Genomic DNA, 72,089 nt, shown 5'->3' on the forward strand with positions numbered 1-72,089 from the left:
GCACGATGCTTAGTGAGTTTCCCCACCTTACCACATACCATGCAAACATATAACAACCAATGTTCGGCTAGGAGTTACGGGCCTTGCCCACACTCGGGAAGATACGGGCCATGCCCACACTTCGCTATCTGGGAGATACGGGCCTTGCCCACACTCGTGAAGATACGGGCCCTGCCCACACTTCGCTATCTGGGAGATACGGGCCTAGCTCACACTCCAACCTCGGAGAGATACGGGCCCTGCCCACACTTCGCTATTTGGGAGATACGGGCCTAGCCCACACTCCAACCTCGGAGAGATACGGGCCCTGCCCACACTCAACCGCTAACCCATAACATACAAGTATCACGCAGACAACAAGTATAAGCAACTCTATCATATTAACACATATATCATACTTGACTAAACCCAGAGATACGGGCTCGGCCCACACTCTAGTACTAGCATCTCGTCTACACTGGTCGGCCTTGGTGCCTTAGACCCGTTCCTACTGGAAAGGAAACTCACCTGATACTGCCGAACTACTGCTGCTAACCCCTTTGACCGCTACCTGACCACTGACTCTAAACTGCTGCTCCGCTAGCTCCCCGAGCTACCAATATCAACATAACACTTAGTCTAACTGACCTTCAAAGGTCAACCAAGCCAACTCTGGTCAAAGTCAACGTCCTGGTCAAAGTCAACCTTCCAGGTCAACCCTACTCGTCGAGTCACCCTACTGACTCGCCGAGTTCATAAGTCCAGAGTCCTTCCACTCGCGACTCTACTCGCCGAGTCAGCCCCTGACTCGCCGAGTCTGCTGATTCCCGATTCCTGTCCTGCCCAACTCACTGAGTCCTGGCTCGACTCGCTGACTCGAGACTTAACTCGAAGGGTTTGGGACCACGCGACCTGACTCGCCGAGTCTAAGAACAGACTCGCCGAGCACATGGCAAACTTCATCCAACTCGCCGAGTTGTTCATCCAACTCGTCGAGTTCATGCTCATCTTCATCCGACTTGACGAGCTGTTCATCCCACTCGTCGAGTTCCTCCTCATCTTCAAGCTACTCGCCGAGTCCACTCGAAGGACTCGCCGAGTCCATTAAGATCCACTTACATGCAGAGGACTTCCGAGTCATGCATGAACTACAAACTGTAGATCTACCCTTCCCAAGCCTATTCCCCACGTAAAGTTGCAAACTTTACGTGTAGAGAGGGAGATCTAGGCAAAATGCACTAATAACTAGGGTTTAAGACCAAGAGGCTCCAAAATCCACCCGATGGCTGATACTTTACGGAATTCTAAACCAACTCAGGCATGGATATGAGGTAGCAACCTCAGATCCGGACCTCAAGCTTGAAGTTGATCTTAGGCATGGCTTAAAAGCCCCAAAACTCATAACCAAAGAAGATCTAAAGGAGGGAAACGAATTGATACCTTCCAATGCTCTGAAATGTTCCCCAAACTTCAGATCCAAAGCCACTCCTTGATGCTTCAAAGATTCCCACTTCTTCTTCTTCTTCTAAATCATTCAAAAATAGCCAAAAGCATGAATCATCACAATGGAGGCTTAGGGTGCGGCGTTCTGGGTGTGAGGGGCAGTAAAGGAGCCCTAGGAGAAGATTGAGACGTTTAAGTAGGCTCCAAGCCCCGGATTTAGGGTTTTCCTCGCAAAGACCAGACTCGCCGAGTCCACTTGGCCGACTCGCCGAGTTGGTCACTTACTCCTCGACCCGGATCCCGCTCCGACTCGCCGAGTCCTTCCTTGAACTCGCCGAGTCCCTCCTAAATTTAGGGTTTCCTTTACTTTTTTGGCTTTCAAAATCTTGGGTGTTACACGAACTGTGTGTTTATTTGAACTGTGTGCTCACCAGATGTACTCCATCCCCCACATGGTTGCCTTAAGGACATTTATTTCTGAGGAATCCCCTTAGCAGTAGTGTACGTCCCGATGATAATCCTTAGGATAGGTCCCTTATGATAGATGCTTAGGGACGTAATGTGAGGATAACGGGAACGGGTAATCGGGTTTGTTTAATTTAATGAAGTTAATAAACTTATATATTATGGGTTGAAAACCCTATGTGCTCACCAGGCTCCCAAGCCTGACCCACTCAGTTTTATGTATTACAGGTAGTGGCGCTTGAGCATAGTTATGATGTTTGGACGAGGGATTACGGATATAGGCCTGTAGATATGAAATAATGTAGTAAGGCTTATATTGTACTGTTTATGCTTTTGATCTATACGAACATGACATCCCAAGTCTTTTAATGAAATACATTTCTATGGAAATGCTTTTGATAAATCTTTATCATATATTGTTTTGGGACAAATTCCGCAACACTTTTATTTAAAATGTTACTCTGATTTTTAAACAAAGCATAAACAAACCGGTCTTTTCTGGCCGCGATTTTGGGGATGTCACAAAATGCACCTAGCATGAATCCTTAACGTTGAAATAAAATTGGAATAAGTTCATCTCATGGTGGTGTTTGGCATTGTGAAGAAAAAGATTGTTATGTTTGTTCATATAATAACTCGTTTCCCAAAGGCCCAAATTCCCCACTCGCAGATAAAATACATGATGATGTTTTCCAAGCTATGAAGGTTGCTGAAGAAGCAAACGAAAGGGACTCTGAAAGAATTCGCTTAATAAATCAACATGCAGACGATCTAGCGGAACAAGTAACTGAAAAGAAAAATGGTTGTTGAAGTGATGAAAGAAGTGAAACAAGCTAAGAAGTGGAATGAAAATGGTTGCTGAAGCGATGAAAGAAGTGAAACAAGCTTAGAAGTGGATTGAAAATGCAAATAAGGAGATCAATAAGTTGCGTGCAGAACGAGACCGTCTAACAAATGTTGTTAGAATTAGAGGAGATTTTATTGATCGGGAACAAAATATGTATCCCTTACAATATCCTAATTTGTGAAAACCAATCTAAGTATGTATTAGGTTTTATAACACTCTTTGCAATAATGTTAATGAAAAAGGAAAATTGTCATTTTAGATAATCATATTGTTCCTTTTAAAAAATTCAGTTTGAAAAAGACATTGCAATATCCATATTTAAAATTAGATTACATTTCTGGCCGATAACTGGGAACTTGCATCTGATGCAAACTAGCCATGTCTACACGATTTTTAAACATTCCATGTAGGTCTCAGTTAGTTCGAAACCATTATCTGCCAATTCGACTCAATCTTCTATTGTTGGATTTGTCCTATGTGTTTCTTCGATGATGTCCATTGTGTTTACAAATTGTCATATATATATTCAGACATGGTAATGAGGAGCATTTTCATGTTATATAATGCTACTTTTCTCTGGTCCTCAGCCAGTGAAGGTTGTAATGAGATTTCCCGTATTACCATTTGTTGTTTACCACTAGAGATGGCAACGGGGTCAGGGAACACAGGGGACCCCAATCCCCATCCCCATCCCCGAATCCTCATTCCAATCCCCCACCCCCATCGGGGAATATACATAAACCCCCATCCTGTCACACCCCAAAACCAAGAACGACATAAATGTTCTGGTGCGGAAGACGTCATGTACAGTATCATAACAATGCAAAGTAGTAAATAATCAACAACATCATCCATTGCATTAATAGTATAATTTCATACAAGTGTGTTCTTTAATAGTAATAAGACACCAAAAAGAATAATCAAAATAAAAGACGAGTCTTGAAGATGCTCCGTCTTCTCAAAACCTGGTCATCGGTACCTGTCTACTGGTGACCTGAGAATATAAGTTATTTTGAAAGCATAGATCAACATTAAAGCTGGTGAGTTCATAAGTATTTAGTGTCCATGATTGCATGAGTTTGATGAAAATGTTTGTTTTGAACAATGTAAAGGTTTGTATATGTTTGAAAACTCCTAGAAAATCCTATATTTTCTACTAGTATAAAAAGTAGTCTTCTACCAAGACCCGACTGTTTTGTATGTTTGTCTCTTTGTAAAAGTGGAAGCTTTTCCCAAGTATGACTATCATTACCAAAATATAGTTTTATATTACTCTTTACGTGAGAAGATCACAAGTTGAATATAATGGGAAAATGTACATGTGTACTACAGTATTATTTGTATTGATCACTGAAGTCATAACTACCTTAAAACCAATGGTTTAATTAAGGCAAAATGTGATATGATTGTTACCATGCTAATCTGACTATAGCACGACGATGAAAGACATCGGAATAAATGACATTTGGCACTCGTGGACTTGCAAGTCCCACTGTATCGAACAACAAATGTGTAGGATAGTCAATCCAGTATAGATCTATACGCAAACTCACGCTCTCCCTCCAGGAGATTCTGGATACAAAATGTGACATAACGAAATGGTCGATGTGTCATGAAGTAGTATCTCACATTATTTTATCTCTGAATCTTGTTATAGTATACTTGTTATAGTAATAGTATTCTATGTATAGTATTCTTTGTATAGTATCCTTTGTATAGTATTCTCTGTTATAGTATTCTCTGTCTAGTATTCTCTGTTATAGTATTCTCTATTATAGTACTTGTATATGATAGTATTCTCCTAAACTATACCTATTATAGTTTACTAGTAAGTTAGGTATATGAATGAATGAATGTATACCCTTGCTACCCAAAGGTACTGAACTGATTAAATAGAAATTTTATGTCTACATATGTATACATAATATATATCTAATATTTAGACGACCTTCGGACAACTGACCGATACCCTAAGTCCACATCCAAACAAGGAAAAGGAAATAAAGCGAGCTAGCAGTCCTAAGTCCTTTAAAGATTATGTATATAACTATACATATATATATACATGCTTTTGACAGTATATATAAGTTGAAAAGAGGTTTTGTAATACATTTAAAGAGTTTTGAGCAATAAATAAATAATGACATGATGTCCGTTTTATAAAACAATTTAAAAGTAGATTGTTTTGAAACACAGTTTGAAGTATATGAAATCCTTGTTTGAAACACAGTTATAAATCACATGTGATTGATCTTATAACTAGCATGTTTTCTACTTGTATCCCCCCTCTATAAAAGCATTTAACATCATTTAAAAGATAAGTTTAAGGGGTATGAACTCACCTGAAGTGAGTGATGCGATTGTAGGATCGGTAAAGGATGCTAAGTGTCAAGTGAGGACTTGAACACACACAATGATCCTAGTTAACATATAATAAAACATATATGTATCTAATTAGTCATTTAACAACTAATTAACCAATTTAAAACACCCTAGGACATGGAAACACTTTGATTCAAGTGTTAGAGGTACCAAAGGGTTGCATCTAAGGGTTGTATGGCATGTCATTGGAGTTTATGGCCCAAGGACCACTCCTTAAGGAGTTTACGGCCTAAGGTCACTTCCCCCATGAGTTTACGGCCGTAAACTCATGGTACTTAGTGCCATTTGGTGGTTTAAGGTGTTATAAGTCAAGAGTAAGCATTATATGATCAAGTTCAAGCCTTTGGAAGCATTAGGGGCACAATATCACCACCTTATAGAGTTTACGGCCCAAGGACCATTTCCTTAGGTGATTACGGCCGTAAAATCTTATGGGGACATGTTTTCTTTTATGTTTAAGGTCCTAAACACTTCAAGGAAGGATCAAGACTAGCATCCAAAGCTTAGGAAGGGACTAGGGTTCATTTAACCCAATTTAGAAGGGTTTACAGCCCAAGAACATCCCTTGGACGTAAACTCCTTTGATCCTATGTTTCTTGGTGCTTTTCAAGTGTAAACAAGTTCATATTAAGCACACAAGAAGCTAGGGAAAGTGTACTTACAAGACAGAAGCTTGATTGGGTGCTTAAGGTCCAAGAACACTAGTGTGTGTTCTTGGTGTTTTGAAGAACACTTGAAGATCTGAGTGAAAATCAATAATGAATGGATGAAATGATGTATAAACACTAGGTGATAGGTTATAACAACAAATCGAGTCAAGGAAAACTTACGTTTTCGAAAGATCGGGTGAAGAACGGGATGCTACTTAAGAGAGAATGGGGGGCATTCTTGAGGGTGGAAGTGAGAAATGAAGGAAATGGGGAGTAAACTCAGGGCCAAGGCATGAGTTCACGGCCATATGAGAGTTTACGGCCCAAACTCTAAAATTTTGGCCGTGAACTCTTTATTAGGGTGTTAAATGTGGTTTGCTACTCCAAGGCCCGAGACAGTACTTCCTTTCATTCGTTCGTTTGAAGAATAAATACTAAAAACACTCAAACGGACTTCAAATTGGCTAACAATTATCAGAAATGTAATTGACTTTTAATTGAAGTGCTTGACTTTAGAGTTTGTACAAATGAAAATTTCGGGTTGTCACACATCCCCACCCCCAAGGGACTGGGGATCCCCAACGGGGAAAAGGGGATATCTTTTTCTTTTTTAATATGCAAACTTTTACGTAAGAAAAAACTCTAAATTTCAATTTTACCAGCATAAGTTTAAAGATTTTATAATATATATAAGTAACCATAAATTGCATAAAAAATATAAATAAATTTTCTACCAAATTTAAATACATACATGAAAAATCAAATAGAAAAAAATTATCAGATTGATATTTTAGGTAAAATAGATAAACCAAAGAGAATATATATATATATATATATATATATATATATATATATATATATATATATATATATATATATATATATATATATATATATATATATATATATATATATACACACACACACACATAACTTTAAATTAGATAAAAGAAAAGGCAAAAATATAATTTCAACCAAGTAATTACTAATAAGTTAGGTTAATTAGATCAAATTTTATGTATTATAAACTATATTATAAATATATGTTATGTATTATTTTTATATATTAATATATGTCGGGGGCGGGTCCAAGGTCGGGGATTAAGGGTATCCCCATCCCCACTTTTTTATTCGGGGATTCCCCATCCTTGTCCCCATCCCTGGTCAACCTGGGGATTCCCCAGTCAAAACGGATGCGGGTTTCGGGTTCCCCACTGGGTATGGGGTTTTTGTCATCCCTATTTACAACGTTGATAATCACGAATCATTTCTAATGCAGTCGTATTAAGAAGACGTTGTTGCTCGTCTTCAAGACGTGGTATAGTATGCTCTACCGACAACTCATCATCATCGTTCGAGTCACTAGATGTTAGAGACCGAAAATAGAATATACCTATATTATATTAATATACCATTTAAAAACCAATGTCCATAAAAGTATTTAATAATAATAATAAAAACTTCCTGAAACATATTCATAAAAAAAACATAATTGTAACTATTTTATCATAAAAGGTTTGTCAACGCTTGCTCCAGTGTCATCTTTCGGAGTCCTATCTACTTTCAATTTAAGTTTTAAGACCCTTTCTGATTTTTTTTTCTTAATTTTATGGGTGCCTTTGTTGATTTATTTTTTTTATCTTATATTGAAACTCAACATCGTCGTTTTTTATCGGCAAAAACAAAATTCCAATAACATTTTAATACATTACCGTAAAAATAAGTTATAATTATAAAAATATTGTTTTTCGATTTTCTCTTTATCGGACACAATTCTGAAAGCTCTTGTAAATGGAATACAACTTCGTCGTCCGTAAAACCCACTTTTTTAACAACATACACGCTAACTCGTCTTTGGTCTAACATGGGTTATTAAACAATACTTAGAAAAAAACTATATATTGTAGTTATTCTGGATCATCATTTCAGAATAGATCATCGGGTTTCGGACCACGTTCATCGTGTTTCGAACCTACATTACCATTATGGAACCCTTACAGTACCTTATTCCATACTAAAACAATCGATTAGAAACATAATGAAAGTACTTACATAACATTCATACACGTACAACGAGAAAAAGATAAAAAAAAAAGATAAATCGGAGATGTTCCGAACTTGTTCCTCGTGTTCTATACCATTCCAGACAATTCCAAAACATGTAAATTATTTCAAAAAATCAAATGCAAAGTAGCTTAAAGTGTAGAATTTACTTGGTTTGAGGAATCCATGCTCAAAATTTGGTCTGAAATGCGAGTAGATCGTGCTTCGGATATGCTAATTCCGAAATGCGTAGTCCGAATTTTTTGTGTGTGGGACCCATATATATACCATCGGGCTACAGTATCGGGCTTCAGCCGGTTTTCGGGTCCGGAATGACCCATTATGGACCAAAAGGTTAGTTTTTTTTTTTTAAAAAAAAAAAAAACTTGGTTATATTTTTAAAAAAATCCAAAAAAATAGATAGATTACTCAATTTTCCTGAAATTATTGTGTTCATACACTCAAACATGTACTCACAAAAAATAATGAATAGGGATATGCACCTATTCATAAGCAAGCATGTGAAACCCCTGATTCTGATGGGTCATGCCCATTCATAATTAGCCTATGAAGGGGATGCCCTAATTTCCAACCAATCATGGAATGTCATGTGGACGCTTTTGGAACCTTCAACCTCATGAGCATCGTCAACCAATGAGCATCCTCCTTAAGCATCTTCAATTGATGAGCGTCCTCCTTGAGCATATTCAACTGATAAGCGTCCTCCTCGAGCATATTCAACTGATAAGGATCCTCCTTGAGCATCTTCAACTTGTGAGCATCCATAATTCTCACACGAGATCCATGATGATCACGCGTAATCCCTGATGCTCACTTGAATTTGATCAAGTATTCACACCGCTACAAAAGCATGTACTTTTAGAATAATATTTGAAAATGTAAAGGCTTGTACGTAACTTTTTCTTTGTATTGGTTGATTCATCCTCATTAGCAAAATATGTTAAACTTAAGATTTTGTGACATAATTCCACAAATTTAACTATTTGTTTTTAAAATTTGTAACATCCCAAATATATGAATAAAATTTTGTTTTTAAATTCATTCAAATCATACGATACTAATATCAAAATTGTCAAAAGTGTATCATAGCAACGTGTTATCAGAGTAAAAATTCCCAAAATCTCAAAATGCGGAAACGATAGGGTGATACGGTGCGATCAGGTCGGTCCCTTCCCTTTCGAACTGGAAGTACCTGAAACATAAACTGAAAAAAATTGTAAGCGTAAACCTTAGTGAATTCCCCCAAAATACCACATACCATACAAACATACAACTAAGCATATATGGGTGCTTGCAATCCCCTTCAGTCTATTTCAACTGAATACTGGCAAGCATATATGGATGCTTACAATCCCCTTCAATATATTTCAACTGGATATCGGGTCTATTTCACCCCTACCACTACCATATAATATCATACTAAAGAATCACAGAGTCATCAAGCAAACAGAGGCATAACTGAAGATTACTACATCATAAACTAGTGACCCGGCATTGGTGCCTTCGACCCAAGGATACAATGAAGGAAACTCACCTCAGACTGAAGGTATAAAATCGCACTTAATGGATGACTTGCGAAATCCTCTCCCTAAGGCACAAGTATAAACCCTAATTAGAGATTGGGCCAATATCCTAACCTGAAATTCCAAACCCTCATTCTTGACTTAAGGAAAAAAGGGTTTCTTCACCCTTGCCTCAATGGGCCTCCCTCCCACCAAGTCCTAAAACCATACAAGTCCAAAAAGGCATCCAAGCCCAACTACAAAGTCCTTTAAGGCCCAATATGGCCCAAGAGCACCCAACATGGCCTTAATCCCACCAAATGTCTTGCTACAACAGGTGGGCCAGAGGCCCAATCCTAAACAAGTAAAAAACTCAACCAGATTTGAGCCCAAAAATCTTTTAAGTCCACAGACTACGTACGCGCAACATACATGGCTCGTACACCCAACATACACTGATGATCTGAAATTGGGGCACTGACCCAGTACACGCAGCGTAATCTAGAGGGCGCCCGACGTATTGGTCAGTCAACCCAAACTTGCACCCATGAATTAATCCATTAAGCCCTAACATCCAAAACTTAGATCCAAGCTCATAATAGTGTCTTAAGTCATAAAGTTGCAAACCTTATGCTCTTGCATGCCTTATTGAGGCTCAAACTATGAATTAAGCCCTTTAACTCACTTAGGTGGTCACCAACTCATGCATGGTTGAGTCTTAACCTTCAAGATAATATTTTTATGACTTCATGCACTCCCAAGAGTCCCAAAGGACAACTTAAATGGCCTCGAGTAGCCCATACTCCAAAAGACCAAGTTATGGGACTAAAAGATGCTAAAATCATCCTTAAACCTAGATATAAGCTTAGAATGAACAAGTTTCAGACTTTATACATTCAATAGGCTAGAAATGATGCACAAATTCTAGATCTACAAGCTCATTATTCTCCTTTCCTTCTTTGTCAAAACCACAAAAGAACCCCCAAACACTATATGTAAGATACAAATGCACTCAATATGGCTAGGGTTTCGAGATTAGCACTAAAAGGCAATGGAAGCTGAAAGGGTGATGCACCTAGTGGCGGAGCTAAGAAGGGGCCAGGGGAGGCCATCCCCCCCCCCCCCCCCCCCCCCCCCCCGATTTTCTATCTTCTAAATAGAAAATATTATACAAACAACAACCGTAAACTCTATTTTCTGAGAAATAACAACAAATCGGCCCCTACAGCTTTTGTAATAATGGATTAAGCATTGAAATTATTTTCAAGTTAATCCCAAAGAGAGGCATATATTTGAGAAACTAAAAGAATCGGAAGCCACTAAAATAAAAGCTACAAATTCAAAATAGCTAACTATCCTATTTTGACGGAAGCTATTTTGACAGAAGTGGGGATATTGTACAATTTTTTTTTTGAAAATTTGAACTATTTAATAACCTACAAGGTAAAGAAAGAAGTGGAAAACGTATCAAAGATAAAACCAGAAACTTATAACTCTTAATTATGTCTCCGCCTCCTTATTCTCGCCCTCTCCGTCACAACCGGTTTCTTCTCCGGCTCCGGAGTCGCCGAATCGTCGCCGCCGCTCGGTCTCTCAGTCTCTCCGTCCGGAGTGCCTCTCCGACTTCCACAACTCCGATCGCTTGAGCACCTTCAGATTATCACGTCTCCATCTCACCTCTACAATCTCGAATTCTCGATTAATTGTAAGTCATTTTGCCTCTCATTTTGTATATTCTTATTATAGTGTTTTAGGGTTTGTACAAAGAGAAATAAGGGATTTTAAAAGGAGATGTGATATGATATCCCAAGATGGGGCAGCACACTTCTCAACATCTGCTAATTTGCTAGTGTTAAGTCGTCGCTTTTTTCTTTTCTTTTTTAATATTTGATAATTAACATTTAAAAAGTATGTTTGTTTTTTTCATAATTATAATACCCTTTATTAAATCATAGAAAATATATTAATTAAATAGATTATATAATTAAAATGTAAAAGTTACATTAAATAAAGACGATGTAATTTAAAATTTAATTTTAGAAATAAAAGGTATAGTTTAAAACTTGTATATAATTATAAGGGTGTAATTTAAAAAACTACATCCAAGTTTTAGAAAAAAAATCCTGTATCCTGTACCAAAAAAAATTATGAACAAAATTTAGAGTACATCACACATGTTTTTTTGCAGCTAGTTACTTAAGGACTTTAATAAAGTGCAAAGGTTTGCCTCTGGCTAGAGTAGGCCCAACGTACGCCAGGATCATTCCGATGATATGCATGCAAGGAGTATGCCTTGCGTACCTACTACCTAATGTACGCCCAACGTACTCACGAACCATTCACCACCTTTTTAATTGAATCAAATAGAATAATAGATTAATACCATACCTGACGACTTGGGCGTTACAAAATTTGTCTTTTAAAAACATTACTTAAAATAACTAATGCGATAGATGTTTGAATAACTACGAGAATCTCGGAGAGTTAAGATTGCATCGACCATGTTGTATAATTTTTAGGACTTTAGGTGTTATTTGTCGCAACCCGTGGCTCGACTCTTAATCTAGAGTGTTGTTGGTGGGTTACACCACTAGCCGAACACACAGGCCTTTACATCATGGTCTCGATTAGAGATGCACATTAGCGATCTCAGGCCGGTCTTGGGTTGGTTTCAAAACGTTTCGGTTTTTTTTTTTTTCGGACCGGTCTTGGCTTAATCCGATCTATTTTTGGTCCTATAACAGTTAGACCTGTTAAGTGTTTTTTTTTTTTTTTTTTCCTTCAAGACGGGTTTGAAACTAGTCTTTCTGTTAGTTTGAGTTTTGGTTTCATTGGAATGTGGTTGTACTTTTTAGGTTATTATTATTAGAGAAAATTTCATATATATCCTTGCAAGCGTTTAGATATTACGTCTATATCCTTCCAAAACTCATAATTACCTATATATCCTTTTTAACCTATTAAACTCTCATTTATATCCAATCCTATAATTTAATGAGTTATAAATCAATTTAATATCAAAAAATTATTTAAAAATCGAAATTACATATAGAGTTACCAAAATACCCTTTCTAAATAAAAGATTAAATTTAAATCATGATAAATTATGCTTGCAACGATAATTCCCTAATCATACGTCGACTACCTGATTGTACGTAAGTTGACCTGAGTCTTCATCGTGTCTTCTTCATCGACGTCCTCCTCATCACGTCTTCTTCATTCTAGTGGACTAATCAAATCCGTATTTTTCATCACAAGTATATCCTTTTACTGATTTAATTAATTTTGGGTGTATGCTTGATTAGTTTTTGCATTTTATTAATTGTAATCTCGTTTTTTCTTCTCCTCCTCTTATAATCGTAACAGGTAGTCTATAATCTGTTTTTTATTCAATTAATTTTGATGGACGATGACATTGATGCACCCGCATGGGAAATAAGTGTTCACTCACCCATAATTGAGTAAGTCTTACAAGCAAGATGAATGATACTTTGTGTGGCCCTTCAATTCCATTAATTTTTTTTTTCATTATGTCTGCCACGCAAGTAATATCGAAATTCAAGTTTATACTGAAATATGGAGGCTTCTTTCGGTTAGCTAGGAACTCGTGTAGGCAAGTATATTGTCTTGGATCTACAATATCTCTCCATATAGACACATGTTCATACGACTTAACTCATCTAGTTAAAGAGATGAAAAAATATTATCCATCACAAAGTGATATTGTTTTGTCAATAGTATTTGTTGACAAGCATGCAAAAAAACAATGTTTTATTGAACTTGATAATGATGAAAGCTTCATGGCGATGCTTAGCACATGAATGCAATCATTATGCTTCTCTCTCTCTCTCTCTCTCTCTCTCTCTCTCTCTTTCTCACATTAAATCAATCTACAAAACAAAGACAAATTCGTTTAAATTTCCCTCACTAAATCCTCATATTAAGTTAAGAATTGGTAACCATTCAACGTATACAAACATATATAATTGTAGATCACACAAAAATTGAAAACAAATTGTGGACTGTAGCAAAATATATGAAGTGAAAGCTAAAGTTTAGGTTTTCTTCACTTAATACTTCAAGCCCTCAAGAAAATAAGATGACCAACCACATACTTAGTTTCTTATGAAATGGAATCTCATATATCTGTGCCCAATGTTTCATAACTTGACGACAAATGACCAACCACAAATGCTTTACTTTGTCAATTTGTAAGATAATTGGATAAAAAATAATGTGATTGACATGGTTGTGACTTGAGAGAACCAAAGTACACAATTGATAAACAAAAATCATCATAGAGTGATGCCTAGCGTATTATCAGATGTTATAATCGAATAACATCTATTTTCCAGAAATCCTATTCGAATTTCATCTACTTTCCAGAAATTATATTCAAATACAACCATTAGGATTATCATATTCACACAATTAATTTATTAATAGCGATTTAGAGTCGCCTGCGCCTTTAAACAAAAAATGTTCCCTGAATTTCATGTTTCACGTATATCTAAAGAAGAGGAAATAGGTCAATAGATATATAAAATCCCTAATTTAGAAGTCAATCAACACATACGGAATTAAACATGAATTTAATACCTACTTGTACTTGAAAGTGAGGCTTGATGCACTCAAATACTAGAAATTGAGGTTTGAGGCTTCAATTGGTGGCCACCGGTGATAAGAGGAGGGGCAATGCGTGGGCGACGACACATCTGTCGTGAACAAGGGGATGGTTAAGTCAGGTCTCAATCAGTGGTGGTAGCCTGTTGAATGACGCATCTTTTGTGAGGGAGACCGAAAGATGGGAGGGAGACGGAACTCGTTTTGTTGGCGCAGGAGAGAGGTTTATCGACCACGAGTACTGCCAACAATTTTTAGCAAAAAAAATAACTAATAAAATTTGATTTGGATATAATATGCAAAGGATATTTTGGTAAATTTATATGTATTTAACATTTTTAAATATATATTTTTGGTATTAAATTGATTTATACCTTATTAAATTATAGAATTAGATATAAATGAGAGTTTAATAGGTTAAAAAGGATATATAGGTAATTATGAATTTTGGAAGGATATAAACCTAACATCTAATGTTACAAGGATATGAAATTTTCTATTATTATTATTATTATTATTATTATTTGGCTCCGGTCGATGGCTTTCATATTTTAGTTTCTGTCAACCAAAGACCGAGCAGAAACCATACATCGCGGGGCACACGCCCGTCACAAGAAAAGAGAATTTTCAGCGAAAAATTGCCCCTTTTATTCATCCTCTTCATCTTCTTCCCCATGCCCTAATCCCCCAATCTCACATCGGATTGGAACTATCAAACCCTAGCCATGGCGACGCGCCAGCTCCTGAAGCTTTCTCGCCGCTCTCACCCAACCCTTGCAGCCACTACCACCACCAGATATGCTCCATTTGCCACTGCAGTCTCAATCGCATCCGACACTCGCGCACCAGCTCCACCGCATCCTAATCAAATGATCTATGATCGCGTTGCAGAACAAGTAAAATCGAAACTCAAACGACTCGAAAATCCTGATCCTAGGTTCCTTAAACACAACTCACCTTTCCCTGTTTTAGCCGATCATACGTCTATTCTAACCTACCCAGAGACGCGTGTCACCACCCTGCCTAATGGTCTACGTGTTGCGACGGAGTCTAACCTGGCCTCCAAGACGGCTACCGTTGGGGTCTGGATTGATGCAGGATCGCGATTTGAGACCGAGGAGACTAATGGCGTCGCTCATTTTCTAGAACATATGATTTTCAAAGGGACGGCTAAGAGGTCGGTTAGGGATTTGGAGGAGGAGATTGAGAATATGGGAGGGCACCTTAATGCGTATACTTCGAGGGAGCAGACGACTTATTACGCCAAAGTGATGGGCGGAGACGTGCCTAAGGCTCTTGATATTCTATCGGATATATTGCAGAATTCCACTTTTGATGAAAAACTGATCAATCGTGAGCGAGGTGTGATTCTTCGTGAGATGGAAGAGGTTTGTATGTCATTGTCAACACTATTTCTCTTATATCTGTTTATATGGGATGGATACCTTTCTCCGGAATCGTTCTTTTAGCATTTCTTACTTTTGATGTCGAGAATCACTCTTTAACATTTTCCTGCATCCTCGATCAGTAGAATGTTGGCTGAATCATCTTGTTACGTATGAATTTAGTGCCATTTACCTAAATATAAGGTAATGTAGGATTTACGCACTAGCTGTAACGTATGATGTTGAAGTTATCCACTGATCCCTATTTAGTTTCTTTTAAGCTTTCTTTATAGTCTCCTAGTGGATTCTGCAGTTCTGCTGATATGCTGTTTGATGCATAAGTAGCCATTATTAATATATTTTTTTAAAAATCTTTATTGCAGGTAGGTTTACAGACTGAGGAAGTAATTTTTGACCACTTGCATGCTACTGCTTTCCAGTACACCCCTCTTGGTAGAACTATTCTTGGACCTTCTGAAAACATTGAAAAGATAACAAAGAAAGATATTGAAGATTATATCTCGACCCATTATGCTGCTCACAGAATGGTACACAGACTTAACTTATCAACCTTGTTATACTTTCAGCATCATGTTTTTAGAGTTGAAATATAATTCTTGTATGACGAATCATGAATCTTTTCAGGTAATTTCTGCCTCAGGAGCTGTTAAACATGAAGATGTTGTGGATCAGGTAAAAAAAATGTTCACAAAGCTGTCAGCCAATCCCATGACTACAACACAGTTAGTAGAAAAAGAGCCTGCAATCTTCACTGGATCAGAGGTATGCATTATTATTATTATTATTAACCATGAAATTAAAAATTCCAAATTGATGAAATTAATAATCAGATTCGAATGAGGGATGATGATATGCCTCTTGCACAATTTGCCATTGCATTCAATGGAGCATCATGGACTGATCCTGATTCAGTTGCTTTAATGGTCATGCAAGCCATGCTTGGATCATGGAACAAATCTGCAGGAGGTGGCAAGCATATGGGGTTAGCAAAATCATTTGACTTTAATTTTTTTTTTTTTTTTAAAAAAATCTGTTATTTATGAGATTTTGAAAGTTGGTTGATATTAATTAACGGCACTTTTTATATACAGCTCACAGCTGTCACAGATGGTGGCGATAAGTGAACTTGCTGAAAGCATGATGGCTTTCAACACCAATTACAAAGACACTGGACTATTTGGTGTATATGCTGTTGCCAAGGTGTGTGAAATTTGAATGAATATTTTTTAAATTTATAATAAACATTTAATCAATTTATTATTGTTTTACCTTTTTGTGTAGGCGGATTGCTTAGACGATTTGTCTTTTGCAATCATGCAAGAGATGACTAAATTGTGTTACCGAGTTGGGGATGATGATGTTACCCGTGCTAGAAATCAGGTAATTAATTAATTTTAAGAAATTATATTATTGTATAGTAATAGTTTTAGTACAATTCGGGGACTTCAATTTTTTTTTTTTTAAATTTTGCAGCTGAAATCTTCATTGCTTCTTCATGTTGATGGAACAAGCCCTACTGCTGAAGACATTGGACGCCAGGTATATATATAGCACAAGGATAGTAATAGTATTACTATTTTAAGTGTTTTACAAATTATTATTATTAATTTTTGTTTTTGTTGTAACAGCTAATTACATATGGGCGAAGAATTCCATTTGCTGAATTATTTGCAAGAATTGATGCTGTTGATGCTGCCACGATTAAACGTGTAGCCAACAGATTCATATTTGACCAGGTAACCTCCTCTAAACTTTCATTTTGACATTATTATAGATATATGTTTGTTTTACATGTGTCATCTATCTTATAGCTTATTTTACAGTTTTTACTAAATGCTAGTATTACTATATAAAGTAGCTTATCATGTAAAAGCTAGTTTATCAGCTAGTCTGTCAAACACAGTCTGAAGTTGTTTGTTGTATACTACAGGACATGGCCATAGCAGCATCGGGACCCGTTAAACTATTGCCGGACTACAATTGGTTCCGCCGCCGGACTTACATGCTCCGTTACTAGACTTTTTTTTTTTGTTTATTTTTAAAATTTATTTATAACCCCATCCGTTCATGTAAGAGGTTTGTGGGTAAAAGAGAGAATTGTGATTTTGAGAAGCCTGGTTTCTTTTCAAGTTGGGAATAAAAACTAGGGCTTTTTTTTTCTTTGTATAAACAACTTTAACTCCAATTTGTATACACCAACCAATGTATGCGGTTTTGCCACTTTTTAATATTACCAGGCAAGTCTCGTCATTTTATGAATCGGTAATAACTAGGTAATACATGGATTGTTCCATGTATTGTACCCTTTTTGAATTTTATATTTCGAGTTGAACACCAAAATTATAAAAAGAAAAATATAGACAAAGTATCGTGAATTTAGGCAAAATTATGTACTTGGTCCGTATATTTATGTGCTTGGTTCTTGTGTTTTCATTTATTGGTGTTTGGTCCTTTTTGCTTTTATGATATTTATATTCTTTTTAATTTATTTATTTTCTTAAATTAATTCTATATTATTAAAATAGAAATGACCTTATTTCCCCCACCATTAACCACCACCAATAACCGTGTCTTTGCCACCACTCCACAACACACACTCCTTGAATGGAGTTTATTTACATTTTACACACACCACAGTGCAATAAAGGATGCGGCCCAAAATCGATTTCCCCGATATCAACACGTGATGTACTCATTGAAGGTGGTTCCGCAACCCTCATGATCTCTACCCATCCAAAAGTAGGGGTGTTGATCGAATAAAATTTTTGGGTTTCGGGTAATTCGGGTCGGGTAATTCAGGTTTTTCATATAAAAATTTACCCGTTACCCTACCCAGATTAAATTCGGGTAATTCGAGTATGGGTAATTCAGGTAATGGGTCGGATAAGGGTAATTCGGGTATTACATGATTTTTAATTTTTTAATTGCACCTAAAAATAAATGTAATGAAATAAGTATGTCGTGCTAAACTTTGAACATTGAGATTTTTTACTCAATAATATTTGAGATATCAAATATTCTTTCTAAACTTTCAATCTTTGATTGAATTCTTTATTATTATTTTTTTTGTGGACCTTGATCATTGGTTGGGTTGTCAACTTCAATCGTCTCATCTTCTACTTCAATATAGTCATCCATTGGTGACGAATACCAACGAAGAGCGGACGAGATATGAGGGTTTTTTGACATGGGGAAAATAGAAAGAGCATCAACGAAGGAAATTGGGATTTGGGAATTGGAAGGGTTAGATAAACTCATAAAGGGACATTATTTTTTATATATATTTCGGATAATCGGGTATACCCGAAACCCAAACAACTTACCATTTACCCGACCCAAAAAAAATTCGGGTTACCCACTTACCCGAAAAAATTAACCCGATACCGGATTTACCCAACCCGATTTACCCGATACCCGAAAAAATCGGGTGGGTAATTTGGGTAACATGTATTTTTGACAGGGCTACCCAAAAGTTAGACAAGGAGGAGATGTTTTTTTTTTTTTTTCTTTTAAATTATCGTTTTCTTTCTTTATTAAGGATCAACAATCCTTATATATGCATTATTTTATAAATGACAATATGATTAACTATTGTTAGTCAATTACTTATGACACGTTATATTCTATATCACTAGACATTTGACACATATCTAACACTGCATTATTATATATAGGACATTAATTTTACTAGTGTTATAGCCCTTATTTATAGACATAGGGCACTATACACATAATACAACACAATCATTACATTTTTGATAGGGTAATTGTATTGTGCTTGAACAACATGTTGATACTTGATGCTCTTATCTCTTCCCCCGGTAATCGAAAGTTTGGCATCATTGTGTGCGTCGTTGTTTCATTATTGATGCCTTGGTGCATTGAAGATTATTCAACAAGATATGTGCGAAGAGAGATTAGAGAAAAGAGAGGGTTTTAGAAAAATAAGGGTCTTAGAAGAGTCTTAATCCATTAAGAGATCAAGTGCATTTTATTTGAAAAGAAGACTTTTTGCAAATCTGTGAAGACCCAGTTCTCACGACGTGAGCCTTTACATCTCACGTCGTGAGCTCAATGCCATCACGTTTTCAATATCAGAATATACCATACTAATGTCGTGAGTAACCTTACAATGTGGCGTATGCTTTCCCACATTGAGATGCTTTGTTTTGAAGATTTTATACACCACACTTTTTGAAGATGCAAATTTCTGATTCACATCTTTCCGACACATTCACACATATCAATGAAATCCAAGTTCCAGTCACATACTCAAGATGTTCAAGTTTTCCACACGCTTTCAGAATTCGATCTCGCTACTACTACCCCAGAGGAGTTTGTCCCCTTTTCTCCTTTTTATTGCTTTTAAATTATTTTATGCATACAATGAGGACATTGTATGAAATAAATGTGGCGTAGGGGTTGAAAAAGAAAAATTGCTAGAAAAAAAAATTAAAAATAGATTTGTAATAATCTAAAAATTAAATCTAGTGATAATTAAAAACTTAAGTTGCTAGTGCTGTGTGGGATGATCCAATGCGAGCTCAAATGTTTAATTAAGCCAACATATGTTATAGTATATTTGTGGCTTCCTAGTCCTAGTGAAAAATAATGAGATATGAAAGGTAATCTAGTAGTCTGTATGACATAAAAAGTTTTGCATCGTGTACCTGAAATCTATCCAAGAGAGCTTATGTAGTCATTGCATTTAGACTAATACTCCTAACCAATAAAGGTTGAAGTTAAGCTCCATTACTTAAGCATGTAGGATTTGAGCGAAAAAAGTGAGATATAAAAAAAGAGAAAGTTACAAAAAAGTTGTAAGAATTTTTAAGCTATCAAAGCATGAAAAATCAAAAGATCAAAAATTCTGAAGAATCAAAAAATTGAAGATACCAAAATTAAAACAAAAATGTGGTGAATTCAAAGAAATCAAATAGCAAATATCAAAGAAGAGATGAATTCAAAGAGCTCTATTGTAGTATCAAAAGTGTAATTCTTTCTAGATATTATGTATGTTTGGGTAGCTTAACCAAAAATACATTGAGGTTAAGAAAGATTTATGAGGATGGATTCAGAGGGTTACAAAAATGAGTGTCGTATAAACTAAGGGGTGAATGTTCATAAGGATTGTGAGTAGTTAGTATTGGAAAGTTTTTAGAAATTATAGACACAAATATGCGTATTGAGGTCTTTGTATAATGTCTGAGTTCAAAATGGATTGTCTTATGTGATATTGGTGATGAAGTTTAACTTAAAAAAATAATTAATTTTGCTTGGGGGCAAGCAAATGATAAGTGTGGGGTATTTTGATATTGTTATATTTATACACATTTTAGGCAATATTTTAATACATTTTAAGTAATATTATGGTTATTTGCAAAGATATGTGATACTTATTGAATTAAATTGTATTTTGCAGCCAATAAGGACACTCTTGAAGAATAAGAACAAGAAGTGACAAGCATTGGAACTATGGAGGATTGGAGCTTAAAAGAAGAAGATTTCAGGTAAAAACCAAGCTCACGACATGAGACATCAAGCTCACGACGTGAGTAGGGAAATTATAGAAGATTACTGCACAGAAGCCAAAATCCTTGCACAATACGGATAAATACCATGCTCACGACGTAAGCCACATATTTTCAAAAACTATAAATACTCCTTGGCATTTACGATTTGAGAAGCTTTTGGGAGAGATGATATTTTGAGATACTCGAGATTTGAGGTCAGAAGAGTGCAAAAATCATTCTTTTGGAGGAAGGATAGTTGGAAGATTGAGGAACTAAAGATCAAATCATTACATTTGGTTTGCATACTTGAATTATGTCGATTTCTATTGAATTTGCGTGTTTAATTTCAGTTATGAGTAGCTAAATTAGTTTACTTTCGTTTATCTAGATGAAACCTTGGATCTATGGTTTAGTTTACTACTTATTGGATTTTGTAATGTTGGTTTTATGCTTGTGTTTGATTATCATTACCTAGCATGTTAAAGTTTGTTACTTTGTTGCTTAAATTCAAGTTTAGTGTAGCTTAGTGATCATTAAATTACATGAACTTGTTTACCTATTAATTTTGTGACTATTAAATTGCTAGAGTTAGGGGTGACCGCATCTATATCAAGTAATAAAAATAGCAAACTTAGTTGTGCTTGAGAGCATAATTGTGACCATAATTGTTTTTGCTTAACAGCCTTTGATAAATCGTACATAGCACAACAAACAATTAATAACTAGTTATGTGTTTGTTTGTATATGACCATACATAGTAGTACATGAATTGGTGAAAATATTAGTTTATCTGACCAAAATAGCTAATTACATAATAATTATTAACCAACTTTATTAATTCAGAAATAATAATTAACCACAAAAAAATGGATTTGAAACTAAACGAAAGGGTTTTTAATATATAGATTAAAATCGTTTTAGTTGAGTGCTTAAGTTTTTCTGTACTTGAAAAATCAGATAAAGCCCTTTTTTAATTATTGCTTGCTTTTAGATTAATCTTTTAGTAGTTATATTCATATACTATATCTGTTCCATGAGTTCGATACCCGATTCTTCGTGCTATACTATTTGTGAGTAGGTCCACTGCCTTAGACGTAATAGTTATTTAAATAGTTGGTAAAACTAGTAAGCTATTTTAGTTTTTAATTTAATTTAATTGTTTTAAGTTAATTGGTCCTTTTTGTGGGGGTAAAACATGCAAAAAAAAACTACTTTTTAGCACTAGTTAAATTTTCCTAAAATACTGAACTCACGACGTGTGTAACGGTCGGGATTTAGGTATTTACACTTCTTACCCCTAACATGAAAGTCATTGTAAAAGTTGGTCCTTTAGTATGTTGGGCGTACTTAAGGATTACGTTTAGCGTACTAAGGTTGGGTGGATCGTGAAGGTTCAACATGTACACTGAGCGTACCAATGGTTACGCAGGGCGTACGTGACTAAACACCAAACCCTAATTTTCGGGCTTGAGACCTATATAAACATCCTTATGGCTTTTGGACCAAACCCTAATCAGCCTTCATAGCCTCATTTCGCCCCTTAACCTCATATTTCCTTGTGAGTGTGATTCTTGAGCTTAGAAGTGTGTTAGTGGCCATTTTAGAGTGCATTCAAGAAGGAGAAGGTGGTGATCAAGCCTTGGGTGTCATTGAGCTTCTAGATCCTACATCTAGTTCATCTTGAGGAACTTCTGGAGGTATAAAGTCATGACCTTGTCATCTCTTTTGATTGTTTGAGCTAGGGTTTTATTATGGAGTCCCCTTTTGGCTTATTGGAACTTTTCTTGTGAGTTGAGAAACTCTAGAGATTAGGATTGCTAGATCCAAGCTCTTTGAGCATGTTTGATGCATAAAGGTTCCATCTTGGAGGTTGTTCTGATCCCATGCATAAGTGAGAGGTCTTAAATGAGGTCTCAATGAGAAGCATGAAGTATAGGGGTCACTCATGACATTCAAGCGAATAAAATTGCTAACTTTATGCCTTAGGACATCTTAATGGACTCAGATCTAAAGGTTGATGTTGAAATCCCAAGTATTAAGTACTTAATGGTCGATTGTGAATGTCTGGCTTGTACGTCATGCCTAGTATCGTGTACGCATTGCGTACTGCTTACGGGGCTAGTACGTTGAGCGTACTGGAGTGGTACGCATGACGTACACACTCAAATGGGTTTGAGCCTTGTTTTGGGCTTGTAAGCTTATTGGACCTTATTCAACTTTGGGCATGTTCCCATTTAGAGTTTTGGGAAGATATTGTGTTTTCAACCATAGTTGTTTTGGTTGGGCCTTATTGGAGCATTCAGCATATTAATGATTTTATCTTGGATCTTAGGTCCATTAGCAAAGGGAAGACTTTTGGGTCATTATGGAAGGGCTTAGGCTTAAGTTTTTAGACTATTTGATTAGGTTGTGTTATAATACTAATTTAGGGTTAATTGTATCATTGTTCAGTGTGTGGTTTCAGACTGTTAAACGAGCGAATTTTGAGTTCAGTAGACTGAGGTGAGTCTTCTCACTACACTCATGGGTCGAAGGCACCAATGTCGACCCATTAATTGATATGAAATGTTTAGTCATGGAATATGTAATGTTTGCTATTTGATCTATGTGTGAATTATGTGAAGACAATGGGAGGAGCCCATGACACTTGGTGTAACACCTGCAGATTCGAGTTAGTCAATAATAAGCATTAAAAATGATTTTTATATCTAGGATAAATAATCTTAACCAAAGTAATAGTTATAGCCAACAATTGTAACCTATTTGATTTAATAAAGAAGAATTATATGAATATTATATGTTTCATGATTATTATAATATAATAAAATAGTAAAAATCAGTCGAATCGTCCGTAAATCGTAAAAATAAGTGCGCCAAAACATATATATATATATATATATATATATATATATATATATATATATAATATTTAGAAAGTACATGCATTCCTGATCCCGAAAATATAAATTTCGTAGAAATCTGACTCCGTATGAATTAGATATGATTTTTATAAAATATAAAGTCAGCCGTGCACAACGAATGTATGACGTAAAAAGCTACGAAGAGAATGGTTGACTTTTAGCTGATGATACCAAAACGAAAATCGTAGTGCTCCTTAAAATAGAAATTTTGAGAAAAAGAATGCCAAAAACGGAGTTCGTATGAGAGAGTTATGATTTCAGCAAAATCATTTAATTTTATAAAATATGGATGAAAAATAGAGTCAAAATTAGCCAACAGAGTCTAAACGAAAGTTGAAGATCTCATCGATAGTTAGGCGTGGATATAAAGAACGTTAAAAATGCAGGTCATATGAACGAGTTATAAATTATAATAGCATATTTACGTATTAAAATAAAGTATAAATCATATATACGTATACATATGTGTATATCATTAGAAAGGTACCGACGATGTGGTTGTTAGAAGACAAGTGTTGACTACTTTCAACATTAGTTTAGTACAAATATCATTAAATCTATCTAAAATAGTATGATAAAGGGGTGTTTAGTCGTTTATATAACTATAAGGTCATTAAGTAAATATAGAGGGTAGTTTTTGAAAATTCAGTTACTATAAATAAGAGCCTCTAGGCTCTCATATTTCTTACACCATTCTCTTGATTCAAGAGTCTTTCTCTTCTTATCCCCCAAGCATTTTGGTCCCTCGTGATTCAACTTCTCTTTCTGTAGTTTTAGTATAGTAAGGTGAGCGCTGAAGCAATGCAAAAATCTTTTTTCGAAAGATTTAACGACAAAGTTCTGCCCCTGTAGAGCCCGACTCCTAGCCAAATCTCATTGTAAGTAAGATATGCTTACCCTACTTTAAGTATATCTTATATTTAAAATTAGTAATTTTATTATGAACTTATAATAAATATTTGGGCTAGTATTATGACTTATATAAGTGTCGTTATAATATCTTTTTAACTACTCGCGGTACGGGGAATCTAGTTTGAAGGGCCGCATAGGGTTTTTGGATTTCAGAATGACTTAAATGCTAAAATGGTCCTGCTCTCCGGTCTTTCATGTCTGGCCTTGTCTGTATATAGTGGTTGGAAAATATTGTTTAATGCTTATATAATAATAATAATAATACTAAAACTAATAATTAGTCACGATAAATATTAAACTAAAATCTAGTGGTAATGATACTAGGTTTCGTCATAAAGTAAAATAATAGAAGCGAAGCGTTGTCTGAGTTCGTAATCACCACCTTAACAAGTGAGTGCATAGTTAATTTCATCTTACACATAGATATGAAGTATTTTATATAAATTACGTGTTATGTGTGCATATTATCTGTTCACTTGATATCTATGCTAGATGAACGATCTTATACATGTTTTTAAATGATTTAAACTGTATATGTATTTTATATCTACAAAATATGTTGGGTAAAACATGGGTTGATGAATGATAAGGGATGAAAGCTGATATAGAGGAACATTGGCAGTTATGGACATAGTGCCCTATAGGTGAACATTGGCAGCAATTGACTCAGTACCCTATAGATGAGCATTGGCAGTTGTGCCACAACCTGTAGATGTTTTGATCTACGATGTACTCTAAACATCCTAGCAGCTGCGCTCAAAGGACAATATCGGCAGCTGGGCCTAATAGAGAACATCATAACCCTGGCAGTTGCGCCCAAAGGACAATATCGGTAGCTGCGCCTAATAAATAATGTCATAATTTTGGCAGTTGCGCCTAAATGATAATATTCACAGCTGTGTTTAATAGATAACATTGGCAGTTGTGTCATTAGGCAAACGATGGACTTCGTGCCTATTTCTTAGGACAATCCTTAGGAATGAATTAGTGAATGATAAATGATTCTTAGGATAGATCTTTAAGAAATAAAGAAGATAATGATGATGGATAATTGGGTTGATTGTTTAATGATTAAACATAATTATATTATTGTGGGTTGAAAACCTTATGTACTCACCAGGTTTCCCAACCTGACCCACTCAAGTGTATTTGTATCACAAGTGTCGATATGAAGCTACTTTACACTGAGAGATTAAGGAGATATAGATCACTAGTGTAAATGAATGTAAGGTCTGTTTATGCTTATGTTTATGTATTGACGATGACATCCCAAAGTTTTAAAAGAAATGAAATACATTTATTTGGAAATGCTTTGATAACATATTTATCATGTTTTTCTGGGAACAAATTCCGCAACATTTTTATAAAAAGGGTACTCTGATTTTTAAATAAAGCATAAACAAATTGGTCTTTTCTGGCCGTGAAAATGGGGGTGTCACACTTGGCAAAACCATGGGAGGAGCCCATGGCTCAGGGTATAAGATCATAGGGGTAGCCCATGACATACCATGTGAAGACCATGGAGGGAGTCCATGGCAACCTTATATGTATGTGTGCATGAAATTATGTGGTTATATGTTTTGTGTGTTTTGGGAAACTCACTAAGCGTGTGCTTATAATTTTGTTGGATGTTTCAGGTACTTCTAGCTCTAAGGGCAAGGGTCTGACTTGATGGCGCAACGTGCACTCTCCAGCATTTTCCCACTAGTTATTATGGACACTCTGATTTTTCTGAATAATATGTTGATGTATTGAATTTTGGAAACAATTTATGATGATAATTTATAATTATTAAACATGGATTGTTAATATTTAAATGAAAATTTTTACTTGAAATTTTGGGATGTTACAACGTGAGATCTTAAAGCTCACAAATTGAGCTCAGTTATCTCAGATTTTATTTCGTTTTTGCTTTCTGTTTTAGTTTATCTGCTATACCACGAGGTGACACTTAGTAATCGTTCTATAGTTTTTTATAACCTTTATTGTATGATGATCGTAACTAGAAAAAAAACCCATGTTACGCAATGAGGTTGAGGTTAATTTTTATGTATTATATCCAATTTAATAAAAGCCAACGAGGACAATTTGTTTAATTAGTTTTGTACATAGGGATCAAACCTGCCAAAATACAAAAACCTTATATATATATATATATATATATATATATATATATATATATACATATATATATATATATATATATATATATATATATATATATATAGAGAGAGAGAGAGAGAGAGAGAGAGACTGTTTTTGAAAAAAAAAACTTTACATGGACCTTTTCCATAAATTAAAAAATTGCAAGGACTAAATCTGGAAAAATACAAAGCTTTTGTTGCAGGGACTAAATCTATCAAAATGTATAACCTTTGTTGCAGGGACTAAATATGCCAAAACGTTTTGAAAAGACTAAATCTACGAAAATACAAAACCTTTATTGTAGGGACTAAATCTGCTTAAATATAAAACCTTTGTTGCATAGACTAAATCTGCCAAAATGTAAAACCTTTGTTTGTAGGGACTAAATCTGCCAAAATAAAAAAATATAGGGACCAAAATGGAGGATTACCAATACTGTTGTGGTATTTTGGTGAAATGGGCTTAGTACATTGTTCATAAGCCTTATAAGAATTAATTGTATGTATAATTATTTAATAAAGACAATTTTAGTAAATTAAATTTATAAAGCCTGACTGCCTGGATTCATTCGATAATATACGACTCATTTCCCAAGAGTAGACATGTCCACCAAATTCTAGAAAAAAGTAGATAAACATCGTGATAAAGAACACAAGCCTTTTTTTTGTGTGTGGTAAAGTGAGTTAGCATTAAGCATCAACATCCAGGTTTTGCATATTCTTTGTCTTTTACACGTGATTTCAATGATTTTTTCTATTTGTTTATAGGGATATATGTTTTCTTTCGTGACCATATTTTATGTATGTAATAAATTGGTTTAGAAGGCATATGGCTATGTTTTATTTTAAGACTTAAATGCCTATTTATGTTTATGGTTATTTTACATTGCAATCAGAAGCCAATTAGACGACACCGTGAGTCCGTGACGTTGGTTAAATATCTATTTATGTTGTAATATTTTGTCAATTTATGTTATCATTTGCTTACTTTTTTTAATCAATTTATGCAACTTGGCACAAAGTATGTAGCCATATATATTTTGACCGGTTAAATAAGTTGCAAACTTGCATGTAAAAATTTGAATGTTTTGGTCATAATAAAACTGATAGTTCCAGTAATACTCAGTGTATAGAAATACGAATTGGAACAAAGATATTCAAGAAATCAAATCAACGTCCCTAATACTCTGTATTCTTGTTGTGCGAATGAACACTCATGGATATTTCATATTGATGAAAGAATAGTACGTAAAAGATAAATTGTGTAATAAGATCGTTAACAAGATAATGAACGACAATAAGTATTTATACAAGGTACATAAGTGAATCAGTTAAAAGACTATTCACAGGAGATGACATGTTATCCGTTTAGTCGTCCGTACTTCAGTCACATGACATGTTCATAACAGATTTTGGGTTTGCTAACATGTGCTACTTACGACAATAATAGAACCCCACTACACTCATGGATATTATTTCATATGCGTTTTTAGACGTTAGGCTTTGTCGTTCATTAACCCCTGGCCTCTATTCAGCATTTCAACTTAGCTTCTATTGAGCTTAACATATTATATATTCATTCTTTCTTCTAGCATTCTATTCATTAGACTTCTATCATGAATGTCTAGCCTTTGTTCATAATGTTTTTACGCTGCTAGGCTTCTATTTATATTCATCACAAAACCCCCCTTCTATTCATCACCAACATTATCATAACCTAGAGACTCTAATTTTAATTGAAATATGCATGGTTACATATTTCTACCTAAAAAATTGTTTTTTTAAATTTTTTTTTTTTGCATGTGTGTGCTTAATTGTTGGACGTTATTTGCCCATTACTTGTTATATTCTTTATTTGAAGGGGCGTTTCTTATTAAAGGGAGCTTACTTCCTTCCTTTCTTTTGAAAAAGAGAGATAAATAAGACCCAATTTATTGTTCTTTTGGGCATCTATAATGCATTGAACTTCATAGAGTTCAACGGATTGTCACATCATCTTTCTACAATCCGTACAACTCTATTATTTTTTCTTTATAATGCATTGAACTCTATAAAGTTCAATAGAATGTTATAAAATATAATTTATAGTAAATATTTAAGAATTAAAAATTTTCATTTTTCCTTTTAAAGAGTTCAATAACTCAAAATCCCTTGAATGTAAAAGTGGCTTCTCATAATGATATGGTTTCATCCATTGAATGACACATGAATTTGTCAGCACATTCAACTCTCTTATTGAACTCATCATTGTGGATACTCTTAGTATTATGGTTTGCTTGATCTTTAGTCGTTTGATTGATATACTTGTTGAAATTTATTCCAATTATAATAGTTTTTCATCATAAAAAGATTTTTGGTGCATTTGTCCCTAATCCTACATTCTTACTTTATATTAATGATGATCAAACCAAAAATTTGGATTATATTTATCTCTAATAATCTCATTGTATTAAGTGAGATAAAATCATCAACAACTTGATCAAATGGAATCGAAAATCACCATCCAATGCTACTGACAAAAATAATCTATAAGATGGAGAAAATTCAAAAAGTTTTGACGAAGTTGTCTTTGGTACAAAAAGTGTTGCCTTAGCTTTAGAGGTCTTGCATTTTCCAACGCATTAGAATTTCGGCAAAAATCTTGGAATTAACACCTTATTCTATGATGAAATACTTGGTGGAGATTTTTGGCAAAATATGTTCTCCTATAAATATCTTTAAAATGTTTACTTTATTAAAAAAGCTAAGGACAAAATTCCTTAGTCTCCAAATCTAGAAAAAAAGAAAAATAAGGGTTTATTTGTATCATTATACTAGTGATATTGCAAAAGCAGTTTTTGAAAAATAAGTTGGTTAAGGTTTACATTTTGTTTTACAAAAAAAATTAGGAGACATCTCATTTGGCTATTTATACAACCCATCAGATAACCCAATCATAATAATTTTTAATAACTTTTACATAATGATTATATAATAATTATCTACTTTGACTTATATTTAGGTAATTAATTTGCTTTAAACCATCCATTTTCTACATATTAGATTTTTCTTTTCTTTTCTTTTTTTTTTTTTAATAAATGTACGTGGACTACATTATATATTTGGTTATGTCATCATGTGCTTAGCGCTTTATTTTTGTTTATGTCCATTTTTTTTAAACTTTGATTTGATGGTTTCGCAACGTCTTGGTGCCTCTAATTGGTACCATTAATGACATTGTCTATAGAGAGAGAATTTTCCAAAAAAAAAGCTAGTTTTAGAGTCAATCGTCTTCGACATGCACCTGCCACTTTTAAGTTATTTGTCTAATGAATATTTCCCATACATATTCATTTTTAGTAAGCTTTCATTTAGGTAATAACTTGATGATTTTCTTCTAGTTAGCTCTCTAATTTCCATACACAAAAGCTTCAAATTACCGCTACTTACATACTTCGAATTTAGTCGAGTGTTAGCTACTAGATTACATTGTAATATCTAAGACATTTTGTACAAGGTTACAAGTCTGCCATTAAAGGGTTCTAGTGTTTCCAATAGATCACAATAGACATGTAAAATGGCTAGACGTGGCAAATTAGTCAAAGTGGAGTATTTGCTTGGTTATTTAGAGATAATAGGGGTCGAAAATGATTTTTTTTGACAAAATATTATTTAGAATAAATAATCTTAACCAAGTTGTAGAATATGTCTCAAGGGTTCCGTACATATAAGGAACGCTGAAATCCGAGTTATAACGAAGAAGTTATGGCCCGTCGAAGTTTTACGTCAAAACTGGCACGACACCGGGAGACGTGAATAGTGAATTTACGATAGAAGAATTTTTAGCCTTAGTGATCTAAACAAAAGTTGTAGTATATATATTAAACTGAGAACATACAAAAAAAGAACGCTCAAATCTGACATCGTATGAGGAAGTTATGATTTTTCTAAGATTTGGCATAGCATTGCACGACCCGAAACTTGAATTTTAGTTCAAGCGGTTTTTGGCTTATGCAACCTTAATGAGAGTTGAAGATCTCATTAATAGGAACTCAACGGTAAAAAGACAGACGAAAACGGAGTCCGTATGAAGGAGTTACGAATTCTTCGTGGTCATTTAACAGTCTAATCTCCTCATACTGTTATATTTAAGATCAGTTGAGAATTAGCCGACGAAGTATAAATGAAAGTTGTAGATCTTGCTTTTACCTACGCATGGAAAAAAGAACGTTGAAAACGGAGCTCGTATGCGAAAGTTACGGGGTTTAAAAGTCGGCAGGGTGCTGCTGCAAAATGGGTGACGTGGCTGAATATGGGCCAAAGCTTTCTCCCCAAGAAAAGCCATCAGGTGATGACACGTGGCACCGAATCGGCGAGTCAGTGAACTGACTCGGCGAGTCCATCAGGAATTCAGCCTATAAATAGAGGTGTCGGGTTCCTCCATTTCCCACACCTTTCCCCACTTCTTTCTCTCTCTAAACTCTTTCTTTAAGCTCCCTACCCCCCCCCCCCCCCCCAAAGTCTAGGTAAACCCCCTAGCACCCGAAGGAAGCCCCGAGAAAAAGGGTATTTCGGTTCGGGAACACTGCTCCAGCGAAGTCCGGTTTTCTATAAAACCCGCTGTAAGTGAGCTATGTCTACGCTATTTTTAAGTATTTTATATAAACTACGTGCTACGTGTGCATATTATCTGTATACTTGCTATCTATGCTGGATGAACGATTTTATACATGATTTAAATGATTTAAACTATATATGTATTTTATATCTACAAATATGTTGGGTATGACATGGGTAGATGAATAATGAGAGATAAAAGATGATGTGAGTAAACATTGACAGCTATAGACTTAGTGCCTGATAGATAACAATCGGCAACTATAAACTTAGTGCCTATTGGACAAATACTGGTAGCTATGGATTTAGTACCTATTAGGTAAACACGGATAGCTATGGACTTAGTACATGTTAGGTGATGGTAGATATGGACTTAGTACCTGGCAGCTATGGACTTGGTGCCTGTTAGGTAAATGTTGGTAGCTATGGACTTAGTACCTACACTTGTAGCTATGGATTTAGTACCTGATGAATGAACTTTAGCAGCTATGGATTTAGTGCATTGGCAGCTATGGAATTAGTACCTGTCTTATAAACCGTAGAAACTAGGGACTTCAAAATGAACAAATGCAGGATAGATGACTCTTAGGGTAGACCCTTAAGAGTAAGGAAGATAATGGGGATGGGTAATTGGGTTGATTGTTTGATGTTTAAACATAATAATTATATTATTGTGGGTTGAAAACCCTATGTACTCACCAGGTTTCCCAACCTGACCCACTCAGTTTATTTATATCACATGTGTTGATATGAAGTCACATTACACTAAGAGATTAAGGAGATATAAATCACTAGTGATAATGAATGTAAGTTTTGTTTATGCTTATGTTTATGTATTGACGATGACATCCCAAATGTTTTAAAATGAATAAAAATACTTTTCTTCGGAAATGCTTTGATAACGTATTTATCATGTTTTACTGGTAACAAATTCCGCAACATTTTTATTAAAAGAGGTACTCTGACTTTTATAAAGCATAAACAAAATCGGTCTTTTCTGGCCGAGAAAATGGGGATGTCACAGTTAAAGCCCATACAAAATGCATAACTCTCTCATTCGGTGTTAGTTTTTGACTGTCTTTGTATCGTTGAACTCATATTAACGAGATCTTTAATTCTTGTTTAGATTGTTTTGGCTAAAAATTGGCGGATCTAAAATTCGATTTCTGAATTGTATACCACTACGATGATTCTTAGAAAAATCATAACTTCCTCTAATGAAGTCAAATTTAGATGTTCTCTATATGCACGCTCTTGATTTAATGACTACAACAACTTTCGTTTAGATCACTAAGGCTAAAAAGTAACTTAACAAAAAATCACTTTTTATGACGTGCATTATCGTATCGGGTCGGTCGCGAAACTTCAACGGAGCTTAACTTCTTCATTCTAAGTCGGATTAAGTGTAACACCCAAAGTTTTGAAGACCAAGAAAGGAAAGAAAACCCTAAGTTTAGGGGTCGACTCGGTGAGTCCGAGCGGGATCCGGGTCGAGGTGTAAGTGACCAACTCGGCGAGTCGGCCAAGTGGACTCGACGAGTCTGGTCTGTGCAAGGAAAGCCCTAAATTTGGGACTTGGAGCCTATTTAAGCGCCTCATTCTCTTCCCTAGGGTTCCTTTACTGCCTCTTTCACCCATAACATTAAACCATAGCCGCCATATCCTCTATTTGAGCCATTTGTTGTCTTGGAAGGTGCATTAAAGCTTGGAGAAGGAAGAAGGAACTTGGAGGAGCAAGAAGGGACTATAGATCTGGGATTGTGAGTTCATTCTGAGCATTTGGAGGTAATAAACTAGTTCCTGGACCCTTTTTGCACCTAGATCTACGTGTGGTTGTTGGGGCTTTTTAGCCATAATGTTATTATTTTGAGTTAGAAGCCAGATCTGAAGTTGCTACTTCAGATCTAAGCATATTATGGTCTTAAGAAGCATAAAGTAGCAGCCCTTGAGTCGATTATGGAGCTTTCTTGCCTTAAACCCTAGTTTATGGTGTATTTTGCCTAGATCTCCTTCTCTACACGTAAAGTTTGCAACTTTACGTGAGGAATAGGCTTGGGAAGGGTAGATCTACATATTTGAGTCCCTGCATGACTCAAAAGTCCTCTGCATGTATGAAGGACCGCATGGACTCGGCGAGTCCTTTGAGTGGACTCGGCGAGTAGCTTTAAGATGAGGAGGAAATCGACGAGTGGGATGAACAACTCGTCGAGTCGGATGAAGTTGGGCATGAACTCGGCGAGTTGGAAGAACAACTCGGCGAGTTGGATGAAGATTTCCTTGTACTCGGCGAGTCTGTTCTTGGACTCGGCGAGTCAGGTCGCGGAACCCCAAACCCTTCGAGTTAAGACTCGAGTCAGCGAGTCGAGCAAGGAATCAGTGAGTTGGACAGGACAGGATTCGGGAATTAGTAGACTCGGCGAGTCAGGGGCTGACTCGGCGAGTCAAGTCGCGATTGGAAGGACTTTGAGCATAAGAAATCGGCGAGTCAGTAAGTGGACTCGGCGAGTAGGGTTGACCTGGAAGGTTGACTTTGACCAGGACTTTGACTTAGACCAAAATTGACTTGGTTGACTGTCGGGGGTCAGTTAGACTAAGTGTTGCATTGATATTGGTAGCTCGGGGACCTAGTGGAGCAGGAGTTCAGAGAGTTGCTGGTCGGCAGCTAGTGGGATCATTAGCGAGTTCAGCCAGTGCATGTGAGTTTCCCTTTGTATGAATGGGTTTACGGCCACAATGTCGGCCCATATAGCTATGAGTAGAAGACCCGGGGGTTAGCCCTAGGCACAGTATGCTAGTATGATATTCGGGACGAGGTCCAATGATAGAGGGCGGGTGCCCAAGGAATGGTTTATGTGGTAGTTTATACTTGTTGTCTGTGTGATACTTGTATGTGCCTGGTAGGGAGGTGAGTGTGGGCGAGGTCCCATATCTCACCAATAGCAGAGTGTGAATGGTGTTCCACATCTCAGTAGCAGCAGAGCAGGGGTGAGGCCCAAGTTAGGGAAGGAGTGAGGGTGGGTTGGGCCCGTACCTCACTATCAGCAAGAGTATGGACGGGGTTCCACGACTCATCAGTAGCAGGACAAGGGTGAGGCCCAGAGATAGGCGAGGCCTTAGGACAAGACCCATTAGTATGTGTTGAGCTTATGTGATGTGATGTGATATGTTTATGTGCTATTATATGTTAGTGGGCGAGGCCCTGTGACAGGCGAGTCCTAAGTGAAACAGATTTGTATCCGAGCGGGGCTCGAAGCCAGGCGGGGCCTGGAGCGGCGGGGCCGTTGTAGAGGGCGAGGCCCGAGGTAGGGGGCAAGGCTCAGGATAGCGAGCGTGGCCCAGTATGTGCAGTATATGGTTATGCATGGTATGTGGTAGGGTGGGGAACTCACTAAGCTTCGTGCTTACGGTTTTCAGTTTTGGTTTCAGGTACTTTCGGTAGCGAAGGGAAGAGCTCGGGGTGATCGCATGGCATACACCATGGTTTAGACAGCGTGGGAATGTTTACTCTGATAACGAACATGTATTTTGGAAACTAATACTTTGTTTATGTTTTGAAATGATGAATTTGCTTAAAGTAATGTTTTATTAAAAGAAATTTTTAGTCTTGAATTTTGGGACGTTACATTAAGTGTTCCTTATATATCCGGAATCCTTGTTATGACTACTTCAACTTTCTTCAAGGATATTCGGTCTAATTATTATTCTATTTAAACGCGTATTATATTCCTATTTTATTATGTTATAATAATCACATAACATATACATGAAAAACATTATATTCACATAATTCTCCTTTATTACATCAAATAGGTTACAACTGTTCACCCTTACTATTAAATCGTCTTATTAATGCCTAGCGGGAAATGCGGGTGTTACAATTCTCTCCCCTTAGGATGATCCCGTCATCGGAATCATGCATCAGTAAACATATATGGATAGCAATTCTTCATCTCGCTTTATGTCTCCCATGTGAGGTTCGGCTCCGACGTATGTTTCCATCACACAAGCACTAAATCGACCATATTATGTCGCAACTTCTTCGTCTTACATTCAACAATCTCTTCAGGCTCTTTTATCAGCTTCTTATCATCAATCCTTAACTCCATAAGTGGAATTATATAGGGAACTTCTCCCGTGAACTTCCTCAAATAACACACATGGAAACTGTTATGAATACCATCCAGTTCTTATGGCAATTCCAGCTTGTAAGCTTGGTTCCCAACTCTCTAAATAACTTTGAATGGTCCAATAAATCGTGGACTCAACTTTCTGTTGGAATAGTGTCTAAGGCTGCAACTATATTAGGCAAGTATTTGACCCGGTTGTGCATGGTCCTTTTGAGTTGCCTTCACCATAGCAACTTGACAGGATGAATTATAATGAGAGAAGAAATATTATTAATATATTATGAGAATAATATAAGGAATAATAATATTATTATTTGATTAATATAAGTCATAAATTAATTGGGAATTAATTTGGTGACTTAAAGAGATTAATTGAATAAAGGGGCATAAACTGTCAATTGTATGATAGTTGTACTTTGGGCTATAATCCCTTATGGATAAGGGGGGACGGTTTTGGGGCTTTGAATAGACCTTGAAATCGTTCAAGTCTTATCATTAGGGTATTGGATTGCTTAGGGCCTAAGTTATCCAATTAGGGTTTAAGGGTGAAACCCTAGGAGCCTTACAAGTATAAATAGACCCAATGGGTCAAGGAAATCGGTACTCTTGCCTTTGGAAGAACCCTGGACGATTTCTAGCTCCCTCCCCTCTCTCTCTAATCATCCTCTTGCTAAGTTGGTGTTTGTAAGCCATTAGAGGAGTGACAATTGTGACTCTAAGCTCCAAGGACAAGAAGATTCAAGCAAGCAACTTAAGGTAATCTTCTAGATCTGTTTTTCTTATGTTATTACCTAGATCTATTGTTCAAAAGTCTTGGATACAATGCATGTTCAATTAGAGAAACCTAGATCCAAGCTTTAGGGTTTGTATGTGCACATAGGAATGTTCATATGGCCAAAACTCATCAGTGGTATCAGAGCCTTGATTGGTTTCTATTGAATTGATGCATTGGTTGCTTGTTTGTTGCTTGCAAAATTCGGATTTTGTCATTCTGCTTGATGAACTCGGCGAGTCCCATAGTGGACTCGGCGAGTAGGCTCAACTCAGCGAGTCCATTGTGGTACTCGGCGAGTTCGAGCGTCAGAAAGAGCTAATTTCGGGATTTCTTGCTGTTTATGTTTTGGTAACTTACCTTAATCTTAATAGGTCAATATAAATCCGATTTTAAGATATATTTGAGTATATTCTTGACCTAATTGAAGATATTTATCAATTAATTGAATATTAATTTCCTTATGTGATAATTGATTAATTATTTTAATTAAATTGGTAAATTGTTTTGCAAGAAATAATTAAATAAATCAAATATGGATAATTATGTGATTAAATGTTAATTTAAATTATTTGTTATTTGATCCCCTATGTTTTGAAAAGTTTAAAACTTGCCCTCAAGTTTTGAAATTTATGTTTTGTGATTAAAAGTTTAATTTAGACAATTTAAATTTCAAACCTTAGAATTTTACAAGTTTAAAATTCAACCCTATACTAATATAATATTACAAGATATATATATATATATATATATATATATATATATATATATATATATATGTGTGTATAATTAAAATGCTAGTCTTACCGTTAGTAGGCCTCATTCACGAAGCCGGTCTATAAGGTGGGTATAAGGTTGCTGCCTATAAAATGGCGCTTAATGGGTGTACACTCACACCCACCGCTTGCTTGATCGGTGGAGGGTCGTTAGTCGAACGGGTAGGATAGGGCAACCCCATCTCCTCATTAAAAGTATAATATGAAATACAAAGTAACTATATGTTTTTCAAAATTCCCAATCCTAGTTACTTTAGGAAAAGTGAATTGATGCAATCCCATGAAATTACACTTTTCACCCTTGCTAAGAAGTTAGTGGAGCGTGTGTGGTTTACCGGTACACTAATTGGTTCTAAGCAAAGGTGGCAAAGGGTGATTCATTGTTTATCATAGTTCGATGGAGCGTGTGTGGTTTACCGGCACATCGAATAGGTGATTGTTACAATGAAGGCACCGTGTGAATTTGCAGGGTAATTCACACCCACTTTGTGATCCTCGGTATCCTAGTCACAAACGAGAAGGGCATATCGAGATTTAAACATGCCATTGAAAAGTTCAATGAATCTCATCAAAACCTAGGAATTCTCAATACATTTAGAACTTAAAGTTAGGTTTTCATGGTGGAGAATTAGTGAATCGTCATTCACTTACCTTCAAATTGTTTGCATGTTAGATTACGACATCCCTTTTCTAATATGTAAATATTGTTGTTGGATCCTAGCCCTAATTTTTCTTATTGGGTGATAATTAGGGATTCAAATTCTAATCTATCTTTGTCCTTTCTATTTGTAGATGTCGAACGCGAACAACGCTGCTGCTAGCTCGTTCACATTGATGAGCCTTTGCCAAAAGGTGACTTTTGATGGGACGAACTTTAGCGAATGGATAAGATAAATTCGCACAATTGCTCGCTACGAGGACAAGGAGTATGTCCTCGATGAGAAGCTCGAGAAGATTAACCCAGAAATCGCTACTCCGGCTGAAATGACTGCTTTTGAGACTCATGAACGTGATGCGAAGAAGGTTCATTGCATCATGATAGCCATAATGAATGCTGAATTCCAAAAGTCCTACGAGGACATGTATCCGTACGAAATGCACCAAGACTTGTTGGAGAGATACCACCAAAACGCGAGGCAGGAACGTTACGAGATCTTCACTAACATGATCTCCGCCAAAATGGGTCATGGAGAATCTCTAACCGTGCACCTGCAAAAGATACAAAGGTATGTCGATCGTCTTCGCAAGTTGAATGTTGACTTTGGGGAAGACTTGGCAATCGACATGGTGCTTCACTCCTTGCCTCCGTGTTACAATCAATTTAGGATGACCTACCACATGAACAAGGAAGAGGTCACCCTAAGTAAGCTCCAAGGTCTCCTTAGGGTTGCTGAGAGCAACCTCAAGGACAAGTCTGTTGCACCCACTCCCAATCCACCCGCTGCTCCTGTTTTGGCCATTAGGCAAGGAATAGGCAAGAAGAGGAAGGCTCCGTCTAAGAGCCACCGCAAGGGAAAGTCCCGAGATGGTTCCTCTTCTAGTGGGACCAAAGTTGATCCCGCTAAGCCTAACCCTAACCCAAAGGAGGCAGAGTGCCACCACTGCCATAAAATAGGGCATTGGAAGAGAAGTTGCCCATACTACTTGCAAGCCATCAGGGAAGGAAAGATCAAGCCGTCTTTCGCAGGTATATACACAATTAAATCTAATGATTCATCTCATGCTATTTCTTGGGTCCTCGATATCGGGTGTGGTTACCAAGATTAGAGTGTACTCTCTAGTGCTTAGGAATGGTTTATGTTTAGATTTGAATAATTGTTGCTATTCGCTAGAAATGGCAAGAAACATCATTTCATTTCATGGTTTGTTTAGACAAGGATTTAGATTTTCTTTTAATAATGAGAATGGTTCTATTTGTGCTTATCTAAATGATGTCTTATATTTTGAAGCAATACCATGTAATGGAATTTATGAAACTGTTATGATTGTAGATAACCTAGGAAATGATGTTTTATGCATGGATTCTTCCAATGGTATGGATAAAGCATCCTTGTGGCATTGTCGTCTTGGACATGTCAACAAGAAGCGCATAGCCCAACTCCAAAAGAATGGAGTGTTTGAGTCATTCGACCTTTGGGAAGATGACACATGCGAGTCTTGTTTACTTGGAAAGATGACCAAGTCACCCTTCACTAGTACATGTGAAAGGGGTGAGGGTCTATTGGACCTCATACATACCGATGTATGTGGACCGTTTAGATCAACCACAAAGGATGGGAACCGCTTCTATGTGACTTTTACCGATGACTATAGTAGATATGGGTATATCTACTTAATCAAGCAAAAGTCAGAAATGTTTGAAAAGTTTAAAGAGTTCAAGAATGAAGTGGAGAATCAATTGGGCAGGAAAATCAAGATGCTTTGATCCGATCGAGGAGGAGAGTACCTAAGTCTTGAATTCCACGAGTATCTCAAGGAGTGTGGAATAGTTTCACAATTGACGCCACCTAGGACACCGCAGTTGAATGGTGTGGCAGAAAAGGCGTAATCGAACCTTGTTAGACATGGTCCGCTCTATGATGAGTCGTGCTTCGCTACCTATCTCATTCTAGAGGTATGCCTTAGAGACTGCCGCCGATATCCTTAACCGAGTCCCTACTAAGAAGGTTGCCAAAACACCTCACGAGATGTGGACAGGGAAAGCTCCCTCGTTAGCACATATCAAGGTTTGGGGTTGTGAGGCTTTCGTAAGACGAGATACTCACGACAAGCTCGAACCTCTTAGTGAGCGATGTATTTTCATCGGCTACCCGCAGAAATCCTTTGGATATCTCTTCTATAGACCGAAGGACAATGTTGTCTTTGTTGCGAGGAGAGGAGTTTTCCGAGAGCGAGAACTCATAAGCCAAGGAGACAGTGGGAGGTAAATCGAGCTTGAAGAGATTCAAGAGTCGATAGATGAAGGAACCTCTACCGCTGGCACTCAACCCGAGGAGGAAATTCCGGTTGAACCGGTTGACGAGTCCTTACCTCTTAGACGTTCCGAAAGAGTTAGAGTTCAACCCCAGTTTTATAGCTTTCATATTACTACCGAAGGGGATACGTATATTAGTGATGGTACACTAATAAATCTAGATGAACCTAATAGCTATAAGGAAGCCATGGCAGGCCCGGAGTCTGCAAAATGGAAAGAGGCAATGGACAGCGAGATCCAATCCATGTATGACAACCAAGTTTGGAATTTGGTTGATAATGTGCGCGGACGTAAGACCGTTGGGTGCAAACAGATCTTCAAGAAGAAGACCGACGTGGATGGAAATGTACACACATATAAGGCGTGATTGGTTGCGAAGGGCTTTACTCAAACTCCCGGAGTTGACTATGATGAGACCTTCTCACCAGTTGTGAAAATAAAATCTATTAGAGTGATGCTGGCAATTGCCGCATTTCATGATTATGAGATTTGGAAAATGGATGTCAAGACTGCTTTCCTTAATGGGAAGTTGGCTGAGGATGTTTACATGGCTCAGCCAGAGGGTTTTGTTGATCCGAAGCATCCAAATAGAGTGTGTAAGCTTGAGAAGTCCATTTATGGACTTAAGCAAGCATCTCGCAGATGGAATCTTCGCTTCGATGAGAAAGTCAAAGAGTTTGGATTTGTACGAAGCGAAGATGAATCATGTGTATATGTCAAAGCCAGTGGGAGTATAGTAAGCTTCCTCGTTTTGTATGTCGATGACATACTACTCATAGGAAACGACGTCCCGACACTGCAGGAGGTTAAGTCCTGGCTCGGGAAGTGCTTTGCTATGAAGGATCTCGGAGAGGCTTCCTATATTTTGGGAATAAGGATAGTAAGAGAACGAAGTAATAGACTAATGGGACTTAGTCAGAACACTTACTTAGATAAAGTACTAAAACGTTTTAGTATAGAAAATTCGAAGAAGGGAGAATTACCGATACAAAGTAATGCCAAGTTGAGTAAAACTCAAAGTCCGAGTACCGAAGCTGAAATAGCATAAATGAGCTGAGTTCCATACGCTTCCGTAGTTGGCTCAATCATGTATGCTATGACTTGTACTCGCCCTGATGTAGCCTTTGCTTTGAGCATGGTTAGCAGATATGAAGGGAACCCTGGCAGAGCCCATTGGATTGCGGTCAAGAATATCCTTAAGTACCTTCGGAGGACGAAGGAATGGTTTTTAGTCCTCGGAGGGAGTGATGACTTGAAGGTGCGAGGGTATAGTGACGCCAGCTTTCAGACCGACAGTGATAACTACCGTTCGCAGTCGGGCTGGGTCTTTACTCTGAATGGAGGAGCAGTAACTTGGAAAAATTCCAAGCAGGAAACCGTAGCTGATTCAACGTGCGAATCAGAGTACATTGCAGCGAGCAAAGCGTCAAAAGAGGCAATATGGTTGAAGAACTTCATCGGTGATCTTGGAGTTGTACCTGCTATAAAGGAGCCCATGGAGATTTTATGTGATAATGAAGGAGCGGGTGCATTGACCAAGGAACCGAGGGATCATGGTAGATCTAGACATATCGACAGAAAATATCACTTTATTAGACATCGAGTAGAAGAAGGACAACTCGTGGTGAAGAGGATATCATCAGAAGATAACCCAACAGATCCGCTTACGAATGGACTGAGTAGGGTTAAGCACTTGCAGCATGCTAGGAGTATTGGGCTGAAGGATGATATTAATATAGATTAGATAGTATTAGAAACGTGTAATAGATAAATGTAATTAACATTTGATGATTAAATAAAAGAGTATTATTTATGAGTAATGTTACTGTCTTATATTAATTGTTTAACTATTGTTTCACTTTGCATGTTTTGACTTCCAGAATAATTGAGTTTATTAAGAATAATCGAATTATTCAAACTGTCCACAATCGTTCATATGTTGGAAGTAGGTATGAATGAAGATTGTCATGATTTGGTGTGTAGATTGTCTAAATGGTATTAGACATAGCAAAAGTTTGCTGCAATGTTCATGAGTGCTTATGAACTAGTTTTGAACATTGGAACAAACCCGCGCTTGCTGGAATCACGTTATGGAATGTGATAAAAAGGGTGATCGCAAGACGATAATATCATATGGTCTTAAAACCTAGATATATGGTTTGTTATTTGTTGATTGGTTGTACATTGATAATGCAAAACCGCATCAGTAAATTGATGTTATAAAACGCATTGTTGTGTATAGTTGATTAATGAATAAGTAAATGCATATAAGTCGAAGTTTATCTGTTACTTTTATCCTAAGAAGGTAAAAGTGATATCTCGGCCGCTCGATGATTTGATTTGACTTATGTGTCGGGCCCGGTCAGAACTGAATTGATGTGTTCGGTTAAGTTCTATGTCAAATAAATCCGAGATCGAGAAACCAAATGCTAGACAATTGGTTCCATGTAAATGTCTGCATGATATCTAAACAGAGGACTGTATGATCCTTTATCTAAAGGGCAGGATTGATAAGATCAGATTTTGACAGCGTCTTTGAGAGCTACGATTGCTAATCGGATTATACTTGTATATATAGTTACTAGACTTATCCAAGTGGGAGACTGTTGGAATAGTGTCTAAGGCTGCAACTATATTAGGCAAGTATTTGACCCGGTTGTGCATGGTCCTTTTGGGTTGCCTTCACCATAGCAACTTGACAGGATGAATTATAATGAGAGAAGAAATATTATTAATATATTATGAGAATAATATAAGGAATAATAATATTATTATTTGATTAATATAAGTCATAAATTAATTTGGAATTAATTTGGCGGCTTAAAGAGATTAATTAAATAAAGGGGCATAAACTGTCAATTGTATGATAGTTGTACTTTGGGCTATAATCCCTTATGGATAAGGGGGACGGTTTTGGGGCTTTGGATAGACCTTGAAATCGTCCAAGGCTTATCATTAGGGTATTGGATTGCTTAGGGCCTAAGTTATCCAATTAGGGTTTAAGGGTGAAACCCTAGGAGCCTTACAAGTATAAATAGACCCAATGGGTCAAGGAAATCGGTACTCTTGCCTTTAGAAGAACCCTGGCCGATTTCTAGCTCCCTCCCCCCTCTCTCTAATCATCCTTTTGCTAAGTTGGTGTTTGTAAGCCATTAGAGGAGTGACAAATGTGACTCTAAGCTCCAAGGACAAGAAGATTCAAGCAAGCAACTTAAGGTAATCTTCTAGATCTGTTTTTCTTATGTTATTACCTAGATCTATTGTTCAAAAGTCTTGGATACAATGCATGTTCAATTAGAGAAACCTAGATCCAAGCTTTAGGGTTTGTATGTGCACATAGGAATGTTCATATGGCCAAAACCCATCACTTTCTCTCTTTCCAAATTGTATAAGTCCCTTCCATGGCGAGACTTTAAGCAACACCAAACCTCCAACTTTGAAGGTCATTGGTCGTTGTTTTTAGTCAGCATAGCTTTTTTGATGATCTTGAGCTGCTAACATTCTTTCCCTGATTACCTTTAGCTTTTCAATAGTCTGATGGACGAGCTCGGGACCCATAAATTACTTTTCTCTGGCCTCAAGCCAACAATACGGTGTACAACACTTCTATCCGTACAAGGCTTTATAAGGTTCCATCTTAATGCTCGAATGGTAACTATTGTTGTAGTAAAACACTACTAGGGGTAGATGCTCATCCTTGTTACCTTGGAATTCTAGGGTACATGCTCTCAACATATCTTCCTGTGTTTGGATTGTCCTTTCACTCTGACCATCAACCTATGGATGATAGGTTGTACTCAAACACAACTTCATACCCATTTCTTCTTGTAGGATCTTCCAAAACCTTAATGTGAAATGACTATCACGATCTGATACAATCATTAAGGGAACACCATGAAGTCTTACTATCTCCATCATGTAGGCATTTGCAAGCTTATCCATAAACTATCTCTTATCGGCCACTATGAAGTGTGTACTCTTTGTGAATTGATCCACTATTACCCTAGTCATGTCGTGACCGTTCTACGTACTAGGAACTTTAGTCACAAAATCCATGGTGGTTTCCTCCCACTTACCCATGGGTACATGCAAGGGATCTAAAATCTCATACGGTTTCTGATGTTGCACTTTAACTCTCGCGCATGTCATACACTCAGCCACATACTTTGCTACATCGAGCTTCATCTTTAGCCACCAGTACTAAGGTTTCAGATCCCTATACATCTCGATGCTACCTGGATGAATAGAGTACATGGTCTTGTGAGCTTCTTCCATGAGAAGATCTTTCATTCCTCCTATTTTAGGCACCAAAATCCTGGTTTGGAATACCTTTAACCCTTGGTCGTTCGTACCGAATTCCAACGTTTTGCCTAAACGTTCTTCTTTTCGGTTATCTCATTCCAAATCTTCCTCCTGAGCTTTCTTAGTACTCTCCACAATTGTTGAGACAATTTCAATTCTCAACGCCTTGGCCTTTTCCTTTCCAGATTTATCTTTCTACTCAAAGCATCTGCTACGACATTTGCCTTATCAGGGTGGTAAAGTATCTCACAGTCATAGTCTTTGAGTAACTCTAGCCAACATCGTTGTCTCATATTCAATTCCTTTAGATCAAAGAGATATTATAGACTCTTATGATCAATGTAAAGCTTACACTTCATGTCATAAAGATAATGTCTCCATATCTTTAGTGCAAAAACTACCGCTTCCAACTCCAGATCAAGAGTAGGGTAGTTCTTCTCGTGTTCTTTCAGTTGTCGAGATGCACAAGCGATTACATTATCTCTCTTGGTTAGAACACAACCTAACCTAAATCTAGATGCATCGCTATATACTACGAAGTCTTTAACTCCGTCAAGTAAAGAAAGAATCGGTGCTTCACACAACTTCTTCTTTAGCTTCTCAAAATCTAGATGCATCGCTATATATTTGTGAATCAATTATTTGTTATAGCTATTCTTAACAATGTGTAGGAAGCTTTACTAGATCCAAAATGGAGAAGGGTCATGAAAGAAGAAATGGATGCATTGAAAAAGAATGAGACATGGGATCTTGTAGATCTACCACTAGGAAAAAGAACAGTTAGATGCCGATGGATCTACACTGTGAAATATAAGACTGATGGGAGTATTGAAAGACATAAAAAAAGATTGGTGGTGAAAAGGCTATACAAAAGTCCATAGAATCAATTATACATAAAAATTCACTCCAGTTGCCAAGATCAACACAATTCGAGTATTGTTATCCTTAGCTGCTAATTTTGATTGACCATTATGACAGTTTGATGTAAAGAATGCTTTTTCACATGGAGATCTTTTCGAAGAAGTATATATGGATCCTCCACCAGGGTGTATAACAACCAAGAAACAAAAAGAAAAGGTTTGCAAGGTAAAGAAGTCTTTGTATGGTCTCAATAAATCCCCGAGAGCAAGGTTTGGCAGGTTTACTAAGGATATGAAGTCATTCAGTTACAATCAAAGCAATGTTGACCACACATTGTTCTTGAAAAGAAAAAAACAGTAAGATCACTGCTCTTATCGTATATGTTGATGATATGGTTGATGATCCCAACAGACAAAATGCTCTAAAAGATTACTTGTCTCGTGAATTTGAGATGAAAGATCTTGGTCCATTAAAATACTTCCTTGGGATTGAAGTTTCGTGATCAAAGGCCGAAATCTTGCTATCCCAACGAAATTACATCTATATCTTTTGCAAGAAACTGGAATGTCACCAATGATTGAAGGTTTGAAGCTTAAGAATGAAACACATCATGTGCCAGTTGAAAAAAAAGGCATCAAAGACTCATGAGAAGGTTGATGTACTTGGCATATACACGTTCGTACATTGCTTATACATTAAGTGTGGTTAGCCAATTCATGCACAATCCAGGTGAACAACATATGAATATTGTCATGTATTTATTACGGTATTTAAAGTCAACTCTAGGAAAGGGAATTCTTTTCAAAAGGAATTCAAACTACCAAAGTGTTGAAATATACACAAATGTTGATTGGGCAAGATCAAAAGTTGATGGTAGGTCTACATCTAGTTATTTTAGCTTTGTTATATGTAATTTAGTAACCTGGAGAAGTAAAAAGCAAAATGTTGTGGCTCGAACTAATGCAGAGGCAGAACTTAAAAGTATGGCTCTTGGTATTTGTGAGGCATGGTAGCTTAAACATCTTCTACAAGATTAGGGTTACCCCCTTAAACAACATGTTCCGTTTTTTTTTTGTGATAACAAATTAGCTTGTGACATTGTCTATAATCCAGTTCATCATGACCTTAACAAACATGTGGAAGTGGACTGAATCTTCATTAAAGAAAAGTTAGACAACAAGACATTGACATTACCAAAAATTCAATCAGAAGACCAGGTTGTTGACATCCTGAGTAAAGCCTCCTCAAAGAAAGTTTTTTCCAATCTTCTTAGCAAGTTGGGCATGTATGATACATATGCACCAACTTTAGGGGGAATGTTGAGATTTGGTTTTAAAATAAAAGATATTTTTAGATTATGATATGTGAGAGAGATATCACTGATTCAGATTCCTTTCTTCCAAGGATTGATTTCACATCATTCTCTTATAAGTATTGTATTTTCATTTGAAGTTTGATATCAAAAAAGAGATCTTAAGAGAATTAACAATTTTTATAAATCCATTAAAACATTTATAATCATGCCCCCAATGTGCACTCACATATTTTTTTTTTCACTGCTGATTGTTTGATAAACTTAATATTCATTATGACATTTGAGTTGTTACTCTCATAAAAATAATTGTAACCCTGTCATTTGTATATTTATATATTAATCAATTATTTTCAACCATTAGTTATAATAAATGTTGCCTACGTAAAAGACAAATATTTTGGTACAATGCAACATTAGTTATGGACAAAACAACCAAATCTTACCCATTTATTTCATAATAACTATTCATCAAAGAATTTAAATCCATACTCAAAACGATTAATCACATTGATTTATTAAGATTAGCATTAATGAATAATTTCTTCATTCTCTTTTCTTCTTCACAGGAAAAACCTTTAAAAGCATTATCGATCATCTTTAGGGTATTTATACCATTTTCTCATTAAACTTCTCTTTTGTTTTTTTTTTTTATTATTATTTATTTTTATTTTTTTTATTTTTTGAACCGGCAAATTTAATCTACTCCTAAACTAACAATACCTATTACACCTATGTCCACGACAGGACTTGAACCCTCGACCTCAAAGAGGGAGGGCACCACCTGATACCGCTGAGCTACAAGCCCTTTGGTTTCTCTTTTATTTAATTCGAAAAGTAAATATAATTATTATTTCACTATCGAAAAATATGTTATTTTTTTGGAATGACAAATCTACTCTACTCTTAAATTACTCATACACCCACCCTTTGAAGGGACTTGAACCCTCAACCTCAAGCAGAGATGAAAACACCTGATACCACTGGGCTAGATGCCCTTTGGTACATATGTCCTTCAAAATGAAAGTTTCCTCATATTTATCAAATATTATTTGTTTCGTATTGTGGGCAAAATACTAAGACTATGTTTGTTGTACTAGCTGAAAAGCTAGCTGTTATATAAAAAACTAACTAATAGCTGAAAAATTAGCTGATAAAAAATGTTGTTTGGTAAAACTGGTTGAAAAACTAGCTGAAAATATAAAATGACATAAAATGACATTTAAAAGAATATGTTTTTATAATTAAATAAGGGGTATATTTGAAAAAATTTTAAAAAGCTCCTAAAAAGCTAGTCTAAGTAGCTTTTTAAAAAGCTGACTTATAAGCTGCTTTTTGACTTGCCAAACATGACAACTTACAAACTCGAAAAATAAGCTAATTTATCAGTTAGTTGTGACGCGCCAACCATAACCTAATAATAGCAAAACACTTCACAAATTCAACATACTCATCCACTTCCCACTATTCCCCATTGAGTATACACACCTAAAATATAAATCAATACCAATGAACAAATAATTAAGGCATATATTCTCATGACTAACAAGATTTAACCCAAATCTATTTAGTTTCACATTGTAAAACAATATTACAAAACAACTCAATCCAAATGTTTTTTTTATGGTTTTGGTTTTCAGTCTTTCTATTTCTAGTTTATTTAAATAATTCAAAAAACTTATGCACAAACAAATGGGTCATTTTCGAGTTATATTCGAGTTGAAATTCACAAACAGACCAGACATAAGGGTTTCCCTGGGTAATCGGTGCAACCCTCAAATTTTGCAACACAATATAACTGTTTTGAGAAATTTTCCGGTGTGATGTAAATTTTCCGGTATGCCACCCCTAAAATTATGTGTTATCCTTGAGATTTCGTCCTGTGTCTGCCATTGTTCACAACCCTTATCTTATCGGTTTATTTTTTGTATTGTGTCGCATCAAATCATTTAATTAAACAGGTTGAAATATCTTAAATAGACTAAAAGTAATTGTGTCAAGTTTTTGCTACCTTTAACAATTACGTATATAGTGACATTCACAACATCATAAAAAAAAGTAGGTGATAAATTAATGTCGAAAACGGTGGTGAAACTATTAATGAATACAATATAAACAGTTGTATGTATCAAGATTAGATAATTTATATTCTATAATTCACTTAGAAAAATATTAATAAAAAGGTAAATCAATGTTGTTAGCGAATTAAAACATATTTCAATGATTTTCTACACTTAAATTTGTGTCTTACCATCTCAATTGATCATAAAAATTGGTATAATGTTAAATTTTATGGGCTGACCGTAAAAACTTTCAAGATATTTTTATTATATATGGGCATGTTTTCTTTAAAATGTAATAATAACTTATCATTTTATTCAAATTTTACATAAAATAATATAAATAATAGAATTTCCCGTATAAAATAATAAAAACAGATATTTTATTAATTGATAAAATCATAAAGTTATCGTGTATTTGTTTAGTATGGTAGGCCAATCTTTTTATTATATAACATATATAAATAAGAATATAAATTTCAATTTATTAATACTATTTATGGTGAATGATGGGAGAGTGGAAAAGTCTGAAAAACCCCCCCAAATATCCTCCATCCTATGAAGCTATGATTTCAACTTACAAAAGCCTAGTGAGGATAAATCTGACATTTTACTAAATAAAATAATACATACAAATGACACACCACACAATGAAGGAGGAAAAGTGCAAAGGCAGTCATGCACAATTATTCCCCCAAACACTTTCATTACAATTTGTTTTTATTTATTTATTTATTTATAATTATAATTCTTTACAATTATTAATCCAATTCCCCTTTTTGTTCTTAATCTTTGAGCCATTTGGATCGATCTGTTCCTAATTTTTAAATCCTATTTCGCACAATACTATATAATCTGAGTAGCAAAAGGGAATGAATTAACCGCTGTCACTCACCTTTTCTTGTTGTCAATGGCGAATTAGAGCTGTTGCTGTTGCTGTTGTCCAGCTTTCGTATGAGTTGAATCTACGCTTGCACTGCATTCTTCGCTTAACGAACTGGTAATTTGCCCCAAACCCTAGTAAATATGGTGGTTATTTTCAGTTTGTGTTCAACTGTTTTATGATTGATGTGCAAGTTCTTTGCTACATTCCGTGAGTTCTAGTGACTGGTACGCATCAGATCTGTCTCGATTTTGTGACGAATGTGATACCAATTATATAATATCGTGTCCTATTTTGTCCGTTGATGTGGATTTTAAGTTGTAATTTGCATTTTGGATGACAATTTCAGGTTGATCTGAAGTTATTTCTGCTGGCAGTTACTTGAATTGGAAAGAGTTTGTATCTGGATTTAGGAAATCTGAGGGTGATTGTTTACTTGATCTACTGCATTTAAATCGATTGCGTACCTTTTTATGGCAATTTCACCGGTTCTGTGACACGATGTCATGATCACGTGATTCCAAAGAGATTGATTTCAAATAGACAAATAAATTCGGAATACAATAGGCGTATTACACTGTTTTCTTCATGATAGTGGTATTTAAACCATAAGTGGAAGCAGGATACACCAATTCAACATGAGACGACCTATATTCCATAAACTTTCTTTAATTTTTGGCCCTAGACCACCATGGACTTGGCTACTTCTATGTCTTTTTAGTGTTCTTGCACTTATTGTTTTGCTACGTTCATCTACTTCCACCTCCTTTGACTCTGTCACCTTGAGCATAAAATCAGACATTTATATAAACTACAGAAGACTAAAGGAACAAGCAGCAAGTGATTATTTGGAGCTAAAAAGTTTATCTTCAGGGAATAATAATCTGAAGGAGATTAGCCTTTGTGGCAGGGAAAGAGAACATTATGTTCCTTGTTATAATGTTTCTGCAAATCTTCAACTAGGGTTTACAGATGGTGAAGAATTTGATCGACATTGTGAACTATCACAATACCAAGATTACTGTTTGGTTCGCCCTCCAAGAGACTATAAAACTCCTCTGAGTTGGCCAGTTGGCAGAGATGTAATATGGAATGCAAATGTCAAGATTACAAAAGACCAATTTCTTTCTTCTGGGAGTATGACAAAAAGGTAATTAATTTCATATGTTTGTTCATTTAGTTTTGTATTATTCGCTCCCCATTGACCCTTTTCCCTTTTTTTAAGGTTAATGTTGCTTGAAGAAAATCAGATTTCTTTCCACTCAGATGATGGTCTGATCTTTGATGGAGTCAAAGAATACTCTCACCAAGTTGCAGAAATGATAGGATTAACTAGTGATGTTGAATTTCTTCAAGCTGGGGTAAGTACCAACATAATAAAGTAATTGTTCTTATCATCATACATTATCATTTCACTTTGTATCTAATAAATTTAAATGATCTCTTTATATTAATAGGTACGCAATGTACTAGATATTGGATGTGGGTTTGGTAGCTTTGGGGCTCATTTATTATCATTAAAGCTCATGGCTGTTTGTATGGCTGCATATGAGTTGACTGGTAGTCAAGTTCAGTTATCTCTTGAAAGAGGTCTTCCAGCAATTATTGGCAACTTCATTTCAAGAAAACTTCCCTTTCCTTCATTGTCATATGACATGGTTCATTGTGCAGAATGTGGTATCCTATGGGACAAAAAAGGCAAGTTCTTTTTTTTTTTTTTTTATTATTATTTTGTGTAAAGAGTATTTTTTTTTCTTGGTATCTAATGATATATTTTTATAAATCAGATGGGATATTTCTTATTGAAGTTGATCGGATTCTTAATCCTGGAGGCTACTTTGTTTTACATGGAAGTTCATTAAGTACAAAAAAGGGAAGCATGGATAGTCCTATTGAGGAATTTACTCAAAAGATTTGCTGGACATTTATAGCTCAACAAGAGGAAACTTTTATATGGCAGAAAACTAATGATGCCCAATGCTACTCATCCGGGTGAGAGGCTAGTTTTGGTATTTCATGTAAAGATGAAGGAAAATTTGAAGTAATATTTATATTTATTTGGTTTTATATTGCAGCAAGCCGGGTGTGATTCCACCATGTAAAGAAGAACATGACATACAGTCATATTATCAGCCACTTTCATCTTGTATAGGAGGGACTGAAAGCAAAAGATGGGTTCCTATTCAAAATAGGTCTTCAAGTTTTCAAATAACCTCAGCTGAACTTCAAATTCATGGAAAGTATTGTTTATTTTTGATGGATTCCTTTCTTTATTTGTGTTCAAATTGGGGAGGTATATTTGGTATTTGACTAACAGTGAAACTGTTTATTTTGACAGAAGTTGAGCAGTATGAATTTTATGAGGACTTTGAGTCATCAAGGTTAGCTTTGAGAAATTATTGGTCTTTACTCACGCCTTTAATCTTTTCTGATCATCCAAAAAGACCTGGTGATGAAGATCCATTACCTCCATACAATATGATACGAAATGTTATGGACATGAATGCCCTTTATGGAGGTCTAAATGCTGCATTTTTAGAAGCAGGAAAGTCAGTTTGGGTGATGAATGTGGTCCCCACTAGGACTCGTAACACCCTCCCACTCATACTTCATCAGGGATTCGCTGGCATTTTGCATGACTGGTAAATAATATTTAATATCATTAACTAATTTGCCAAAATAAGAATCAGAGCCAATTACATTTTTGGGATCAAAATTGCAAAACTCATCTACACTTAGGGACCAAAAATGTAATTCTACTTATTTGGAAATATATAGGTGTGAACCTTTCCCAACATACCCACGGACATATGACATGGTTCATGCAAATGGGCTCCTTTCAAATCTAATTTTAGAGGGGTGTAGCTTGAAGACTCTACTTTTGGAGGTTGATCGTATTTTACGCCCTGAGGTACTGTTTTGTTTGATTATTAGTCAAATATCCGAAATACTTAATGTAAGAAGGCTCAAATGATTTTGATATTTTTATTATATAGGGTTGGGTTGTGCTTTCGGATAAGGTGGGGCCTATAGAGGATGCGCGAATGATTGCTACACAAATACGATGGGAAGCAAGGGTAATTGATCTTGAAAACGGTAGTGAACAAAGGCTACTTGTTTGTCAAAAGCCATTTGTAAGAAAATGAGTTGAGTCTTTTTTTTCACAAGTGAAGGTTTTTATAAATCCCTATATACGTGCATACATGCATGCATAGATGATGCAAGAAATTCGTCAATTGTAATTGGGTTGTATTAGTCGATGAAAAAGGAAAGGAAGATTGAGATATAAGGAAACACGAATTGTAAGATGTAGATTAGAGAAAGTTTTGTTACCATGTTTTTTTTTTTCTTTTGCATTTCTGTAATTTTTTTTTTTGTTCCACTTTGTAATTGAAACTACATTACCATATCCAACATATTATCTTGAGAAAATAGGTGTCCCCAGTCACCTAATGTGTGAAATAGATTACAACTTTACAATGTTGCATTTTTGTTTCTTAATATATATGGCTGCTAGATCCAAAAATCAAATTTTATTGTCATGTAAATCGACTATATAATAGGCTTTTGACTCAATTTTATCTTAACTACTTGATAAATAATAAGTTTTTTTTTAAAAAGTTGATAAATAATAAGTTATTAAATAAATGGAAAATTGATTTTTGTATGGAAAGAATCTTACTTACGTCCTTTAAATGATCATGCTAAAAGCTATCCCTAATTGGCAGTTTCATGTCCTATATATAAACCTAAATGTACTAATTTTGTACTATTTATAAATAAAACGGGTTGGTTTTGGTTATATATTATCTATAAAAATCATTAGATTAAAATTAATTTTTTTTAATAAAAAGTAGGTTCTCAAAAGATTGAGAATCATCATTCAAAATATATTTAAAATTATCAAACATACACAATCTTGTAGATTGTATTATATCAAGTATAAACATAGAAGATACGGGTCTCGGGCGGATCCAATAGAATCCAAAACCCAAAAATAAATACGAAGTGCGCGCGATTGTATCCCATTTTTCAAACTCAATCCAACGGTTGAGATTCAGTCTTACGTCCTCCTAACTTGCCCGATTTTTAATCACCCCTTTATAAACCCGCCCCCTTCCATTTCTCTCCCCTTTCTGGACTTCCCCGGTGATCGCAAAGGAATTTTTCTCGTCATTCAAACTCAATCGATCGGTTCTATTTGGTGAATCACTCAATCAGGACTATGTCGAACGAAAAGGAGAGAGAAAATCATGTTTATTTGGCTAAGCTCGCTGAACAAGCCGAGCGTTACGATGGTATCACCTTCATCTCTTGATTTTGTATCTGTTTTTGCGTTTCAACATTGTACATTTGCGTGATATTCCTCTGTTGTTAGATCGGTTCTAAATTTCGTTTTGATTCGTGTCTCTGTTCTCTTTGGAGTGTATAATTGAATTTAATCGTGAATATGGCGTAAAATAAATGGATGCATGTTTGATCTATTTGTTTTGATTATTTACATGATTTTTTGTCACAAATTGGAAGAATCTTATAACTTACAATGTAATTTTCGATCACGTTAGTACGTGCCTTTTTCATCGCTAAAATTGTGGTTTTCTGTATGTAGTTATTCTACGCCACGACGGTGGATTTAATGTTCATCTGATTTTTCGAATTTACATAGTTGCAAAATAACATAACAATGCTATAGCTCACAGTTGAGAGGAAATTTTAGATTTCTGTTCTATTAAATTTATTGGTTTGTTGTCAAATAAAACTCGTAAGTAGGGGTGGCTAATGTATATTTAGTCTTAATTATACGTGGATCATCCCTGATCTCACAATTGTTTAAATGCTAAAGTTATCCTTGTCATAATTTTCACTTGAAATTGCAGAAATGGTTGAAAGTATGAAGAATGTAGCCAAACTTGATGTTGAACTTACTGTGGAAGAGCGCAACCTTCTTTCAGTAGGATACAAGAATGTGATTGGAGCAAGAAGAGCCTCATGGCGTATCATGTCATCAATTGAACAGAAAGAGGAATCAAAAGGAAACGAGAGCTATGTCAATCTGATCAAGGGTTATCGCAAAAAGGTTGAAGATGAACTTGCCAAGATCTGCAAGGACATTCTTGCTATCATTGACAAACATCTTGTACCATCTTCAGGCTCAGGAGAAGCTACTGTTTTTTACTACAAAATGTAAGTCATGTTTATTACTATTCTTTCTTTCTTGAAAAAAAATCTCATTTTTATTGTGTTTTGATTCATACCAATACAGGAAAGGCGACTACTTCCGTTACCTTGCTGAGTTTAAGACAGATGAAGAAAGAAAGGAAGCTGCAGACCAATCATTGAAGGGCTATGAGGCATGTCTTTTTGTATTTATAATCGCAATAATTTCTTTTTTTGTTCTTTATGCAAACGTTTTTGGTTATTAATTTTCCATTTTAGGCTGCTTCCGAGTCTGCAAATAAAGAGCTCCCTTCAACCCACCCAATTCGTCTTGGCTTGGCTCTCAATTTCTCAGTGTTCTACTATGAAATTATGAATTCTCCTGAAAAGTAAAATCAAATGTTTTTTTTTCTTTTTCACTTTATGTGAAATTTGCATATGGTGTATGAAATTAAAGTGTTTTATATGATGAAATTACAGGGCATGCCAATTGGCTAAACAAGCTTTTGATGAGGCGATTTCTGAGTTGGACACTTTGAGTGAGGAATCATACAAAGACAGCACCTTGATCATGCAGCTTTTGAGAGATAATCTCACTCTTTGGACTTCTGATTTGCCTGAGGATGGAGGTATTCCTTACCCTTCTAATATGCTTTATACCCTAAAAGACAATGAAGTTATCAATGGAAATGTTTTAATATTATCCAAATTACCCTTCTACAATGTGTAACCTCATGGGTCTAAGGGGATAAGACACTACATTTTTCCCCTTCCAAACTACTGTTAAAGTTGTGTTTGGAATGTAAGGGTAAAATGGTCTTTTAAACAGACATCATTACCTATTCAGCCACTATGCATATACATGACTTAATGGAAAAGAAAAATAAAAAAACTCCTAAGTGTATGCATCAACAAACACATAGTAATGATAAAAAAGAAGGTAATCTTGGATTGAAGTTATGTCAAAAAAGGAAATGCTGTGTTTTATAAACATTATGGATAAAAGAGTTGACATATTTTCTTTTTACAGGAGAGGAGAATCCGAAAGGTGAAGAGGCAAAATCAGCTGAACCAGAGGTTAGTTAGCATTTAGCAATAGCGTTAATAATGAGTATTTTTTTTTTAAAATTAAAGTTTGTGTATAAATTAAAATATTAAAAATTGAACTGTTTTGTAGCAGAAGCAGTGATGAAAACCAGGCTGGTAAGGCTTTGAAGTATTAACAAGTTTTGCTTCTTGCAAAGTCTCTTGCTATTTTTTAGAACGGGAATCAGATGCTTTTTGGTTAACTTCTTTTAAGTTTAGTCTCGTTGAACTATGCACATTGATGTTCTTTTATGCCATATTTTTCCAATTTTATTTCTTTCTTGTTAATTTCTTTTGTTTTTACGTATCATTATTTATTTATTTATGTGCATGCATACAAATAGAAATCAGAATATAAATGTGCATCGCCACTTTTGCAACAAAGCCAAATTAAAACCTTGAAGACTAGAAGACTACCTATGTCAAGACCACCTTTCTGATCACAAGCTAACACCAAGTCCCACTTGACCCACTAAATCTTTCTTTGGTCTTGCTCTGCATCACAAAAAAACCGAGCCCTCATAGATTCCAACAACATATTAACTTGTTTGGCATCTTAAAAATTGACATATAAAAAATACCAAGCAACCCAAGAACTTACTTTAAAAGCATCTGACGACCACCAATAAAGTTTAATTTTCCAAGCTGAAAGACATTTTTCAAATCGATCCAAGATTTGCTTCCAATCTGTAAATAACGTTCTTTGATATAAATTTGATTTTTTTTTTTTTCAAATTTATCAACAATTCAGAAGCAAGAAGCTAAATACTTAACATGTACGTAACGTTCTTTGGTATAAATACTTAACATGTACATAACGTTCTTTGATATACTGTTTTTAGAAGTGGTTGTATGTTAGTTTTTAGAGTAAATTACACGAATAGTCTCTCTATGGTTTGGGGTAATTTGCGCGCTTGGTTTCTAATTTTTTTTTTTAACTCACTTGGTCCCTACTGTTTGTTTTTGTTACGTACTTGGTCCCTGTCTTACCTAAAAAAACTATTATTTAAATAGAAAAAAATGGTGGGATGGTAAGGCAAGGTGATGGGGGTTTGGGGGTGTGTTTATTTGATATAAATTAAAAAATCAATGCCAAAATAGTCTTTTTAGGTAAGATAGGGACCAAACGTGTAACAAAAACAAACAATAGGAATCTTTCGAGTTAAAAAAAAAAATTAGGGACCAAATGTTTAAATTACACTAACCATAGGGACCATTCGTGTAATTTACTCTAGTTTTTAAATATATATCAAAATATATCATTTTATTCTAATATTACCTGCCAAATGTTGCACATCATATACGAAAATCTAGAAATTAAGATGTTACGCTGGTGAAAGTTCATGCATCCAAAATCTCCTAACCTTGATGCCACATAGGCCATTTCAATTTTTGATTTCGGTTTCATCTCTCTCGAAACTCTAAACACAAAGAATGAAACTTTTCCATTCCACATTAAAAAAAAATTATTTAAAATATGTAAATATTTAAAACTAATAAAATTTCATTAAAAAATTACATTACTACAAATCTACTAGTTATGGGCTTTGTTTCTGAATCGAACAACCTGTAAGGTTACACCTTATGGTCTGATGAGTCATACACTTTATACACTGACCACCAGTGTTAGCATCAGCGTCAACACCAGCGCCAGTGCCTCAAGACCTTAGAGCTTGAAGTTAATGATTTTATGTAATATTTGTATATTAGACACCTATACGAATATGTATAGAATAGATAACAAATCCAATATCTTGGTGATAAGGATCAGTTCTTATTATAGACTAGATACAATCCCTTGATTGAAGGGATTTATTATAATATATATTTTTGTTTGTATATATATATATATATATATATATATATATATATATATATATATATATATATATATGTCTTTGTGACCTTCGTTTCTTGGTGAGAACACCCATTTCTTGGTGAAAGACATATTTATGATTATTCGTGTTCTTTATTTTTCTGTTTAAACTTTGTTTAGTTAGTTTGTTCTTTGTTGATTATACTTGAAGTGTATCCAATCGATACAAACCTTCAATTGGTATCAGAGTAGGTTTTTGATACACTCAAATAATTATGTCGACCTCTTACAATCCCAAATAGTATGCTCTCAATAAGATCCCCCCCCCCCTCGATGAGCAAAATTTTACCATTTGGAAAACTAAGACTATGGTTTTTCTTGAAACCATGGATTATGAGATGCTTAACATTGTTGAGAAGGGTCACCATGTTCCTGTGTATCAACCTATGGTTAACAACGCTCATGTTGGTCCCTTGAAGCAAAAGCCAAAGACTAGTTATGACAATAATGACAGGAGGCTTCTCGGTCTTGATGTGAAAGCTAGGGCAACCATATGAAACTCTCTTCCCTACCATGTGTATCTTTTAGTTCAGAACTGTGAATCAGCTCAAGAGATGATGGAGACAATGACGGTGGCTTATGAAGGCACTATAGAAGTTCAAGCTACGACCATAAACAACCTCAATCAGAGATATGAGCATTTTTTTTGCTCAGTTAGGTGAATCTCTAACTCAAACATTTAACATGTTTAATTATTTAGTGAATGATGTACACAGGTTGGGAGTCATCAAACATTCTTCTTAGTTAGTTTTAAAATTATTGGATTCCTTTGGAAAAAGCTGGGAACATCACGTTGATATTCTTAAAAACATTGAGAAGACTAATCTCATGGATCTCAACTCCATGTTTGGAAATCTAAGAAATTACCTTCGTAAAGACATCATGAAGGACCCAGGAAAAGAAAAGTCTGTAGCTTTGGTTTCTCGGAAGGACGCAATGAATCTCATCAGCGACTCAAACGACTCTGATCAGGGTGAAGCGAGTAGTGAAGAAATTACCGATGAACTTATTGCCAACGCTGTGCTTATTGTCAAACGGTATGAAGAAAGCATATCAAATGGAGTCCAAAGAGCTTAGTTTAAGGGAGGTAGTTCAGCAAGGAGATATACTTCAGAGAAAAGAAACTCGGGTAACTGTTTTAATTGTGGAAGCCCTGACCATTTTGCCAAAGACAACAAAGAGAATAAAGAAGCTCACAACCAAGAGAGTTATGAAGTCTTGTACAAGAAGCAGTTGGCCCATATGAAGAAAGAGAATATCTCTCTTCCAAAAGCATTCATTGCAAAGCAAGAGGATCATGAGGAATGGTGGAAGAAGAGGAGACATCTGAAGATGAAGGGCTAAATGTTAAGGGTCTCATAGCTCTTATCAAAGACTCCCCTGATGGTGATCTCAACATGTGTAATGCTGATACCTCTCAAGCTGTCCAAGAATTGAGTCAGAATCTAGAACATACTTGGTTCCTTGACAGTGGGTGCTTAAGACACATGACCGATCTCAAGTCCCTCTTCATAAATTTTATGGAGAAAGATGGTTCGGTTGTGGTTTTTGGTGACAATAATGAAGGAGCGGTCATGGGCGTTGGAACATTTGAGTGAAGAATGTTAAAGCTGAAGAATGTGTTCAATGTCAAGGGCCTGAAAAGCAATCTTATCTCCATCAATCAACTTTGTGATGATGGTTACAAAGTTCTCTTTGATTGCAATGAAGGGTAGGTTCTTGACTCAAAGAACAAAATTGTGATCACTGAACTCAGGGACAACAACATTTAAATGCTTTGATTTTACTTGTGTTAGACAATGCTACTTTATGACTTTAACATTATGCTTCGCTACCTTAAAATTTCTAAACATAAGTTGCTAAGATTTTATTTACTTACGCTTCAAAAATTATTTTTAACTTTTATTTTACCAAAGAAGTATACATTGTACATTTTGCTACTAACATTGTCCATGTGTGTTCTTTTCTCTCACCTTCTATATCTCATGATCTTTCGTGTATCAAATGAGGAAATAGTTACAAAGAAAATAAGGAAGAAGATGATTATTTGCATCTATGTGTCGAATGAGGGAGTAGTTACAAAGAAGATGAGATATAGAAGAAGATGAGTATTACATATGTGTATCAAATGAAGCGGTAGTGGTCCATTTTTATACCAGGGGAAAATTTAGGGGGGTCACCGGTGACACATGCAACCCTCACTTTTCCAGCTGTAGTGGAAAAATTTTCGAAAATTTTTAAATTTTTTATTTTTTCTATTATTGTGCACTGTGAAATCTTGCTTCTGCCCCTGTTTTATACTGGCTCATGTAACAACAAGAAATCAATTCGTCATTAAGGAATTGATTGTGCCAATTAATGTCATTAATTGCACAATAAATGCATCGACTAGAAAATTTCAAACCAAGGGCCAAAACTGTCAAGTTTAGCAAAAATGAGGGTTACACGAGCCCGAGTTTACGGTGTTGCATTCATATCCGCAGGTCGCGCCCATGCATAATTTGGCCTATGAAATCTTCACATCCCATAAGCGTAGTCGTGTAGCCGTTGACTTCCACTACATCTACTTTATAACTTTATTTTCTATTTTCTATTTTCTATTTTAAACGTTATTTGTTGGAAGAAGCCAAATGTTTACTACTATGAAATAACAATTAGGTAACTGTGTTTTCCTATCTTTTAACTACACAATTAATTAACAAATTAATAATTCGAATAGGTTCTATCTATAACAAAGTTATGTAATGTACAAATAATGAAAAAGACAAGGTAATGGAATGGTTCATTAACATTCTATTGTCATGCTTGGTTAATGAATGAAATGAATCATTTATCCATATGATTTTGTATGTACAAAAAGAGAAAGGAATGAAAAGAAAATACCAACAAAAATACACCTACAACACAAAATTTATAGAATTCAAAATTTATTGGTGGCCTGTTTTGCATCTCATAAAACATAAATGGAAGCAAAAAAAAAAATAATGATGTTAGAAGCATTCAACCAATCTGGTCAAAGGTAGGGGCATGCAATTTACAGGCTACTATCCAAATAGCAAAAATAGAAGAGGGGGGAATGAAAAATGAATTCAATGAAAAAAAAATGTTAATTAAAGTTTGACACCCATAATTAATGGTTACTATCAAATACTTTGAAGTGGTGTATGATCAACAATTGCAAGGTTATTTTATTTGACAATGGGAGTATACGATAGAAATAAAAATGTGAAAGTTAAAAGCATATTTGATCAATTAGAATCCAATACACGATTAGGTTATTTAAAATTTCAATTTTTCAAAATTAACCAACTTCATTTGTTTTTAGAGCATAGAAAAAGAAAAGCTCGGTAAGAAAACACACAAGTGCATTTGTTGTTGATGCTCTTTTGGAGCAATAAGGATTGAGTTGATAGAATGGAGATTACGCCTGCTAATTTTAAACGATACACGAAATCATTTCTTCCGATCTTAATGGAGATTGAGGGCAAAAATTGGTAGATATTCTCATTGGAAAAATAAATAAATAAATAAAAACTCTAATGAATGAAAACCCCACATTCCCATTCCATCTTGAATGGATGATTCTTTTCCCTAAACAAACCAAGCATACAATTTTTCATTCCCTCTTAATTAGTCATTCCATTCGCACCTACATCATGTCCTACCAAACACCCCCTTAGTGAATTACAATATCCAACCTAATTCATCACAATATTATTTCCTTATATTGTTCTTCTATTGGTCTAGTGGCGTTAGTAGAAGTCTGGTTCTGATTAATCATACTAGAGTTATACAAACGATGTAATTAATGTAATTTTGAGTAAAAACAAGTTATTAATAAAAGTTATTTTAAGTATGTAACAAGAAAAACACATGCAAGTGGTTTAATAATTTTATATATTTTTTGAAAGTGAACTTTGATACTTGTTTGGCTCCATCTCATGTTAGGATTTAGGTTGAAAAAGGGTCAATAGCAATTTTATTTGGTAATATTTATGATTTGATTATATTGTACTTTCTTATGTAATATTAGATATTTAATATTGTTTTAATGACTATATATTAGGTATTTCGAAAACTTTATGATAGTTATTTTTCTAATAAATCAATGTGTTATATGAGATATAACTATTACAAGCGTGTAATGTGGCGTGTCTTGCTTGATAGATCAATTAAAATTAAGAGCATCTTTGCCTTTTCACAAATATTATGATTATTTATTTGTCAATTATTAACATAAATAATGGCGGGATATTGTCTATTAAATTCAATTATAAGTTCTACTCAAGTAAAGATTGCTCTTTGGGATCAGCCAAGGAGAACTTCATTAAATGAATATGTAATTATAGAATTCCTATATTGTGTGGAAATAAATATTAAATATAAAAATATATAAACACCATGTCACCTCCTAAGCATGTTTCTTGGCGTCTTGTTTTAGGCTCTAAGTACGTCAGTTTCCAAAAAAAAAAAAAAAAAAAAAAAAAAAAAAAAAAAAAAAAAAAACGGGGTGTGTTTAAAAAAATAACTGGTATTGGAATCTCGAATATATAGCTTTTATTTAATAGACGTGTTTAAAATATATAAATTTGCATAAAAAATATCGTTAGAAGATAACTCAAATAGAATTTGGATTATGAAGTTTTGTTTTAAAATAAGAAATTTAATTTTTTTTTATTTTCAAACGATTTTGTTTTAGAAGTTAACGAACTAAAATCTTTTGAAATCTGTACAACTATATAAACAGTTCCTTTCATAAATTTCAAAGAAAAGAAACATCTAGATTGATTTATTTATATAAAAATAAAGTTGCTGCTATTATAATTAATAATTATATAATTTTATTGTATTAACACCCTACTTTAGTAGATTCATACAAAATTCTCCTTTGGCTGATTTTTGTTGTCATTATCGCTAAAAAAAGATGAACAATAAAGAAGTTTTTGCGACAAGCAAATAACTCCCCCAGAATCTCGTTCCTTCTCAAATTCATTCAAAAATTTGTTCCATTGATACAAACAAATAACAACCCTCAATCTCTCTGTTATATCCGCCATTAATCAAATCCCCAATAACCGACCTTGAATCTAACGTTTAATCAAACAGCTCTTCTTCTTTTGTCCAATAAATCGTTTTCCAAAACCCTCTTTTGATCCTCCGTTTCCTTCACAATTCTGGGGTTAAATCAAATAGTCCTAGCTTTTGATTTTCAATTTTGTTTACGAAAATCATGGCTTCAATGATGTCTCATTTGTCTCTCCACCATGCAAAACCGTTTAACTTTAGCAATTTCTCAAGTAGAATATCACCTACTTTAGCTCTACGCACAAGTCAACCAGTTGTTCTTTCGCTCAGAAACTCGCCGGAAAAGATACCAGCCGAGTTCTCCGGTAAGCATTTGAGATTTTCCGGGTGGGATCAACTCCTGCGACGGCGGGGTTCGGTTCAAATTCCGGTGGTAAAAGCCGCAGCAGCGGCGGATGGTAGTGATCAGGAAATCGAGATTTCTGAGGGGTTTGTAAAAATTTGTATCTTCGAAGTTTGAATTTCATAATTCTTTTTCTAAAAAGAAAAAGACAATATAGAAAACTGTTGTGTTTAACAGAGGGTATTTTTGTAAATTGACATCAGGTTGAAAATAGATGAAGCTCCCAAGAGCTTCGCTGACAGATTCCCAGCTCCTCTTGTTACGGGATTCTTTTTCTTTACTTGGTAAGTTTTTTTTTGTACGTTATTAGTCCTAAAAAAATAGAATAAATGAATAATTCTAGTTTAATTGCATTTGTTACTTAGTATATTAGTACAAGTTAATTGATTTTGTAATATTTGATTTTGAAGGTACTTTTTAAATGTTATTTTTAACATACTCAACAAAAAAGTCTACAATTACTTCCCATATCCATAGTAAGTTCATCTTTTATCATTTTCCCCATAATTATGCCAAAAAGATCAATAAAATTTATACTCCCACTATTACAAAGTTCATTTCTTTGATTTTCAGCTTTGTTTCAGTTGTACATCTTCTTGTTGGTGTTACGTATTGTCTCATCAGTTGGTCTATTGGTCTTCCTAAACGTGCAGTAAGTTTTATCTGTTTGCTTTCAATACTGTGTTTGACATGTATTAGACTGAGACTGAAATGAAACTATTATTTTTTTGTCACATCTAAAAAGGTGAAACAATATTGAAAAATACTAAAATGTCATCCTAACCGTTGTCAGTAAAAGTAGCATATCAGTCCCATACAACAAAAGATGTATATACCATATCTTTATGTATTTCAGCCAATCAATAAGGATCTCCTTGGAGTCCTGACTCCGGTTGCAGCTTGTCATGCTCTCGGACACGTCATGTCCAACGTGTCATTCGCTGCTGTCGCCGTGTCTTTTACACATACAATCAAAGGTAACAAACACACACCCAGTCGACTCGGTGACTCGTTTCAGCGAGTCAACTAGGTTAAAACGAGTCAGTAAATTAGCAACCCGAGTTAGTTAGTATTAGTATGTATAACACTTATTACACTGGTATACATGACTGTGAACAGCTTTGGAGCCATTCTTCAGTGCTGCAGCTTCTCAGTTTGTTTTAGGGCACCAGATTCCCTTTTCACTATGGCTGTCGTTGGCCCCTGTTGTTCTAGGTATATCTTATTTTTTTACTATTATCTGTTTGTTTAATTAACTTTAATGAAAAGAAGTAGAAATTTTAATGATTTAATGACATAAATCTTTTAGGTGTATCAATGGCCTCATTGACCGAACTTTCTTTCAACTGGCTTGGATTCACAAGCGCCATGATTTCTAACATTTCTTTCACTTACAGAAGCATATATTCAAAGAAAGCCATGGTAACATCGATATTTTGTTAATTATAATCAGCGAATTATCTCGAATATTAACCAATTATAAATCCGTTTGGTTTTTATTTGACAGACAGGTATGGATAGCACGAATGTGTATGCTTACATTTCGATAATCGCACTTCTATTTTGCCTCCCGCCAGCAATACTTGTAAGATAACTTATTATGTTGTTCATACTCGCTTTCTTCTTTTCTTGATTTAAGAATAATTGGGATTTGATTTTTTTTTAGATAGAAGGACCTAAATTGATGCAATACGGGTTTAGGGACGCAATAGCTAAAGTTGGAATGGTTAAGTTCGTATCCGATTTGTTCTGGATCGGAATGTTCTATCATCTATACAACCAGGTAAAGCAAAACATATGATTTGGATGAGGCTGTGTTTGTGTAGGTCTTTTGCACAAATATACAAATCGAATGTCAATTTTCATTATTAGGGTTTTGGGTGATTAATTATTTGTTTTCCTTGTGTGTCAAGATTGCAACCAACACTTTGGAGAGAGTTGCGCCGCTTACGCACGCTGTAGGAAACGTGTTGAAGCGTGTGTTCGTGATTGGTTTCTCCATCATTGTATTTGGTAATTGATCTACATTACAAATACACCATGTTTGATTGAAAAACAATCCGGATTTTTTGTTTCTTTTTCTGAAATTTTCAAATTGCAGGGAATAGGATTTCAACACAAACCGGAATTGGGACTGCAATCGCCATTGCTGGTGTTGCAATGTATTCCTTGATCAAAGCCAACCTTGAAGAACAGAAAAAGGTATAAATCTTTACCTTCATCTTTGCAATATGTAGCAAAATGGGGCCAAAATCGGTTTCGGGTACTTCAACTCTAACATGGATTCATGAAACGGGTTTTATTTCAACCCAAAGCTAAATATTGTAATTTTACTTAATTGACCCATGAATAATGCACTTTAGGAAGTTGTAAAACTTGATTTAGAAGACTTTTATCTTTCAACTCGTTTGACTCGTTCTTTTTAGATAAAGGCATTTCCATGTTCCAACCCAATATTAACACCAAATATGGTATTTTAAAGTTTCACTTGTACAAAATACAACTTGATTCTTAACTTTTAATTTATTCATTTTTAGTTGCTTGTGATGTTATATTATAGATTAAGTTTGATATTAATATATCATGTACGTTAAATTGCTTATAACGTTCTAATAAAAAGAAGCGAGTCAAATTTGGAAAAAGCTAATAAATATATGGATTGCTTTTGAAAACCTATAAAAGTTAGAAAAGAAAAAAGATATACGTAGAATTTGAACCAAATCTTACAATTTTTTTTTTTGATGTTAAAAAGGTATAATGAGTTGTAGAGGATTATAATTTGAACCAAATCTTACAAATTTTTTTTTTATTTGTCAATTTGGGGGAAAAACTGGTGTATTGGTTTGGAGATGATTTAAATCTTTTAATATTTTACACTTGATTATTTTATAAGCAATGAAGTATAACCGAAATTGGACTCATTTTTTCATAAATACGTTAACATTTCCCCCTCTAAACCTTACAATGAATTTGTGTATATGTTCAGAAGACCGCAGAGAAGGCAAAGACATCCTAAAAGTGCATGCATACGGACTAATTAAGCAGAAAATTGTCATATTTCTCCAGGATTGAAGCATTCAAATTGTTTTGAAACTTCATATTTCTTGATTTTGTGTTGTAATTTGTTAAATAGTTGGATGGATGGTATAGGGGAAAATAAGCCACATTCTTGAAAATTGGCAAAATTTGTTCGAGATTAAGAGGGAAAAGAAAAGGTTTTCTAAGTTGTAGCTCTTGAAGGGAAAAAACGGACGAATGATTGACACATTAAAAAAAAATGAATGAAATTGTTAAAAGAATTGGTTTTGAGTAAATTAATATGTTTGGTTTCTTATTTGGATTAGTGATCATGTAAATTTGTGTATTGAACTATTCCACATGTTTGTTCAAAACTTAAAACGAAAATTTTCAAATTATTGGTACAAAAGGATTCCCACATGTTTTTATGTATAAAGATTCTTATTGTGTAGCCAATTAGTTATTGCTTACTATAAAAAGAGTAAATGTTATCTTCGAACCATTTTATCAACCAATCTTGTAACTAACATGGAAGAAGTAAAATAACCATAATTGATACAGTTGGCATATAATTATAACTTTTGATGATTTATAAAAATTGTTTAAACTCTCTCTAATAAATAAATGAATGCTTTTTTTTTGTCATTTGTCAAATTCTCAAGAGTTTTGCTACATATAATTTTGTGAGAGTTTTAGAATTATTATTTTCCACTTGTTATTTTTTAAGAATTTCTATTTTTTAAAATAAAATTTCATATAAAAAAAAAGAATCATTCTATTAATTTGATAATAAAGTCTCATAAATGCTCTAAAGGAAATTTTAATTTTTTTATAAATATTTCAAAAGATTACATTATGATATATACAAATATTATTTTATAAAATATTTAATATTTAAATATTAATATTAAATTTTTATTTTTAATAAGTCCGTATAATATATGACATTAAAATAGTGTGAGTGGTGCGGGGGTATCTTCTTTCAGTTTAGATACCTATCTAGAATTTTGGGGCAAGAAGTGTAAGTAAAAAGCTTCTGGGGGCTGAAATGCAATTTGTAACTTGTTTTTACATTAATATGGCCCAAATTTAGTTCCAGCCCAACTCATGAGCTTAGCGAACAATAGAGTCCAGCTAAGATCCAGTAGAGGTGAACCAAGGTGTCATCGTTCGGATATTTTCATATAGAATTTCGGATTCTGACCAGATTCTATCGGATATATCCGGATATTTAAATATCTAATTTAGTAATATGGATGGTTGTCTTCATGAAATCTAAAAATTGAAAACTACGATTAGGTCAATTGAAATTTATATTCGAAAATTCTAGAATGATGTCGTCCTCAAAGTCATTATCATCTACTTTTATCGTTGGTGGTGATATCCAGACCGAAGCTTTTTCTCAATGGAAGAATTCCTTGACGGGTGGTAGAAGCACACCTTCAACCGAAACAGAATTTTGCAACATTTCAAAGATCAGAGAAAAAGTGGATTTCAAACCTAACATAAAAGTTTGGAAGATTAGTAAATCATGGGTCGTGGAACTAGAATCAGAAATGTAGTTCTCTTTTCATCCACCAAGCCAAAATATCAATGCTTTTAAATTTCTTTCCACTTAAACGGGCTTAAAAGTTTGATATCATATAATTTTTGTTAATTTGCTACCCAGAGTCGAAGTTCGCTGGCGTTTACTCAACTTCTCCATTAAAGTATTATAAAGTTTGTGATTTGCAATCTGGGTACTTTTAGATAATTCTATTAGATTACTTAGTTTGACTATATTGTCTTGGATGATGGTGAAATAACTTTTGTGATGGTTGGATTTGGGCTATATTTAAATTCGTTGCTATTTTTGAAATTATGATTCTTACACCACCAGCATTTATAGTAGGATTTACAATACAAAGAAAAATGAAATGTATATCTTTAATGTATCTTAAACATTTTAGTTTCATAATGGTAATCATGTAAAAGAAAAGTAATACCATTACTTGACATTTTGTATTAGGATAATTTTTTTTTGTTATTAAAAGATTTCGAATGAAGAGTAAAGTGCTTGTAAAGTAATAGGCACTTTCTTCTTTTAAAAACTTATAATATTGACAACTTCAAAAAGAATAATAACATCATGTAAAATAATAAGTGATGTTAGGTTGGCTGTATTAATAAGGACTTTTGACTTAAATGAGCATCGAAGTACAAATCATTACAATTAAGCTATTGAACATTCAGTTTTGTTCTCATTCCCTCTTATGACCTCCTGCTCAAGTTGTGTTTGTTATCTTAATGATTTTTGACTTAAATAATCATATCCAAGTTGGGTAATTGGCACAAAAAACACTATTTTTACACAAAAATTCGATTTTGACACCGTGTTATTTTTTGTGTCAATTTTGACACTGTTTTTCCAATTCGTTACAATTCTGACCACTTGACCGGTTAACCAGGTTACATGCTGACGTGGCATGATGACGTGTCAGTTTTGATGACGTGGCATACTGACATGATATGCTGACGTGTCAAAATTGATTTTTTTTCCACAAAAAACACTAAGTTTTCACTTTTTTTTTTATTTTAACACTAAGTTTAATTTTTTATTTCAATTTTGATACTATGTTTTTTTTGTTCCAATCGAACATCATTTATCGAATTTTGTTCAATTTTGTCTATTTTCCATTTGAAACCGTATAAATATATATTTTTTATTACATTTTAAACCGTATAACATATTTTTTTCGTTTAAAAACCACATTTTTATTTAAATACAAGGTGTTTTTTTTCTTATATTCAAAGCATTAGTTATATCATGAAAATCAAACTAACCATAAGCTTCTAATAAGATGTAAAAATTTGATGGGTTGCAAACTTGATATCCAAATTTTGATCAACTACACGCCTATAAACCTTCAAACACATTTTAAAGTTGCATATTAATATAAAATACAATTTTTATATAGCTAATACATATTTATACATAAAAATATGGTTTGAGTGTAAAAAAAATGTATTTATACAAAACTATGGTTTTTAAATGAAAAAAAAAAACATATTTATACGGTTTAAATGTATTAAAAAAATATTTATACGGTTTCAAATAGAAAATTGTCAACATTGAACAAAATTGGAAAAAATGATGTTCGATTTGGAACAAAAAAACATAGTGTCAAAGTTGAAAGAAAAAATTAAACGTAGTGTCAAAATCGAAAAAAAAATGAAAACTTAGTGTTTTTTGTGAGAAAAAAATTCAATTTTGACATGTCAGCATGCCACGTCATCAAAACCGACACGTCAACATGCAACCTGGTTAACCGGTCAAGTGGTCAGAATTGTAACAAATTGAAAAACACAGTGTCAAAATTGACACAAAAAAAAACACAGTGTCAAAATCGAATTTATGTGTAAAAATAGTGTTTTTTGTGTCATTTACCCATCCAAGTTACATAAACGTCATCATGCCACGTCAGCATGTAACGATATGATTCAATGGCTCACCTCTTTTACTTCATCTCTGCCACCCTTCTGTTACAAACGTCATCCACGACCACTCATGAGCCAATCCTTTCAAGATTCCAACAATATCATCAAATAATACCGCACACAATGGTGTTGTCCCCATCAAACCCCATGTACAAATGGCTCCAACCTCCCATTCGACATCGCAATCGACCTCAAAGACAACATCATATACACTAGAGGATCACATTATATGAAGTTTATTGGGTTTTAGTATTTGGAATCCATTTGAAAGGTCAACGATTCCAATTTCGTGCATATTAGGACAATCTACATCTCATTTGTTCCCAATGACGTAATCAGTGGACACGCTGGGGTGGAGAAGTTTGCGATTTTTAAAGTTTTTTATAGATGAACGTTGAGATTGTGTTGGACGAAGGATTTGCGTTGTCTGGGGAGTATTACAAGTTGTTTTATATAGATAAGTAGGACTAAGCATCGGTCAGTTTGAAGTAAAACCAAACTCAAATCAATGAGTTCGGTTTTTGAGTTATAAAACCCATTAGGTTCGGTTTTTGGTTTTGTGGATCGGTTTTTCGAGTTATATATCTATCCAAATTTTCCAAAACCATAAAAATTCTCCAATAGGCAGTTTGGGAGGATAGGTGAGTATCTAGTGGATCCAGTTATGGGCTAGATATTGAAAATTTTGGATCATATGTTTTTTTTGATGTGAAAAATCCAGATCATGTTTGTGGACCTCTTGATACTAGTGGCTTGTGGACCTTCTCTTCCACACACACCAACTCAAAACTTAGCAAACATATAATTCATGTGTTCAAATTCTGTTACCATATAACTAAAAATAATGTCTTACTAGATCTAACAACAATCCCACAGCATGCATATTCATATTAGATGCATATAAAAATCGTTTATAACTCAAATTGTATTTTAAACGATTTAATTCTCGTATTACTAAGATACAATAATATGAAACGCGTCAAAATAAGGCTATTATTTAATAATAAATATATTTATTTATAATAAAATATGAGAGAGAGAGAGAGAGAGAGAGAGAGAGAGAGAGAGAGAGAGAGAGAGAGAGAGAGAGAGAGAGAGAGAGAGAGAGAGAGAGAGATGTCCATTCGTCAAAAGTGAGTTCTTTGCATGATATTGTGATGAGTGATCCCCCACAGATCCAATCAAACCAAACCAAGAAAAGGAGGCTCCGGTAATAATCATAATGACATTGCATCATAAAGGAATAGAATAGTAGTTTATGATATAAGAATCTTTACAAATTATTATTTTAGAAAAAACTTTTACTAGTTTGTGTAGGTATCAACTATTAACGATTAGGTAAGTTTTCGTTGTATATAATTCGCTTTCTTTTACGTATAACTAATGTTTTAAAAATTGGTTTGAACCGGTTGATCGAAAATTGAAAAAATAAATGGTTCAAGCAGCGTCAATTTTATGCATATTTCTGAACCGAAACGATCTAGCTGGATTTTACAAAAGAACAATTAAACCAATTAAATTGAACATTTTCTATATGTAAAATTCAATATGTTAAAATGAACAAAAACACATGAAAATAAAACATTTTACATAACAAACTTTGATGGTCGTTTCACATTTATTTCGATTTCTTTTAAATTGAATAAAAACACATGATACATATTATGAAGTTCTCTTATGTGTGTATTCATCTAAAATTATATTTTGTTTCGGTATTATACTATTTCTTTTATATTTGTAGATTAATGTAAAATTTATGGTTTTGTATTTTTTTTATTGTATTTAAAGTGATTTATAACTTGTTTTTATGTGTATTTTTAATGTTTGAACTTGATTTTATATGTATCTTTAATATTTGAACTTGTGTGTACGTAAAAATAAGAAAAATATGAAGATTCTAGAAACTCATTTGAACAATAACAAGATGGTTAATTTTCTGAGAAACACGGTGATTTGAAGATGTTCCAGCAACGACATCATTATCTTCTACAACATCCAATGAGGATGAAGATTCCTCACACAAGCTCCAATTTTCATCTGGATCCATTTCAATTACCTCATCCTTCTTATGTAAGCACTTTCAAATGAGAACCAGACCTTAAAGATAGATCATCAGAACATAGGAATTTAGATAGACAGGGTAATTTTAGAATAGGTGTGTTTGATATGTTGTTGCTAGGTGAACATGATGTAGTGGCCACATTAATCTCTGATGCACATAAATCAATTTTGAGTTCTAAAGTTGATTGAAGGGATGTTGTTTAGCAACTATAAAAACATCATTTGAATCATCTACCACTACAGTTTGTTCACCAAAAAACCAAGCATCTTGTTATTGTTCAAATAAGTTTTGGATTCGAAAATGGAAATGGAATTTGGAGACTCGTCGGAGAAAATATCGGGGTCTCGCTGGGAAAATCATATCGGCTGGAGACTTACATGAAAAGATGACTAAAGTCTCCCCAAAGCTCCAACGAACACCAAAAAGGTAGAAACTAGCTAAACTCACACTAAGAGTGGAAGGAGTGGGAGG

The 72,089-nt window shown here is 34.8% G+C and overlaps 4 protein-coding genes and 1 long non-coding RNA gene across 7 annotated transcripts; 4 read left to right on the forward strand and 1 right to left on the reverse strand.

The window, feature by feature from the left end:
* Positions 1–8,226: 8,226 nt before the first annotated feature.
* On the reverse strand, positions 8,227–11,166 carry LOC111915857 (uncharacterized). The gene is made up of 2 exons (XR_008231382.1): positions 9,365–11,166; positions 8,227–9,022 (listed from the first exon to the last, which is right to left on the reverse strand). It is a non-coding gene; the product is annotated as an uncharacterized LOC111915857 (long non-coding RNA).
* Positions 11,167–14,496: 3,330 nt separating this feature from the next.
* Positions 14,497–17,611, forward strand: LOC111915856 (probable mitochondrial-processing peptidase subunit beta, mitochondrial). Its single transcript, XM_023911493.3, has 9 exons — positions 14,497–15,343; positions 15,724–15,888; positions 15,986–16,123; positions 16,192–16,343; positions 16,453–16,561; positions 16,643–16,741; positions 16,835–16,900; positions 16,990–17,097; positions 17,292–17,611. Exons 1-9 carry the CDS (start codon positions 14,681–14,683, stop codon positions 17,376–17,378), a joined length of 1,587 nt encoding a protein of 528 aa, XP_023767261.1. The 5' UTR covers positions 14,497–14,680; the 3' UTR covers positions 17,379–17,611.
* A 31,687-nt stretch (positions 17,612–49,298) lies between these two features.
* LOC111915854 (probable methyltransferase PMT5) lies at positions 49,299–52,946 on the forward strand. Its single transcript, XM_052770161.1, has 9 exons — positions 49,299–49,631; positions 49,864–50,664; positions 50,740–50,875; positions 50,972–51,212; positions 51,302–51,506; positions 51,590–51,749; positions 51,852–52,156; positions 52,293–52,425; positions 52,511–52,946. Exons 2-9 carry the CDS (start codon positions 50,153–50,155, stop codon positions 52,658–52,660), a joined length of 1,842 nt encoding a protein of 613 aa, XP_052626121.1. The 5' UTR covers positions 49,299–49,631; positions 49,864–50,152; the 3' UTR covers positions 52,661–52,946.
* Positions 52,947–53,635: 689 nt separating this feature from the next.
* On the forward strand, positions 53,636–56,045 carry LOC111915855 (14-3-3-like protein GF14 iota). Of its 2 annotated transcripts, none has more exons than XM_023911491.3 (7): positions 53,636–53,812; positions 54,392–54,698; positions 54,778–54,865; positions 54,951–55,060; positions 55,152–55,300; positions 55,702–55,748; positions 55,849–56,045. In XM_023911491.3, the coding sequence occupies exons 1-7, from the start codon at positions 53,740–53,742 to the stop codon at positions 55,858–55,860; spliced, it is 786 nt and encodes a 261-aa protein (XP_023767259.1). In that variant the 5' UTR covers positions 53,636–53,739; the 3' UTR covers positions 55,861–56,045. The 2 variants fall into 2 exon arrangements, with proteins under 2 accessions (XP_023767259.1, XP_023767260.1); XM_023911492.3 differs by having other exon boundaries at positions 55,852–56,045.
* A 6,456-nt stretch (positions 56,046–62,501) lies between these two features.
* Positions 62,502–66,375, forward strand: LOC111915853 (triose phosphate/phosphate translocator, chloroplastic). Of its 2 annotated transcripts, none has more exons than XM_023911489.3 (12): positions 62,502–63,147; positions 63,265–63,345; positions 63,472–63,537; positions 63,635–63,713; positions 63,918–64,038; positions 64,181–64,276; positions 64,371–64,483; positions 64,569–64,646; positions 64,728–64,844; positions 64,975–65,074; positions 65,163–65,263; positions 66,051–66,375. In XM_023911489.3, exons 1-12 carry the CDS (start codon positions 62,864–62,866, stop codon positions 66,075–66,077), a joined length of 1,263 nt encoding a protein of 420 aa, XP_023767257.1. In that variant the 5' UTR covers positions 62,502–62,863; the 3' UTR covers positions 66,078–66,375. The 2 variants fall into 2 exon arrangements, with proteins under 2 accessions (XP_023767257.1, XP_023767256.1); XM_023911488.2 differs by having other exon boundaries at positions 62,504–63,147; positions 66,048–66,375.
* The last annotated feature ends 5,714 nt before the right edge of the window (positions 66,376–72,089 follow it).

The sequence above is a fragment of the Lactuca sativa genome, chromosome 4, assembly GCF_002870075.4.
Source record: "Lactuca sativa cultivar Salinas chromosome 4, Lsat_Salinas_v11, whole genome shotgun sequence".
NCBI lineage: Eukaryota > Viridiplantae > Streptophyta > Magnoliopsida > Asterales > Asteraceae > Lactuca > Lactuca sativa.

Bases quoted from the DNA above. Each gene is read 5' to 3' on its own strand.
- LOC111915856 (XM_023911493.3), top strand. From the start codon at position 14,681: ATGGCGACGCGCCAGCTCCTGAAGCTTTCTCGCCGCTCTCACCCAACC. The intron at 16,562-16,642 runs GTGTGTGAAATT...CTTTTTGTGTAG, and splicing joins GTGTATATGCTGTTGCCAAG to GCGGATTGCTTAGACGATTT. The intron at 16,742-16,834 runs GTAATTAATTAA...TAAATTTTGCAG, and splicing joins TTACCCGTGCTAGAAATCAG to CTGAAATCTTCATTGCTTCT.
- LOC111915854 (XM_052770161.1), top strand. From the start codon at position 50,153: ATGAGACGACCTATATTCCATAAACTTTCTTTAATTTTTGGCCCTAGA. The intron at 52,157-52,292 runs GTAAATAATATT...GGAAATATATAG, and splicing joins GCTGGCATTTTGCATGACTG to GTGTGAACCTTTCCCAACAT. The intron at 52,426-52,510 runs GTACTGTTTTGT...TTTATTATATAG, and splicing joins ATCGTATTTTACGCCCTGAG to GGTTGGGTTGTGCTTTCGGA.
- LOC111915855 (XM_023911491.3), top strand. From the start codon at position 53,740: ATGTCGAACGAAAAGGAGAGAGAAAATCATGTTTATTTGGCTAAGCTC. The intron at 53,813-54,391 runs GTATCACCTTCA...TTGAAATTGCAG, and splicing joins ACAAGCCGAGCGTTACGATG to AAATGGTTGAAAGTATGAAG. The intron at 54,699-54,777 runs GTAAGTCATGTT...ATACCAATACAG, and splicing joins ACTGTTTTTTACTACAAAAT to GAAAGGCGACTACTTCCGTT.
- LOC111915853 (XM_023911488.2), top strand. From the start codon at position 62,864: ATGGCTTCAATGATGTCTCATTTGTCTCTCCACCATGCAAAACCGTTT. The intron at 63,346-63,471 runs GTAAGTTTTTTT...TTGATTTTGAAG, and splicing joins GGATTCTTTTTCTTTACTTG to GTACTTTTTAAATGTTATTT. The intron at 65,264-66,047 runs GTATAAATCTTT...GTATATGTTCAG, and splicing joins ACCTTGAAGAACAGAAAAAG to AAGACCGCAGAGAAGGCAAA.